General features: G+C 35.6%; 1 long non-coding RNA gene across 3 annotated transcripts; it reads left to right on the top strand.

The window, feature by feature from the left end:
• Positions 1 to 23,939: 23,939 nt before the first annotated feature.
• Positions 23,940 to 47,408, top strand: LOC121208528 (uncharacterized). Of its 3 annotated transcripts, none has more exons than XR_005903636.1 (5): positions 23,940 to 24,243; positions 24,351 to 24,425; positions 24,936 to 24,962; positions 25,423 to 25,537; positions 25,638 to 25,896. It is a non-coding gene; the product is annotated as an uncharacterized lncRNA (long non-coding RNA). The 3 variants fall into 3 exon arrangements; XR_005903637.1 differs by adding an exon at positions 47,222 to 47,408 and having other exon boundaries at positions 23,963 to 24,243; positions 25,423 to 25,722; XR_005903635.1 differs by having other exon boundaries at positions 25,423 to 25,896.
• The last annotated feature ends 24,681 nt before the right edge of the window (positions 47,409 to 72,089 follow it).

Below are 72,089 nucleotides of genomic sequence, written 5' to 3' on the forward strand. Positions count from 1 at the left end.
CTCATATTCATTAGGCCACAAGGTGAAGGGATAAACATATCATGTCCCGATTTAAGTCGACTTAAAAGTCTCACACATAATCATCCATCAAATACACCATAGGTATCGACCTAATATTTACAAGGTCATCACAAAGTCATTCTTATAGGTATGACTTACTCATTTACATTCTTACCAAAAGTCCAATATACATCGGGCTCATCACTCATGAATTTTTAGTACATACTTGTACCTTTCAACATGATCTCAAACATAGCTTACTCATTTTCATTCCTTACTAATCATACAACATGAATTGAGCATGCATTTCATGAATTTCATGTAAATACCTGTACCACTCACAACATGGTCATAACCTCTATTATTTTGACATAAACCTTAAATTTCCCATTGAACCATTTGAAATGCTACAGGCTATTCAATAAGCCTCAAGCATAGGGTAAGGTGCAGACACCATGTCCCAGACATGGTCTTACACTGGCTTACCCAACAAAGTCGATGCCATGTCCCAAACATGGTCTTACACTAACTCTCGTATATCGAGGCCGATGCCATGTCCCAGACATGGTCTTACACTGGCTCTCATCTATCGGTGCCGATGCCATGTTCCAGACATGGTCTTACACTGAAACATATCAAGCTGATCCCATGTCCCAGACATGGTCTTACACTAGCTCTCATATATCCGTAGCATCATGGCATGAATATCCGATCTATTCCTACGGTTCAACCGAGAGTTTCCTGTATTAATATCATCATACATTACTCATAGCCACATCCAAACATTTTATGCAAAATCAATCATTAAATGTATAATAACGATAAAGTTCTAATATTTACGCACATCGTATTCATTTCAATGGAATATCGTATTCCATCAAATTTCTAATGTATTCAATCATCACATATAATTCAATACAATCATAGCAAGATATATTTCAAGTATATTAACAATAACATGGATAACATGCTTATTTAGTCACACGGACTTACCTCGAATGCAAATTTCGGCCAATTATTCCATTTTAGTCCATAACCTCGTGCTTTCCGATTTAAGCCTAAATCTTGGTTTGCTTGATCTATAATGATAAAATCCACTACTTTAATCATCATATTAACCAATACATTTCATAATATATACTTTGGAAAAATGACCATTTTGCCCTTAGACTTTCACAAAATTTATGATTTTACCTCTAGGCTCGTAAATCAATTTTTATCGAATTTCCTCATTAACCAAGCTCAGCCGAATTCTTTTTATACCTATAGCATCTCAAAATTTCAATTATTTTACACATTTGCAACCTATTTTATAGACTTCACAAAATGGTCCTTTTAGGTGTTTTCATGAAAACCCCTTTCACAAAAGTTGTTTATTTAACAACCAAGATTCATTTTCTTCCATAAAAATTCAGCAAACAACATGAAAAATCTCATGGAAAAAACTTATAGTTTGAACCTTTTTGCAAAATAGTCCCCTTATTATCTAGATTAAGGTATGAGGGTTCCAAAAACACAAAAATCAACAAAAATGACCATCAAAATGACTTACTAGTAAGGGTTGTAAGTTGCTGAAAATTTCAAGCTTCCATGGAGGTTTCTCCTTCAATATTTTGGCAGAGAAAGGAAATGGAGAAGAGAATTGGCCACTTGTTTTATTTTATTAGTATTTGTTTTTTCATCAAATACCAAACCATACCAACTTTGACCCCTTTTTAACTCTTCATTTATTAAATTTCATGTACAGCCATACACACATGTAATGGCCTAATTACTCATTAAGGACCTCAAATTTTAAGCTTTATAGCTATTTAATACTTTTAGTTAATGGAACACAACTTTCGCATTTTACGCGATTTGGTCTTTTTTCACAAATTGAGCTATTAAACAATAAAATTAGCTCATAAAATTTTCACATATACATGTTCACATGCTATAAACACTAAAAATAATATTAAAATAATTTTACAACCTCAGATTTTTGGTCCTGAAACCACTGTTCTGACTAGGCCCAAAATCGGAATGTTACACGACCAATATGCCCTTAGGCACCTCAAATGACAATATTAAAACATGCATAAACATGTACACAATTTGGCCAAATAAATCAACAATCATCCAAGCAATTTACATTAGTACAAACCATTAAATTTCCTTATCAAAGCACAATCGATTTAATACCAAAATGGCATTCTATAACTGTAACACCCCAAACCCGGCCCAGACTTTATCGCTGAATCTGACGTACCACATTGAAGTTAAAAATCCATGTTTCATTTTAGTGTTTTATAAACCAACTTTTGTTGAGCTAACAAAGTGAATGGAAGCTGGGCACCAGGTAGGAATCCGTAACAGAGGAGGTGAGCCATGAAGGCTGCTTAAGTACCAAGCTCTTCAATTGGATCCAATCCTAGACATGCCCACAACCATTGCCACACTTGGATACAACGAGTTGAAATTTCTTTGATAAATCGATTAATCGTGACGTCGTGTTATTTTGAAAACAAGTATCGATTTAAAAACGCGTCCTAAGTCTAGCCCATTTGAATTATTATCAACCAGTTTAAAGTTATAAAAAGAAAAATAAATAAAATAAACCCAGAAAAAATAAAGTTAAAATGGCCTTATTACAATCCAAAAATAAATAATAAATAAAGTAACCTAAAGAAACCAGTCATTTATTTTAAAAGCCCAAAAGCGATCACCGTGGCCACTCTGAATTCCCTCCGGCTCTAAGTCCCCATATCAAGGCCCACCTGCAAGGTTAAGGGAAGGGGGTGAGTTTGGAAACTCAGTGTGCAACAAGCCCCTTTCAGAGCCCAAAACAATTTCAGCCTGCTGGGCCTAAGCCCAAATTCAATCTCAGCATATACTGGGCCGAAGCCTTTTCATATTTCATATTACTGGGATGAAGCCTTTACTGTAACAATATGGCCCATAGGCCCATTTCAATAATACATGCAACATCAATGCACATATGCAAGCCCATTTGGGGAGACTACTCAACCCACCAACCGCTACTCTCCACCCGTACCAACAAACTCTCCATGTGGGGAATAACTCAACCCACCCAACCAAACTCTCCACTGGCAGCATAGCTGCTTTATCATATAACTGGAGGCCTAGCCTCTTTTAGTAACTGAGACAAAAGCCCTTTTTGATAAACTGGGGCAAAAGCCCTTTTCGGTAAACTAGGGCAAAAGCCCTTTTTGCACTTCCTCCATCCATATAAACCCATCCCAATGCATTATGAGTACATCATGTGCATATCATACATATCATGTGCATATCATACATATCATGTATATCAGAATCCCATGTATCAAATTCATAATAAAACCCTAGGGGTATAATGGTCATTTTACCTAAGGCCAAAACAGTCATTTCCATATTATTAGGGTAATATCATCATTTTACCAAATATTAGGGTTTTCCATGTTCATTATCAATTACTAACAATTCATGTGCTTAAACAGCGATTTTGGCCCATTCTTAGCGAAACCGAGTTATTGGGCCAAAAACCCCTAATGGGCCCTACGTAGTCGATTTAGTCATCTAGGCCCATTTAGCCCATTTCCATAACGAACTTAGCCGTATTGACACGCGATCTGAAAAAATTCCATTTTCCACAAAATCTACCCAAACGGGCCCGGTAGCCCATTGGGCCCGATTTCAGCCCCTCGAGGCCCAACTTACCGTGATGCCAAAACATGCCAAAAACATGCTCTTACCTTTTCCAACGTTCCCGATCATCAACTTAGCGAATCTAACTAACCAATGAGTGTTCGCTTGCTCACAAGTCCTCGAAATGCCAGAATTTCGACATTTTGGCTTTTCGGCATTTATCGATTTAAGCTACGAAAGAGGGTTCGTTACACACTTGATTTGCGATATTCCCTGACGAGATCTCCTACGCGATTTCTCCTATAATCAACCGCTTATAGATTAGAACACGTTAATAATTAGACCAAATCGAAGACTACCTATTATCATTACTTTACACATTCGGCCACCATCCATAATGGCCTTGGAACCCATACCTTTGCCGAAATTGATGACTAGATTTAGCCACTCCGATGATCCAAGCTAATCCAAGTCGACCCTACGCCTTGCTGCTCCTCCACTATACAAACCACAAAAGATTAAAAGAATAAACCCAATAAGGCCTATACCCACATTCAGCCACCTCCCTAAATTATAGGGGTTTCTGCTTTTGTCAACAGTTACTATTAAAATCGCTTTAAAGTACGAACACTTACCACAGTCTCTCTTCTTGAATCCGTGTAAAGCTTAGAAAATAAAGGGATTGGCCACCAAAAAGTGAAGGAAAACAGAGAGTTGCTAGTCAACAAGATTTCGACTCCACCTAGCTTCACAGGTTTCGGCTTTTGCGGTTTCTCGGTAGAAGTGGAGGTAAGGGAAAGGAACAATAGATGAATGGAGGGGAGTAGTGGGCTGGATTTTGAAAAAGAAAAGGGAGAAAAGATGAAGGGAAAAGTGATAGATTCGGCTGGAAAAGAAAAAGAGAGAAAAAGACTAAACCAAAAGAAGAAAACGGCACAACCTAGTCCCTAATGCCGAAAATTCTAACCTAATACCCCTCTGCCGAAATCCCCTCTCAAATCCCCTCAAATCGGCTAAATCTATCCCCCTCTCAAATCCCTAAAATCTCTCCCCTTATCCCTCCTTAATCCATGCATTTGACTGATTCAAACTCTCTCCCACAGAGTTTCATTCGGCTATAACTCTTGCATGCTCAAAGCATAAAAATTAGCATCACATTTGCCATCACAGGGAATCGAACCCAGGTCTTCCCCCAACCACTTACACGCCACCTTTTTAGCTCCCTAGTGGTGTCACTTAGCCACTTTACCAGAGGCTCATTTGTGTTACATTTTACCCACAATTTTTAATAAGACCTCCTGTCCAAAACCCCTAACTTCTTAAGTCCAAAATTCAAAAATTCTTCAGGGTTTTGGCCAACACATGGGCCTTCCATAAGCCCATCTACACCCTCCAATTATGAATTTCACTACCAAATACGAAATTTTAAAAACTTTACCAAAATCTCAAAAATCACGAAAAACCCAAAAATCAGGATGTTACAATAACTAGCATCAATAAACCATATCAAGGCTACTCATATACATGCCAAACAATGCCATTATACCAACAAGATGCCAAAACTCAAATAAAATCAAATGGCCATTTCCAAAAACCAAAACACATGGCTAACATTAGCCAAAATACCTATACATGCCATTTTAACCAAAATTAAACATCTGAAAGTACCAAAAGAGCCAATGGATAGTGTGATATAGCTCCGACAAGCTTCCAACCTGAACAAGCTTCTGTTGCACTATAAGACACGTAAAATAACACAAAGTAAGCATATAAGATTAGTAAGTTCGTATAACATAAAGCATAACTTACCATTTCAATACATAATAGGTAAGATAACATGGCATAATCCAACTACACTTGGCCAAAGCCTAAATATATACACCAAACATGTTAGCCATTTGATCATATAACGTAGGTTATGTAATCAAGAATAAACACAACATATAATTATGTCTTATATAGATGTATCATCCATTTCAATTTCTCAATATGCCATGTAGTACTAATTCAATGTAATATACATATGTCATTGTATTAGTTCGTATCGAACTCTCACGTTTCCATATCAGTGAAATGCCCATTGAACCTTTTAGAATACCTTGGGATACTTGGGATAGATCACACATAGTGTGATAACTCATATAACTGTAATTCATCAAATCTTGTACATGTATGCTCGCACGAGCTATAAACTGATATGCTCTCACGAGTTATAAATCGGTATGCTCTCACAAGCTGTGGGTTAGAACATAGCTACACGATGCTTTTCACATGAGTTGTGGAGTATCCGTAACACGTGTCGGACCTCAGCCATTGGAAGGACATTTAGGACTAGCACCTAAATCATGTAAACCCAAATGACATGTCATTTGTATCCTATGTATTCCTAAGGTTCAAACGGGGCTCGGTAATTGTCATACGTTGTTGGATTTGCAATTGGTATATATTTATGACATTTCACAACACATGTATAATTCAATTAAAACATATAAATACGATTTAATTACACAAAATTACCTCGACGAGTAAATATAGATATTGAGGTGACTAATCCGAGACTTTATCTTTGCACTAATCTAAAGCCGTACAGGGTTTATCTTGATCTATATAGATAAATTTAACTCAATTCAATATATATTTCATTCAATTTAATAAAAAGTCATATTTTGGAAAAATTATCATTTTGCCCCTATACTTTTAATTTCTTTGCAATGTGGTTCGTAGCTCATAAAAATGAAAATTCATGAAATTCCACCACAACCCACTATAGCTGAATATCAATTAAGTCCCTAGCAACAATTTCACAATTTAGCCCTATATTTCATTTATTTCACAATTTCACCATGTAAAATTTCCTAATTTTCAATTTAATCCCTAATTGATCAATTTCATCAAAAATCTCTTTACAAAAGTTGTTTATCTAACAACAACTATCCATTTTCTATTATCAAACATCAAAACTCATGTATATTCATTAATGGTAAAACCCTAATAGTTTAACAGTTTCACAACGATCCCGAAAACGTAAAAATCATTAAAAAGGGGACAAAAATGCATACCTAATCAAGCAAACAAGGATGGCCGAATGTTAAGCTTCCATGGTTCTCTTTCTCTTTGAAGTTTCGATTGAACAATGGTTAAAGATGATAACTTTAACTTTTATTTTATTTAATATTAACATTATTTAGTAATTACTTAATTAACCTTAAAAATTAATCAAAATTTCAATAATACCAAACCATACTCATACACTAACACATTTTTGGCCTAATTTCCATATAAGGACTCATACTTTAGGGTTCTACAACTATTTAATACTTTTAGCTACTAGAACTCAACTTTTGCACTTTACCCGTATTAGTCCTTTTTATCAAATTAAGATGTAAACGGTAAAAATTCTTAACAAAAATTTAATACGATATTACTATCATGTTGTAGGAAATAAAATAATAATTAAATAAATTTTTTTACTTCGAATTAATGGTCTCTAAATCACTGTTTCGATTTCACTAAAAATGGGTTGTTACATTTGTGGTTGTGCCACAAAACTCTCACCAACGGAACCGTCTTATCACATAGCACCTTGACCTTATGATATAGGTTTGCAACTGGTTTCTCCTCGTATGAAAGATCAGACCCAATCTTGATCTCATCAATTGGCACAACGTGAGTAGGATCATATCGATACTTCTATAACATGGAAACATGGAAGACGTCATGAGTATGATCCAGCTCAGGCAACAGCAACAAATGATAAACAACCAGTCCAATCCTCTTGGCAACCTTATAAGGGCCAATTAATCTTGGAATGAGCTTACCTTTCTGCCCGAACCTTAGAACTTTCTTCCACGACAAAACCTTTAAGAAGACCTTATCATCAACCTGATACTTGATGTCTCGACGTATCAAGTCAGCGTAAGACTTCTGTCGATCAAAAGCAGCTTTTAACTTATCGCAAACAAGTCTCACCTTATCCTTAATTTCCTTAACCAACTCTGGGCCCAAGCTTTTCTTCTCCTCCATATTGGACCAACATAGAGGAGTCCTACACCTCCAACCATAAAAGCCTTGAATAGTGCCATCTGAATACTCTTCTAGAAGCTATTACTAAAAATAAACTCGGCTAATGGCAAGTGACGATCCCAGCTGTGTCCAAAGTTGATAACACAACTAGGAGCATGTCCTCAAGAACCTGAATCACCCTATCAGATTGTCCATCGGACTGTGGATGATAAGATGAACTGAAGTGAAGCTTCGAACCCAAAGCTTCATGCAGCGCTTTCTAAAATCATGAAGTAAACCATGGATCTTGATCTTATATAATTGAAACAGTAACTCCATGAAGACGAACAATCTCTTGGATATAGAGCTCATCTAACTAATTGAAACTGAATGTTGTACAGCGACAGAAAATGAGCAGACTTCATAAATCTATCCACAATCACCTAGATCAAATCCTTATGAGTCGAAGTTAAAGGCAAAATCGAAATGAAGTCCATCATAATCCACTCCCATTTCCACTCAAGAATCTGAATAGGCTAAAGCAAACTAGACGAATATTGATGCTCAGATTTCACTATTTGACAAACCAAATATATCGTAAAAAATTTGGCAACATCCTTTTTCAACCTAGGCCACCAACAGAGAACCTGAAGGTCCTAATACATCTTGTTCCCATAAGGATGCATTGTAATAGCCCAAAATTGGGTCTAGTTGGAATAGAGGTTTTAGGACCACAAAATTTAAGATAGAAATATTTATTTTATGGTTATTTTGAGGTCTATGATATGATTGCATTATTGTGTGAAAATTTCGTGAAGAAATTCTATGCTTAAAGTGCTCAATTTGAAGTTAGGGAGTAAATTGAATAAGTTGCAAAACTTGCATTCTAGAAGTTTCTAGTATGAAATTGCTTTGAAATATTAATTAGGAGTTATTAAATAGAAATTTTACCAATTTCTAAGTTATGGAAAAAAATTGGACATGGATGGAATTTTTGAAAGTTTAGTAAGGAAGGGCATTTTGGTCATTTGGTAATTAAAAGAAATAAAAAAGGAAAATAAAGCCAAAATTGACTCATCTTTTTCATGGAGGCCGATATTAGCATGGGGGAAGGCATGGATAGGGTTTTTAAGCTTTCCAAGCTCAATAGTAAGTCCGTTCTAACCCCGTTTTTCAAGTTCTTTACGTTTTTGGAATCCCGGTAATTTGATTAAGCTTATTCTAGCAATAATTTAAGCTAGGGTTCATATTTGGAAAAATACCCATAGGTGAAATATGTTTATTTTGATGTTTAATGATAGAATATGAGGTTTTAAATTATGTTAGATAGCTTGTGCTACTCGGTTTTGAGTGAAAACGAGTAAAAGGGCTTAATCGGTAAAAATACCTAATAGTCATAAGTATATGTTAGAGTGAGAATTTGATATTTCCATAGAAGGGAAAAGTAATCAGCATGTCATAAAACATAAGAATAAGGGATGAAGTTTAATTCCCGAGCCTAGGGGCAAAAGTGTAAATATGCAAAAGTTTAGGGGCAAAATTGTAATTTTGCCAAATTTTGAGTTAAGGACTGTTTTGAATAGTACATTAATTAAATAAGTAAAATATGATGTTTTAGATCCCGGAAAATGAGATTTGAACCTAGAATGAGAGAAAAATCGAAAATTGGGAAAGTTGGTAAAATGGTTTTAGTATCGAGGTAAGTTCATATGTATAATAAGCATTAATTTATGCATGTTTCAATGTAAAATTGATATATTTACTATGATTTCTGAGGTGTTGAAAGTATGTAAGTTGGTATGATAATAATACAATAATAATGCTGTCATTTATATTTGAAAGTTAAATTTAGTGAATTAATTGAATTATGTTAAATTAAATGATTATGGTGCCAAGTTTATGAATTGATTTAAAAATATGTCTATGGTACATGAAGTGCATTGTATTATCATACATAAATGTGATTTCTATGATTATGGATATTATGGGAAATTGTAAGTTCATATGATTTTTAATAAGGCAATGTGTAATTTAACGTTATTGCCTTGATATTAAATGAGATGTAAGTTTATATGTAAGTAATACAACAATATTACTTCTATTATGATATTTTATAATAATATTGGAAATATGTTTGTGGATAATTACTTGATTGGTGAAATTGTTAGAAAAGAGAGAGAAATCCCGGTTGAACCTTCGGAAAGATTGGATGATACAGATATTATGTAGCTAGGTCACATGTATGGTGCTGAGTGCATATCATGTGTACAAGAGAGCTACAAGACATTATGACGTAGCTAGGTCGCATGGGTGATACTATGTGTACACCATGTAGAGAAGAGAGCTACGGGATATATGTAGCTAGGTCGAATGGGTAATACTATGTGTACACCATGTAGACAAGAGAGCTACGGGATATATGTAGCTAGGTTGCATGCGTGGTTCCAAGTGAAGGACACCATGTAGACAAGAGAGCTACGAGATAAACTGGCTAGGTCACATGGGTGGTACTAAGTATTCACCATGTGTACAAGAGAGCCGAACTATATGATGGGTGGAGCTATGTGCGAAAACCACAAAGTATCGAGGATTGATCCGAAGTATTCAACTGGAGACTCTCTATGTATTGCTTTGTGAGTTTTGTGATGAATAAGTGCAGGAACTTGGTTATGTGAATGATGTGTTCATTAAGTGATCAGGATGTGGTAAGGTTATAAATAAGTAAGTTATACATGAGGATGATTTTATGGTGACCTTGTGATCATGGGCCTATACTTGTGATGTATGAAATATGGTGAAAATGATTTGTGATATGTATGTTAAAATGAGGTTAATACAAAGAAAGTGTGAAAGAGTGAATTAGCAATAAAACTATTTTGGACAGTAGCAGTGAAGTGATTTTGAAAAATCACCAAAAATAGTATAAATTGAATCAAAGACTTAATGAGATATCAAATTAAATATTAATGAGTCTATTTTCATATAAAAGAAACAAATCAAGCAAAGGAGTTCTATATTTTGAGGTATTTATGTTTTTTTGAGACTGGTTCAGAATGATTACGTGATCCCCTGTTCTGACTTTGGAAAATCACAAAAATTTGGAGAAAAATAATTAGAGGCTCAAACTTATATTTTTAAAATCCCTAATGAGTCTATTTTCAAGATAAATCAACAAGAACATTATCTGAGTTCTGTACTGTGAGATAATTAATTTTTAGTGAAGAGAGGTTAGAACTGTCAGAAAGTGAAATAGGGGAAATTTTAATGAATAAACTGTACTAATTGGCTTAACTAAAAGTTATGAAAATTTTATGATGGAAAGATATGTGAGTCTAGTTTTAGGATAAATTTACGGATCTTAATTTGGAGCTCTGTAGCTCGAATTATAAATAAGTAAGTGACTATGACTCGTGTGGATAGTTTGATGTGAGCATTTATTAGTAAATTGTGAAATTGTACTTACAAGAATGCTATATACATTAAGGATGTGGAATGGAGAGGACGAGGAGGAAAATAAATATATGTGGAATACATGGAAACTATGGTATATGAAATATTGATATAATGAAATAAATGATATGTGTTTATAAAAAAACAGAAAGAGAATGATATGTATCATGACATGTATATATATATATGACTAGTCTCAATGTAATGCTTGTTGGGTATGGAGTTGAATTGAAATGTTTCAGGCAAACATGTTATTCTGTGCATCTGAATTGTGGTATTTTATAAAGATATGATCTAACTTTAAATATGAATGCTTGATTATTAAGCTGAAGATATTTGGTAAGATGATAATCTTGGTATAAATGTATAAGTGGTATTATAATAAACAAGGTAAAATGAGTATGAGAGACACATGTATGATGACATACAAATGCTATGTTTGTGGTTTAATTGAGAATGCTTAATCATTAAATGAATACCATGTTATATGCTTTTGATTTGTATAAGTGTGTAAGAGATTAAGGTTGACCAAAGCTTGGAAAATAGCGTAGGTATGTTCCACACAGGCAGAGACACGACCATGTGTCTCAGCCGTGTATAAAACACCGACTTTGGGACACTGGCGTGTGAAGCCTTAAAGCATGAAGTTTGCAAGATTTTCGTAAGTTCTCGGTTTAGTCCCGAACCCTTTCTAAAGTATGTTTTGGGCTCTGTAGACTAAAAAAAAGACTATGTGTAAGTGAATGAACGTTTTGAAATATGATAATGAAGTTTTATGGCCCGTATTTTAGTTTAATGTTTGTATGTTTTTTCAGTAACGCCTCGTACCTTATTCCGGCCTCGGGTACAGGTAAGGGGTGTTACATGCATAGCATAAGGACTTCTATGTGCCTCGGTAAGAATCAAGCGCCTCAAATCCTCATCCTCTGAAATCCTTAAATGATCTCAAAAACACATAACACCACATGAGTTGAGATCAAAATCTCCCTGAACTCTTGACTCAACCTGACAAATCCGGCGGGCCAAATTCTCATCAAAAGGCTGACGCTCATGAATCTGCTGTAAAAGAACCGATCTCACTTGAAGTTTAGCCAACAGGCCACCATCCTCTGAAATAGATAGCCTCGCAAACATAGCCCTCAAATCGACCAAATACTTGTGACTTAGATCATTTGCGGCGACATTCGCTTTACCCAGATTGTACTCGATCACACAATCATAGTCCTTCAGCAACTCGATCCAATGCCTCTATCTCAAGTTCAACTCCTTCTGGGTTAGGAGATATTTAAGACTTTTATGATCGGTGTAAATCACACATCTCTCACCGTACAGATAGTGTAACAACCCATTTTTAGGGTTAATTGGAACAGTGGTTTCGGGACCACAATCTAAAGTCAAAATATTTATTTTTATTATTTTATTAAGGTTTACATTATGATAGAAAGATTGTGTGAAAATTTCGAAATGAAATTTTACCGTTTGAGTGGTTAATTCGATAAAAAGGAATAAATCGCGTAAAGCGTAAAAGTTAAATTCTATAAGTTAAATGTATTAAATGACTATAGATTTTAACTGTTTGAGTAATTGAAGGGTAATTATATCATTTAAGTGTTAGTGGACATTTACGGAAGTTGATATTGTTGAAATTTGTTTTAAATTAAAAGGTTAATGTTGTAAATTGTTAATAAGGTATATTAAAATAAAGAAAACATAATGGAAGCATGCAAAAACATTTGTTTTAGCCGAATGGTGAAGAAGAAGAAACCATTTTAGTGTTTTAGGGTTCAGCCATTTAAATTCTTGATTAAGATATGCTCTTTACTCAGTTTTTGATAATTTTTACGTTTTTTAGATCGTTGCTTTGTGTTCTAACTAGCCCATGCCTTAATTTTTGAATTTTTCTATGATTTTGTGAAATGCCATTGATGAGTGCGAGCTCTTGAATGCTTGATGATGAAATATGAATTTTTTATGGTAGATTAACAAGTTTTATAAAGTGATTTTTGACAAAAATGTCAATTAGGGATTAAATTGAGAAAATGTGAAATGTTGTGGTTAAAAGTGTGAAATAAATGAAAATATGGGCTGCTATGAAGTTGTATTAAATTCGTTTAGGCTTGGGTTTGGCCAAAATTGAATGAATTTCATTTTACGAGCTCAGGGACTAAATTGTAAAAGTGTGAAACTTTAGAGGCAAGAGTGTAATTTTGCCAAAATGTGTAAATTGTGTTAAATTGAATGAATTAATGATTAAATAAGTAAAATTTATTATATAGATTGAGAAAAATGAGATTCGGATCTAGAACGGGGGAAAACAAAGTATCGGATTAGTCAACCTAATTCGTCGTTACAGCAAATGAGGTAAGTTCGTATGCAATAAGCATTGTTAAATTTATGCTTCTAATGCTTTAATATCATATAAATTGTATATACATGACTATTGTAATAACTGACAACATATCAACTAAATGTGGCATTTAGTGTACGGTTCGAGATAGCTTCAGCTATGTACGACACTTAGTGTGTGATTTGAGATAGCTTCAGCTATGTATGGCACTTAGTGTGCTAGATATTGAGTATGGAACTTAGTGTGCGAATCATTAAGAATGGCACTTATTGTGCGAGATGTTGAGTATGGCACTTAGAGTGCGAGATGTTGAATATGCAACAGTATTTCATGTACATATGAACTTGATATGGATAGGTACAGGTATGTACATGTATGTTATGAGTTTGAAATCGAAGAAGTTACTAAGTGTGTATATCAGCTTATGAATAAAGATGTGAAAGGTTTGTTAGAAATCTTGAATTTCATGTATTAAGTTTGAATTGATGAGTGGTAACTGTATTAGTTAAATTTGTGAATGGAATGAGAAAGGATTATGAATCTATTATATTTATTAATATTGAATTGAGATAATGAGTTTTCACCGATATTTAAATGAGTTGACAAGTAAAGACGATGTTACGAAGAAATATAAGCGATGATGTGAATCAATTCAGGTACTTGTACGGAAATCGACAAGTAAGTGATAACTATGAAATTCATATGATGAGTAGGTGGAAATATATGAGATTTCCTATGAATTATTTGGCTATGTAAAGGTGATAGCTATTGAATTGAATGTAGTATATCTTTATTTATTTATGCATATGAAATTATGGATAAATTAATAGGTTGTACTAAGATCAAACGAGCACGAAATTGTGTAGTCAAGTGAAATTCATGATTGAGTTTATAAATAAGTACATGAGAGAATGATGAAATCATATGAGCTATATTATATCTTGTGTAATTGCTTATGATATGGTCATTTGATATATGAGTTTAATATTTATATGAGCTTACTAAGCTTTATAGCTTACTTTGTGTTATTTTCTATGTTTTATAGTGATTCAGACGTTTGTTCGGGTTGGAAGTCGACGGAGATTACATCACACTATCCTATTTTTGGTTTCGGTATTTTTATACTTCTGGCTTGGTTATATGGCCTGTATAAGCTTGAGTTGTGTGTAATGTGTTTGGAAATGTTGGTGTGTATTTGGCCATTTAAGTTGGCCTAAAGAATGTGTTTGATAAACGATAGATGTGATGTACATAATGCTTTTGTGATGACATAATGTGGTAAGGTTGGTGATAGTTCAAGATGATCATTTAGTCATTTTGGTATATGATGAGTATGTACTTATGAAAAGCATGATTTTGGACTTGATAAATGAATGGTTAATAGATTATATTGATGAGTATGGTATGTACTTTAGTATATGTTTGAATGTACAAACGGTATTGATTTGAGTAGCGAAATTATTGAGATGTAATGACATGATTTGGGCATGAAATTGGTATGGTTGGCTGCCTATTTGTGTATGATATTAGTACCATATGACTTGTTGCTAGTGGTTAAGTTTTGGGTGAGAAATGTGGCTTGAAACAAGCCTATTTTCATCCACACGGGCTGAGCACACGGGCGTGTGGCTCGACCGTGTGTGAGACATGGCCATAGCACACGGCCGTGTGTCCCCTGGGGTAGCCCTTCGATTTAAGTCATTATACCCTACAGACTTGGCACGGCCTATACACACGGACGTGTCTACTGGCCATGTGTGGAACACGGGCTGGCACATGGGCTTGTGGCCGGCCGTGTGATGCAAGTCAGTATGTATGCCCTATTTCCATACGGCCGAGACACGGGCGTGTGGATGACACACAAGTTAGACACATGGGCGTATGGTCTGGCCACGTGAGGTAAGTCAGTGAGCTCTACGGGGTTGAGCCCGGGCTTGGACACAGGCATGTGATCCCAATTCGAATGTCCATACGGCCTGGGCACACGGGCGTGTGACCCTTTGTAGAGATGAAAATTTTTTATGTTTCTGAGAGATCTTTCGATTTATTAGTTTAGTCCCGAACCTCTTCCAGGCATGTTTTAAGGTCTTATAGAACCCTTATAAGGGACAATGTGAGGAATCTTAAAAGTTTTAAATTGTATGCAAGATTTTATGACTCGAATGTGCATAAATGTTATGATGTAAGTCTGACAATGCCTCAAACCCTATTCTGGCTTCGAATTCAGGTAAAGGGTGTTACAGGTAGTGACGGCAAATCTTGAGCCCTAAGGCTACAACATCCAATTCCAAATCATGATTCGGATAGTTATACTCATGCGGTCTCAACTACCTCGACACATAAGCAACTATCCTACCCTATTGTATCAACACACAACCCAAACCCGTATAAGAAGCATCACTGCAGACGACATAGTCCTTACCAGATTCTGGCTATGTCACCACAGGCTCTTTGGTTAAAACTGACTTTAGCTTTTCGAAACACTTCTATCATTCAGCAGTCCACTCAAAGGCAATGTTCTTTTGAAGCAACTTTGTCAAAGAAGCAGCAATGCTCGAAAATCCCTTGACAAAGCGATGGTAATAACCAGTTAACCCTTGAAAAATTTAACCTTAGAAACAAACCCTAGCGGCTTTCAATCCAAAATCGCTTCAACTTTCCACGAATCAACCCGAATACCCTCATCTAAAATGACATGATAAACACCACCTTTCAAAGCCAAAACTCGCACTTACTCAACTTTGCATACAACTGCTTCTCCCACAAAAATTGCAGAACTACTCTCAAGTGCTTATTGTGCTCATCTTCAGATCGGGAATACACCAATATATTGTCTATGAAGACCACCATGAACCAATCCAAGTAGGACTGGAAAACTCGGTTAGTCATGTCCTTAAATGTGACAGGTCCATTTGTCAATCCGAATGGCATGATAAGATATTCCTAGTGACCATACAAAGTCCTGAGAGCAATCTTCATCACATCAGAATCCTTAACCTTCAACTGGTAGTACCTAGACAGTAGATCAATCTTCGAGAAAACTGAAGCTCCTAAAAAAAACTGATCGAAAAGATCATCAATCGCGGGCAATGGATAATTATTCTTGATTGTTAACTTATTTAGCTGGTGATAGTCAATGCAAAGCCTCAAAGTCCCATCTTTCTTCTTAACTAACAACACTAGTGCTCCCCACGGAGACACATTCAGACAAATGAACCCACGATCCAAAAGCTCTTGCAACTGCAACTTCAACTCTTTCAGTTCTTTTGGTGCTATGCGGTAGGGTGCAATGGGCATCGGAATAGAACTAGGATTGAGCTTATTACCAAACTCAATTTCTTTCTCTGGCGGTAAACCAGGCAACTCCTCAGAAAACATCTGGAAAATCAGAAACAGCTCGAATCTCATCCAACCTTATCTCCTTACTATCGACATTCAGGACATAGGCTGGATAAGCTTCACAACCTTTCCAGACCAACTTCTCAACACGAAGCGAAGATTTTTTATTTGACAATAACTCAAACTTTCCTCCCACAACAACCACTTTGGAACCACCAACACCACACAAGGTCACCCACTTCGCCTTGCAATCCACCTTCACCTGATGCTCAAAAAACTAATCCATGCCAAGAATGACATCAAAACCCTAAAATGGCAACTCAAGCAGATCAACCAAAAATACATGTCCCTGAACCATCAGAGGAAAGTGACGATATACTCGATCCACCATTACATTATCACATAGAGGGCTCTTAACTGAAAAACTCAAACTAGAAGTCTCTGCAGCAATCCCCAATCTCTAGTTACGTCTCTCAAAATAAATGATTCGTTTTAGCAGAATCAACTAAAGCTAGAAGTGGAAAAAACTATAGCATGAAAGTACCTGCGATAACATCAGTCGCCTCTGTAGTCTGAGGCTCCTTCACTACATAAAATCTGGCTAGACCACCATCACCTCTGCCACAGCCTCTGCCTCAAGCTGGAGCAGATGCAGCAACAACAACAGGAGGCTAATCATGAACAACAAGCACTATCCTTAGGCAGTCGCTAACTCTCCCAAATGTCGACAGTTATAGTGCTCACACAAAGTCTACATAGCACAACACTAATTAGCAAGACCAGCCTCGACTCTCGTGGCCTGTCTATCCTAACCATGACCACCAGCAACATGTCAATCAGATCTACCAAAATAACCTTTCTTCCCCTTACGTCTAGAACTGCTAGCAACATCGGTCGTCCTCTTAATAGCTTCAGACGAAAAAACTTTGGGCTCTTCCCCCAGAGTCTCCTCAAGCGCACGAGATTTCTCAACCAACTCATCAAAGACCTTGATACTCTAAGCAACCAAATAGAGCTTAATCTCGTGATTCGGTCTGAACCTAAACCTCTTACAATGGCTCATCTCATGAGCCACCAACTCGAGAGCATACTGGCTCAACTGAATAAATTCAACATCGTACTCGTTTATTGACAGAGTACCCAGGATGAGATCTATAAACCCCTGTCACTTAGCCTCAGGATACTGCTCGCCCATGAACTTCCTCTAGAATGACGATAAGAAGAAATCCCAAGTCAAACGATTTGGCGTAGTACCCTTCTCGATAGTCAACCACCATCTGTGAGCCTTATCCATCAGCAGCGACACGGCACAACATAACTTATCCTTATCAAAACAACCCATCTGAGCAAAAATATGAGTGACGTCCTCTAACCAATACTCGAGACATGTTGGATCACCTTCCCTAACACCACAAAACTCTTTACCACCCAAAGCTCTCAAGCGCTCCAGTGGCAAACCCTGACGAGCCAGAGCAGCGTTGGCACCAATGATGCGCTGTAGTGCCCGACCATCTCTAACATGAAGAGCTCGACGCAGTGCATCTAAGCATCATCCCATGGTGGCACATCATCCTCCAAACTACCCCGATCGCAACGCAGAGGCATAACAACTATCGTATACTATAAGAGTAAAGAAAACATGCCAAGAGTGAGTAGTGGAAAGAGGTCCAAGATCAATTAAGTACAATTCCTATAGGGCATTGTGTTCCCAAATCCTACCCTAATAATAATTTATATTTCAAAGAACATGCATTGGCAAAACATACGGTTTCAAACAACATAAGCAAGCAACATCATAAATCCAAGATTGCAATTTTAATATTTGAAAACCCTAGGCTAACCTAACTTTTTAATACTAACTTGCCTCTGATAACACCAATTGTGACACCCCATACCCGACCGGGATGGGCCGGTCTGAATTCGAAGCGTTACATTAGCGACCTAAGTGACTCTCCGGCTAACGACCTCCCAAGACACACCCTGACCTTATAACACCTCAATCTTATCCATTTACTAGTTATTTATTAATGTGGAAGCAATTTGTGAACCAATTTTAAACTTTTTATAAGTAATTTAACTTAAGGGTATTTTTGTCATTTTACCACTTATGGTTAAACTAATCCCAATTTAGATCTATACATTTACCAACTCTCTTTTAGTCAATTTATATAAGCCTTAAAAATTTTAGCTTAATCTGAGTTTATTTTCTATGTTTATTTCAAGACATTAATGACTAAATCGTACCAATTTCAAACTATCAGTACTATACCCGAATATTAAATTGAGTGCGTTTCTAACAGATTTTATCAATTAAAAGTCTAATCTTAAAATTTTATCAAGTTTCCTTATCATTTAAGGCTCTAATTGGACTTATCAAGTTATAGGACTAATTTGTAATTTAAACGGACTAGAGAACCAATTTAAAAAGACAAGAATTCAAAACCCCAATAATCCATTGCAATTTTTTTTGTGAACAATTCAATTTTAAACCCGATTTTGATTATTTTAATGGCCAATTAAACCCGATTTAACTATAATTAAATATCATACATATTCATACACTTTCTATTGAATTTATTAACACTAATTAAGCCTCAATTAAATAGAATTAAAATTCAATTTTGTGCATATCACCCACCAGTTAATTTAAACAAGTGGTGTACCTTAGCCGCTAGTAAATGACTCTATGGAAGCTTCATTGAAACAATGGTTAGTGTAAACGTCATGCCTCACACACCGTATTATCAATCACCATGTTATCAAGCAACAATACACTGTAAATTATTCAGTAATCAAACTCAAATATGCATATATGATATAATAAAACCATCCAAAATTAAAAATATCCAATGTTCGAGTCCAATTACAACCAAAATTAAACTAAGTCTCGGAAGTTGCACAATGCCCGATTAACATCTTTAAAATGTGTAGCTAAATCTCAACTGAGCCTTAATTTCTTGGAACTTTCTTACTCAGCTCCTTGGCTCCTCAATTTCGTTGGTTAATTGCACGAATGTTAGGGTGTGAGCTTAAAAAGCTCAGTGAATGTTAATAAAACGACGAGTAAATTAGTACCCAAATGATGCTTTAATCGAAACCAATCAAATACAAATTTTCAGTCACAATATCAATCCATAATAGTTCAATGTCATATGTTCAACCATGTATCAAAAATCATAATTAATCATGGCATATAATCATCAATTTAGCATATAACAATTCATACATTTATATTGGCATATACAATCATAGCTTATTTGGGTGATCATACATCGGATAAACAGATCTCCTTACTCTTAATCAAAATCAAAATTAGTCCTGGATTGAGCGGGCCAAGGCCACACGCTCCCTTATCTTGCCTCAAATCAATCCCGTTGAGTGGAGACACAAGCTCAACACTCCCTTATCTACTCCAAATTAGTCTACCTAGAGCCTCATTGATCACAAATAACATATCAATATGGTGAGTAATCACAAATCCTATGGCATGCCAACTATATCCAATAGATCCACCATGCCATGATACCAATATAATCAATCAATCAAAACATAATTTCAGTCAATAATGTGCTCAATTTAAAGCCAAAATGCATATGTGAAGGGCCCGAGCCATCAGTGAGATACCACTCTGGAAGAGCTAGAATTCTAACCTTGTGTCAGGACCTACAGAGCCATTTTAACATCAAATTAAATCTAGCATACCAATTACCTATTATCAATGTTCATTTATCAATTGAAATATCAACATACCATGAACCAAAAACTCTAGCATACTTGCGTAGTTCACCATTATAATCAATCAAATCAAGCACATAAAATCACTAGATGCTCACTTACCAACACTTAACAAAAATTTCATCACTTAAACATATATCAATAATATTGCAAAATTAACTAACCAAAACTCAAAGAAATATTTGCAATCAGTAATTAATCATCCAATTAAGCATAAGTGAGGGTCAATTTACCAAATCGCTTTTTAATAACACTGACCACACAACTAACTCAACCATAACCAAGTGATCAACCAAGCAAATCCAAGCTTCAACTTCGATTAGCTCGATCCTTTTCAAGATTTTGAGCTTCAACAAAGATAAAATAGATATTACCACCTTTCAAAAGATATAAAAAATACAAACTTTTATCAACTAGGCCACACAAAATTCTCACCTAAAGTTACCTTACCGGATTTGTATCATCAAGTAAAAAACTCGATTCCTCACAAAATCGATCACTTCAGCCCTCTTAATCACTTCCAAACATCAATAATAGACCAAATAAACATATACTACGCATTAATTTCACATTTAAATTAATTTCACAAAAATCCAGAAAATCTGTTCATGAAGATGATGAATGAATTTCTTTAAATTACCTTACAAAACATGTTTAATCTTGATAAATAAGATCAAAAACCTTCTAATAGATCCATTTTGAGTTGGAACATCGATTGATTTGTGGATTTCCTCTCAAAATTCAAGACCCACCATTACAGCACATTAAGCTTTTGAAGAAGATGACATTAATAAAAAAAAGCATGTAATTATCACTCAAATTATGTAAATATGCTTCTAATAGCATAAAAATAAGTTTAGAAATAATAATTACCTTTGATTGAATATCTTGATTCAAGAATCTTGAGAAATTTCAGAATATTTTTGGCTACTTTTGTGAATAATTTCGGGTGACAAGATAGTATTTTGAGGAGTAAATTTGAATTTAGTCTCTGATGATAGATCTTTAAAGCCATACAAAGGAAACAAATTTTATAGCTCTCTAATCTGATGTAAATGGTGTGAAAAGTAGGCTAGGTGCATTGTGTTTAAAACTAAAACAACCCACCAAAAATTTAAAAATTAGGAAATTTGCCCAATGGCCACTCCACATTTCCCTTACTTTACCAATTGATCTTTTCCCTCCAAAATTCTGAATTTAAAGGTTTATTTGCCTAATAAATACTCCAAAATTTTTCTTATTTTACAATTAAATCCAATTAAATTAATATTTAAATTTAACTCAAATTAATCCCCAATAAAAATTAATTTAAAATTTGTTTTCAACCCAAATTAATTATTTTCACTAATAATTATTTAATTACTTTTAAACTAATGTTCCAAAAATATTTTTATTTTTCCGGATTATTGTTTAATCAATTTCAAATGAAATTGACCTCTTAAATTAAATAAAAAATTACTATTAACTCGATAAATTCCTAAATTCACGCTTTGGACCCGAAAAATATACCCAAAACTACTAGACCCAGTTTAGGGATATTACATCAATTCACTTTATCAATAACTAAGTCGGATCTGGTTTATTATAAGGGATTTACCTTTTCTATTGATTCCTATGAGTTGGATCAAAAATAATTCTTGAATGAGGTATTCAACTCTAGGGATGAATCGAAAAAGAAATATTTATTGGCTCTACCTCCTACTTTTTATGAAGAAAATGAATCTTTTTATCAAAGGATCAGAAATAAATGGGTCTGGATCATCTGTTGGAATGATTTGGAAGATCCAAAACAAAAAATAGCGGTATTTTCTAGAAACAACATAATGGAGGTAATCAATCAAGATAGATTGATTCGAAATCTAATTCAAATCCAATATAGCACCTATGGATACATAAGAAATGTATTGAACATATTCTTTTTAATGAATCAATCCGATCACAACTTTGAATATGGAATCAAAAGGATCAAAGTTATTATATAGATGAGTTAAATTTTGGATAAGAAATTTTGCCTAATTTGTGACTAATTAAGGTATAAGGACTAAACTGTAAAAGTTGTAAAAGTTAATCATTATAAAATTTTAATTGTTAAAGGACTAAATTAGTGATTTAACCTATGTTTAAAATTACAATTAAACCAATTTAGAATTTGGTGGATGGTTTGATAGGGATTTATAATTAAAATAAAATTATATTTATATTATTATATGTAAAATAGATAAAACAAAAAAAATATAATGGAAAGAAAATTTCATTTCTGTCTTCTTCCCCTATACCCGAAATAGGAGAAAAGAAACATGGAGAAAATGGCATAGGGCTTTAATCTTTTAGCAACAAATTAGTAAGCTTAATTTAGTCATTTTCATGTAATTTTTATGTTTTTGAAGTCCCGGGAACTTGATCTAGCTAACACATGAGTTAATTTTGGAAAGTGTTAAAGTTTATAAATGATGCCATTGATGCTTGAAGTTTAAATGTTAAATTGTTCACTACAGGAAATTAAGGTTTTAGTGGCGTTTTTAGTGACGTTTGGATAGAAAACGTCGCAAATATTATACATTAGTGGCGCTAACGGAAAAACACCGCAATAGGTAAAGTAGTAGCGGCGCTTATAACAAAAATGCCGCAAAAGGTCAAGCAGTAGAGGCTTTTATGAGAAAAACGGCGTCGTTTTGCTCCCTGTATTCTCACCCATCATCCAAGTGCCCATCATGTATTCCTTTCGACAACTCATGCACTCTTTCATCCTTTTCTATTTATTATTTAACTAGTTTCTTTATATTAATTAAAATACAATTTATTTTTAATTTAATATTTAAAATCTTGAAAAAAAAATTTAATGACACTTAGAAAAAATTTGAAAAAAAAAATAGAAAAATATATGTTAAAAATAAAAAAATTAAAATACTATTATTTAAAATAATTTTAAAATCTTTTGGGTATATGGCTGATTGTTTTTTAATTTATATATTAATTAATTTCTTATATAATTGTAAAAGAGATAATATAATATTAATATATTAAAATTATTATTATAGTTTAAATTATTTAAGAGATAATAGATAAACTTTATATATATTAAAAGTAAAGAAATCGCTAACCCATGCATCTTTATATAAACAAAATTAATTAGTAAATTGAAAAAATTATTTAAATATCCTAAAATATTGAAAGAATATATCATTACAAAAGAGTAATTTTTTTAAAGCTTTTTAGTTTTTTTTTCATATTTTGAAATTTTTTAATTTTGTTTTTGTTTTAATTTTCTAATATAAAAAATTATATAAAAAATTTAAATTTTATCTAATTCTTCTAAATATTACTTAAATTTTTAAAAATTATTTATTTAAAATTGATATAAAAATATAATAATTCAATATAAAAATAAAAAGAATTAAATATTAACGACGTTTATAAGAAAAACACCATAAAAAATTATTTTATTTTAAATAAAATGGTGTCATTTTGCTCCCTGTCTTCTATCCCTTATTTTTCTCCTAAACCATAACCCCAAAATCCCTTATTTTATCCCTAAATCCCAAATCTCTTATTTTTTTCCCCGTAAAAATTGGAATCCCAAAATTAAAAACCCCAAATCAAAATCCCAAAATCCCCAAATCGAAATCTCAAAATCCCTTTGATTTTCGCCGACCGTCTACTAAATCGTCGTTCACTGTCTCCTCTGCTGCATCGCCGTCGACTCTCCTTTATCGTATCGCCATCACACTCTTCTATCGCACTGCCGTGTAAGTTTTTTCCGTTTGTTTGTGATTGTTATTATTAAGCTACAAGATTTAATGAATGCTTAGCCCTAAAAATGGTCTTGCTTATTAAAGAGTTCTATCTTTTTCAGGTGCCCAAGGGCCTCAAGTGCAGAATTTGCTAGAGCGGCTTACTGGTCAACACACTGTCCCAAATGTTTTTATTTGTAAGTTTCTTGATTTAGCATTTACCAAACAGATATAGAACTCCCTTGACTGTAAAACAGTATGCATGGCTTATTGCTTTTATATGTATAAAGCCCTTACCAGTCCATTTATTATCTTTAATGTTTACTATCTATGAAAGGATGAAGTAGAAGGCTGTCTTGTCAGGTTGTTCTTTACCAGTAGAACAGAAGTTGGTCATAGTTTAATAAGAAAACCAATTTGAGCATCATGACTTTGTACTTGGCTTATCTGTTAATGGCTTCTTTTTCTTCCGGTTCAAGTTCTGGTTAAAAGAATCACTTATGAAAGAACAACCTTTTTTTTTTGTTATGATTCTAAAAGAAGTTGTTGTGACAGGAAAAATTATCGTGCTCATTTCCTGCCTTGTGATACTTTTGAACTCCAACATTAGGAACTTTGTTTAAAGTAACATGTGAAATAACAGTTACCAATTTTCTTTGGTTATATAAGTGTAACTGATGCTCTAATCCTGTGTCTGCTTTGCACAGGGGGTAAACACATCGGTGGTTGTATAGGTATTCATGCTTTTCCTTCTCTTGAATGATACATTCTTTAAAATGAGGCCCTGCTGCATCTTTTAATAGGCTGGAATATGTCTAACTGCTAAAATGAATTGACATAAATAGATTCCAAAATAAGATGTTAAACTCTAGACATTTCCTAATAACGTCATACCTTGTATCTGTGTTATCTTTTAATAGCCTGGAATATGTTATTTTCATACCTTGTATCTTTGTTATCTTCCCATTTGGTGTCCACAACAGTTTGGAGTTTATTTATATAGGTGTAAAAATTTTGAATGTTCATTTGTGATTTGTTATATATATGTCTGTTGATTGTTGGAAATGTCGGAAAAGTTGAAAGTAAAAATAACGCAAAGCCTGAAATTCTCTCAAGGATATGTGAATTGTTGTGTTCCATAAAATTAGGCTTATGAACTGAAGATGTTAATTACCTTATCTTTATTGTTTGTAGGCGTAATTTTATCCTTAAAAATGTTATAGAAAAAGTTTTGTTATTGACTCGGAGAAAGGAGAAATACTTAGTAGTTGCTGCAGTTCGCTTTGTTCGCACGATTCTCGCTCGTCATGTAAGTTAATTCACTTGTAATTTTGCTATTTATACTCTTTTATTTTTCATTTATTTTATTATTTTAGCTATTATGTAGTTTCTTTTTATTCTTCTTGTAGCATATAAAAAATTTTGGACGTACTTTGCTCACCACAACACTAATTACTGGAATGACTCTGCCATCCAATTTACAATTTCTAAAAAGTATGTATATTTATTTTTCTATATTTAAATTGCACGTAATATCATTAAATTATTATCCCTTGCTTCCAATGAAATACATAGGGTTCAGCTAATTTCTCATTATGGTGTTAGATGAACACAAAGCTTCTCTGGATTTCTTCTACCTTTTGGAATCATATATTCCTTCCATTTTAATGGCTGCTTTTTCTTTTTCTTTTTTTCTATTGATTACAATTAAATGTAACGGCAACATCAACAAATTTTTTTTTTGAAACATTCTAATGAATATCCAATTACTTGAATCACTGAAAATGATCAAATAATGTTCATTTTTAACATGTTTCAAATACTCTGAAACAAAGCAAAAATGATGAAATAATGTTCATTTTAGAATATTTTGAACCATGTATAGAATGAAATTAAATAAATGAATGTCTTAGATTTATATAAATTTGGAAATTCTTTTATTTAAATTCATTTTTAATGTGTATTTTTTTAAAAAAAAAAATGTTATCATGTGACATGTCATGTGTAAATTTTTATTAGTCACATTAGTATCTGTAATAACACTTTTTATTAATAGAAAGATATAATTGATTTTTTGACACTGAAAAGTGAATAAAATATTTTTTTTAAGAGCTTAACAGCTACATTTTTATCATTAAGCCTTACATGGAAATCATTGTTAATATTTTTGAATAGCCAAACAGATAATTTTCCATCTCAACCGATTGGGACATGAGCAAATGATTTTGTTTATCTAATCTGACCCATAACTCTATACATGAACAGCAGCTTTACTCAAAATTATTAATTAAATCAATTTCTAATAGTATTATTTTAATATTGAATATTCTAAAAAAGTCTTTAAATTAATAGGCTGTTTTCAATTGAGCCCTTATACTTGTATTTAACCATTTGATCTTTAGAACTATTTTTTTAGGCAACTATTTTTTAGCACCTTTACTTAAAGTATGCTGACAAACCAATAATAAAAAAAAAGGGAGGCAAGTTGTGGCTAATTACCACTACATAATTAAGACTCGCAACATAAAGTAAAACATGTTTGTTTCATGTTTCATCAACAAACAAATTAATACATAATAATAATAATTATGTTTCTGCCGTATAAAAAAATACATTAAACTCCCAAGGCAAGAATTGATATTTTCAATTTAAAATCATTAAAAAAATTTATACAAAATTATTTAACCATTTTCAGTGATTCAAAAGTAATTGGATATTCATTAGAATGTTTCAAAACAAAACAAAGAAGAAGAAGAAGGAGATCTTGATGTTGATTTTCATAAGAATTATAAATACTATTGTTTTTCATAAGAATTATAATATATATCATATCATAACTTACATAAATATATAAAAATCACATAGATTTGGGTAATACTATTATTTTTCCCTACTCTTAATTATACTTATAAATAAACAAATTACCTAAATTAGTTTAAACCCATTAGATACTTGGTACTTGATATGTATTATGTAACACTCCTTATTCGAATTCGACGCCGGAACAGGATACGAGGTGTTATCGGACTTAAACACATATATACAAACATTTTTGGGTCATAAAATTTTGCTCGATTTTTAAAACTTTCAAACTTGCTCTAACGACCCTATTATAGACCTACGAGGTTCAAAACACGCTTTGAAAACAGTTTGGGATTAAATTAAGAACTTTAGAAAACTTTGTAAATTTTCAAAGCAGATAGGGGCACACACCCGTGTGGAAGGGCGACACGCCTGTGTGTCTTCTTAACATGGCCATGTTGAGCACTCGTCTAGCTCACATGGCCTAAACATATCAGGAAACGCCGGTGTCCTTAGCCCGTGCTAATTTATTTCTTGATTCGAACATATAGGGGTTTTCACACGGCTTGGCACACGTCCGTGTCTATGACCCGTGTCCCTCACAAGGCCATGACATGCCCGTGTCTCAGCCTGTGTACAAAAACCTTGACATTCTGTTTTTGAGGTCAGCAACCCTTTGGGGCACACAGCCATGGTACACGCCCGTGTACTAGGCCGTGTCATCCACACGATTGAGACACACGACCGTGTCTTGGCTCGTGTGGTTGTTACTGGGCATTTTGTTTTACCAAATTTAGGTGCAGGGGACACACGGCCTGACTACACGCCCATGAAGCAAACCATGTGTCACATAGGGTCTAGACACACCCCCGTGTGTCTGTCCATGTGGACAAAAACAAGGCTATCTACCAAGCCTTTTTGCCACCCTTACTTGCACCAACCTACACAACATCAAACATAACCAATCCAAGCATAAACACACATAACCAAAACAGCCACAACTATGAGAATTTTCATCAAATGCATTTAATAATAATCAATCTTAGCAAACATCAATGGCCTATACAAAATGATAATCATATCCATATGAGCCAAAACTTGTGGCTAAATTAACATGACACTAAACAAAAAGACCAAGTTCCTATACTTGCCACACTCAAAACATTTAAACTAGCTATACCAAAAGCTTTAGGTGATAGTGTGATCGATGCCTTCGACGTTCCTTGATTCCTAAACTAGCTTGACGGCACTACAAGAAAATGGAAAAGAGAAGAAGTAAGCATAAAACTTAGTAAGTTTCAAGTAAATAATTAACATCGCTTTACCAAATAACATCATACTCATAACATATCATACACTTGCACAAGATTCTTAAATGACTATAGACATCACTTACTCATTTCATTATTACTATTCATATACATAACTTGAGCTCATTCTCATGAGTTTCATGTAGGTACGTGTACCACTCACAACGTAATCATAACTTTTCTCAATCATGATATAATCTTTAAATCACCCGTTGAACCAGTTGGAAAAATAAATGGATATCTGCTAAGCCTCATGCAAAAGGGTAAGATGCTGATGCCATGTCCCAAACATGGTCTTACACTGGCTCTCATATATCGGTGTTGATGCCAAGTTCCAAACATGGTCTTACACTAGCCCACATATCGAGGCTGATGCCATGTCTCAGACATGGTCTTACACTAGCTCTCCTATAAATGCCGATCCATGCTCCAAACATGGTCTTACACTAGCTCACATATTGAGGCCGATGCCATGTCCCAAACATGGTCTTACATTAGTGCACATATCGAGGTCGATGCCATGTCCCAGACATGGTCTTACACTAGCTCTCGTATAAATGCCGACGCCATGCTCCAAGTCTTACACTGGCTCATATATCGCTAATATCATGGCATGGATATTCGATCTATTCCTACGGTTCAACCGGTAATTTCACTACATCAAATTTCATCATGCAAACTCGTTACAACATCGAACATTTCATGCAATGTTAATAATTTAATGCATAATAGCAAAAGAGTTGTAATATTTACGTGCAACTTACCTCGGTATACAAAAAGTGGGCGACTAGATTGAATTAGTCTACTAGCTTAGTGTTCCCTCGGTCTAGGTCTAGATTTCGTATTTTTTGATCTAAAATGATAAATTTCACTAATTTAATCATTACATTAATTAAGATATTTCATAATTCATATTTTGGCAAAATGATCGTTTTGCCCTTAGACTTCTAAAAAATTACGGTTTTTCCTTTAGGCTCGTAAAATGATTTTCATCGAATTTCCACATTAACCAAGCCTAGCCGAAACTACTTTAAGACTATAGCATCTCACAATTTCAATTATTTCATACATTTGTAACCTATTTTATAAATTTCACAAAATGGTCCTTTTAGGTGTTTTCATGAAAACTCCTTTCACAAAAGTTGTTTATTTAACAACCAAGATTCATTTTCTTCCATAAAAATTCAGCAAACAACATGAATACTCTTATGGAAAAACCTTAGACTTTCAACCATTTTGCAAAATAGTCCCCTCATTAGCTAGATTAAGCTATAAGGGTTTGAAAAACACAAAAATCAACAAAAATGACCATTAAAATCACTTACTTGCAAAGGGTAGAAGTTGCTGAAATTTTGAGTTCTCAAAAACACCCTCTTTGCTGAAAATTTCAGTGGAGAAGAAAGGAGAATGAAAAAAATGGTAGTTAGCCTTTAGGTTAATATTTTATCATCAATTTAGTTACCTAACCTTTGACCATTCCATGAATTAAGGCTCCATGTCCAGCCACTAATAAGTTTGTGGTTTATTTACTCACTAAGGACCTCTAATTTAAGGTTCTCTAGCTATATGACACTTCTAATTAGTAGAACACAAATTTCACCTTTGATGTGTTTAGTCCTTTTACGAAATTAAGCAAGCAATTGCTAAAACCAGTTCACCAAAAATTTCAAACACTCATATAATCATGCTATAACACATAACATAATATTAAAATAATTTCTCTAGCCTCAGATTTGTGGTTCCGAAACCACTATTTTGACGAGGCCCAAAATCGGGCTGTTACAATTCTCCCCCTTAGGGGTTTTCGTCCCCCAAAATCTTACCATTAAAAAGGTTTGGGTGTTGGTCTCTCATAGTCTCCTCGGGCTCCCATGTGGCCTTTTCAAACCTATGTCTATGCCATAATGTTCCTCAATTGTTTGAACTCCCGAGCTAAAATTTTAACTAGTTCTTCGCCATAAGTCACATCGTGGATCTTCTCTAACTGGGATGGCAAGGCTAGTCGATAAGCTACCGGTCCAATTCTCTCAGTCACCTTATAAGGTCCAATAAAGCATGGACTTAATTTTCCTTTCTTATCGAATTTGAGGACTTTCATCCACGGGGATACTTTTAAAAACACCTTATCACCGACTTGAAACTCAATTTCTTTCATCTCAAATCCACGTAGGATTTCTGTCTATCCGAAGCGACCTTCAAACAATCACAAATTACCTTTACTTTCTCTTCGATCTATTTGATTAAGTCAACATCGAGAATTTGATTTTCTCTGAGTTCGGTCCAATATAAAGACGTTCGGCACTTACGCCCATACAAAGCCTCATAAGGTGCCATTTACAAACTCGACTGATAGCTATTGTTATAGGCAAACTCTCCCAGCGGTAAATACTTTTCCCAACTGCCTTGGAATTCAATGACACAACACCGCAACATGTCTTCAAGAATCTAAATCACTCTTTCCGACTGACCATCAGTTTTGTGGATGGAAAGCCGTGCTAAAATTCAATTTTGTCCCCAAAGCTTCTTGTAACTTTTTCCAAAATCACGAGGTGAATCTTGAATCTTTATCCAAAATAATCAACAAAGGTACTTCATGAAGTCTCACAATCTCAGAAATATACAACTCAGCTAGCTTATCAAGCAAGTAGTTGGTACGTACCAGAATAAAGTGAGTTGATTTCGTTAATCGATCAACTATGACCCAAACAACATCTTTCTTTCTTGGTGACTGCAGCAATCCCGTCACAAAATCTATGGTAATTTGATCCTATTTCCACTCGAGAACCATCACAGGCTGAAATAAACCCGAAGGTACTTGGTGCTCGGTGCTCGGCTTTCACTTGCTGACAAATTAAACATTTCGACACAAACTCTAAGATGTCTCTTTTCATACCCGGCCACCAATACAATCTCTTCAAGTCATTATACATCTCGGTACTACCCGGATGGATTGACATACAACTACTATGTGCCTCGTGAAGAATTTTCCCAACAAGCTCATCATCTTTAGGTACACAGACCCTATCTTGGAACATCAAACAACCATTAGAACCAATCCAAAAATCTGATTTAATACCCGACTCACATTGAACTCTCTTGGTTTGCAAATCACTATCACATTTCTGAGCTTCACAGATCTCTTGGAGAAACGTCGATCTAGCTCTCAATTCTGCTAGAAACAAATCATCATCAAACACAGTCAACTGAGTATTCATAGCTCTCAAGGTAAATAAGGATTTCCTACTCAAAGCATCTGAGACCACGTTCGCCTTCTCCGGTTGATAGTCGATCTCGTAACCTTTTATGAGATTAAGCCATCTCCGTTGGTGAAAGTTAAAATCCTTTTGAGTCATCAAATGCTTTAGACTTTTATGGTAAGTGAATAATCGGCATCTCTCGCCATACAAATGGTGTCTCCAAATCTTCAGTGCGAACACTATGGCTGCTAACTCTAAGTCGTGTGTCAGATAATTCTTCTCATGCGGCTTCAATTGTCTTGAGGAATATACTATTCGCTTGCCTTCTTGCATGAGCACACATCCTAATCCATTCAAGGATGCATTGCTATACAGTACGAATTCTTTTCCCGATTTTGGTTGCATTATAATTAGGGCTTCAGTCAACAACGCCTTAAGTTTCTCGAAACTCTGTTGGCATTTTTCGTCCAATCAAACTTGATATCTTTCTGTAGCAACCTCGTCTTTTATCAGAGTATCAATCATGGAAAATCCTTTAACAAATCTTTTGTAGTAACCCGCTAAGCCTAGAAAGCTTCTAACCTCCGATACATTCCTCGGCGGTTTCCACTCCACAATAGCTGAGATCTTACTCGGGTCAACTCTAATTCCATCACCCGACACGATGTGTCCTAAGAATCTGACCTTTTGGAGCCAAAACTCACTTTTACTAAACTTGGCATACAACTACTTATCTCTTAAAGTCTGTAAAACAGTTTTCAAATGCTCCGCATGTTCACTCTCATCATGAGAATAAATTAATATATCATCGATAAAAACAACAACGAACTTATCCAAGTATGGTAAAAAATATGGTTCATTAAGTCCATAATCATGACGGGAGCATTTGTTAAACCAAAGGGCATGATAAGAAACTCATAGTGTCTATACCTCATCTGAAACGCGATTTTCGGTACATCTTGCTCCTTAACTCTTAGCTGGTAATAACCGGACCTTAAGTCTATCTTAGAAAACACTATGACTCCTTTCAATTGGTCAAACAGATCATCAATCATTGGCAAAGGATACTTGTTCTTTATAGTCACCTTGTTGAGCTGTCTGTAGTCTATACATAGCCTCATCGACTCATCTTTCTTTTTCACAAAAAGTACCGGAGCACCCTACGAAGAATAGCTCGGTCTCGTAAAACCCTTATCCGTTAACTCTTATAGTCGATACTTCAACTCTTTTAACTTCAACGGTGCCATCTTATACGGGGCAATCGATATAGGTACAGTACAAGGGACTAACTCGATACCAAACTCGACTTCCTTAGTTGGAGGCAGTCCGGGCAACTTTTCCAGAAACACATCCGAAAACTCACATACCGCTAGCACTGACTCAATCTTTACTTCCGACACTCGGGTATTCAACACAAATGCGAGATAAGACTCATACCCTCTCATATATTTCTCGGCCATCATATAAGAAATTACTACAGGTAAGCTACCCGTTCACCTGATTCAACCTGAAGAATATCTCCATTCTCACATTTCAGTTCAATGAATTTCTTTCCACAATTTACTATAACATCATGGGTAGACAACCAATCCATACCAAGGATAACGTCAAATTCATCAAACGACAATAACATGAGGTTAGCCGGAAAACAATGACCTCTAATTGTCAAGGGACAATTTCTACAAACTTGGTTAACTAATACATGCTTGCCTAATGGGTTTGACACCTTTACCACAAATTCTGTAGGCTCGATAGGCATATTCATGCTAGACACTAGTTTCACACAAGCATACGAATGGATAGACCCTAGATCAATCAAAGCAATAACAGAAATATCATGAAGAGAAAAAGTACCCGGAATCACATCCAGTGACGATGCCTCTTTGTGAGCACGAATGGCATAAGTCCTTGCAGGTGCTCAGCCCTCAAACCTTATAGCGGAATCTTTAGGCACACCTCGGTTCCTAGCCTCACTTTTCGGGCTCTTTTATGGTCTACCCCTCGAAGGAGCATTACTCGCTTTCACATCTTGATTTTTACCTTTCTCATCCATTTCAAGACAGTTTCAGATGAAATGGTCTAGTGAATCGCACTTGAAACAACCTTTATCATTTCCTCGGCACTCACCGAAATGATGCCTACCATACTACAAACACTTTGACCTATTTGGTCGAACACTACTAACACTCACGATAGAAGTGGTTTGAGCTTTAGAAGCCGTGTACCACTTATTCTTATGTCTACTCGAAAATCACACTAAAGTATTCGATCGAGTAGGAAACACTCTCGATCTCTTGGATGAGGTTTAATGTGATTTCCCTATCTATGTTTTCTTTAAGTCATGAGACTCCATATCAGCTTTTTTCTTATCTTTGGCTAATTCTTCTGCTTTGCAAGCCCTTTCAACAAGAATCACAAACTCCTTTAACTCTAAGATGCCAACTAATAATCGGATGTATTTGTTCAATCCATCTTCAAATCTCTTGCACATGATAGCTTCGGTAGATACTCACTCCCTAGCGTATTTGCTGAGCCTTACGAACTCACGCTCATATTCTGTCACTGTCATTCGACATTGTTTTAACTCTAAAAATTCTTTCCTCTTTTGGTCTATAAACCTGAAACTAATATAATTCTTTCGAAATTCCTCTTGGAAAAACTCCCATGTAATCCTTTCCATTGGTATAGTCGACAAAAGGATGTTCCACCACTGGTAGGCCGAGTCTCACAGGAGTGACACGACACTTCATGCAGTCCTCCAATGTGCAAGATAATTCATCGAATACTGTAATGGTATTTTCTAGCCAGAATTCTGCCCTCTCTGGGTCATCATCTATATTCGCTCTAAATTTCTCAGCCCCTTGTTTTCAAATTCTGTCAACCGGAAGTTTCTGCCTTCTAATCATCTCTGCAGCTTGGGGAGCTATAGGGGCAGCCTGAGGGATTAGAGGGGGTGGAGGAGGTGGAGTGTTCGGGTTTGCACGAACAAACTCCGAATACCATGCGTTCATCATGTAGAGGTAGGTTTCTCTAGCCCCTCTGCCCTGACTAAATATCATGGGCCTACTCTCGACTGGCGCGGTCCCTTTAGCGGGAGTCGGCGCATTACTTTCCACATCGTCTGCCACTGCTCCGTTGGGATCCATTTACTATATGAAAACACAATTTAAATTCGTCAGGAGTCGTCACACTATCACAGTGTATTTATGGCATTTCTAGCTAGACTTGTACACTCGCTACGTTACTTAGAGAATCGACTAAACCATAGCTCTGATACCATTAAATGTAACACCCCTTATCAAAATTTGACACCGAAATAGGATATGAGGTGCTACCGGACTTAAACACATATATATACAAACATTTTTGGGTCATAAAATTTCTCTCAATTTTTAAAACTTTCAAACTTCCTCTTAAGAACCCTAATATAGACCTACGAGGTCTAAAACATGCTTTGGAAATAGTTCGGGATTAAACTAAACACTTTAGAAAACTTTGTAAAATTTCAAAGAAAACAGGGGCACACGCCTATGTGGAAGGGCGATACGCTTGTGTGTCTTCTTAACATGGCTATGTTGAAGGCCCGTATGGCTCACACGGCTTGAATATATTGGGACACGCCTGTGTCCCAAGCTCGTGTGAATTTATTTCTCGATTTGAACCTATAGGGGTTTCAACACGACTCGACACACGCTCATGTCCATGACCCGTGCCCCCCACATAGCCATGACATGCCCGTGTACAAAAACATTAACATTCTGTTTCTAACGTCAGCAACCCTTTAGGGGCACACGGCCATGGTACACACCCGTTTACCAGGCAGTGTCCTTCACACGATTAAGACACGCGGATGTGTCTCTGCCCGTACGGTTGCTACTGGGCATTTTGTTTTGCCAAATTTAGGTGCAAGGGACACACGGTCTGACTACACGCCCATGAAGCAAACCGTGTGTCACACACGGTCTAGACACATGCCTGTGTGTCTGCCCGTGTGGACAAAAACAAGGCTATCTAACAAGCCTTTTTGCCACCCTTACTTGCACCAACCTACACAACATCAAACATAACCATCCAAACATAAACACACATAACCAAAACAACCACAACTATGAGAATTTTCATCAAATGCATTGAATAATAATCAATCTTAGCAAACATCAATGACCTATACAAAATGATAATCATATCCATATGAGCCAAAACTTGTGGCTAAACTAACATGACACTAAACAAAAAGACCAAGTTCTTATACTTGCCACACTCAAAACATTTAAACTAGCTATACCAAAAGCTTTAGGTGATAGTGTGATCGATGCCTCCGACGTTCCTTGATCCCTAAACTAGCTTGACGGCACTACAAGAAAATGGAAAAGAGAAGAAGTAAGCATAAAGCTTAGTAAGTTACAAGTAAATAATTAACATTGCTTTACCAAGTAACATCATACTCATAACATATCATACACTTGCACAAGATTCTTGAATGACTATAGACATAATTTACTCATTTCATCCTTACTATTCATATACGTAACTTGAGCTCATTCTCATGAGTTTCATGTAGGTACATGTACCACTTACAACGTAATCATAACTTTCTCAATCATGATATAATCTTTAAATCACCCGTTGAACCAATTGGAAAAATAAATGGATATCTGCTAAGCCTCATGCAAAAAGGTAAGATACCGATGCCATGTCTCAGCCATGGTCCTACACTAGCTCTCATATATCTGTACTAATGCTATGGGCCAAACACGGTCTTACACTAGCCCACATATCGAGGCTGGTACCATGTCCCAAACATGGTCTTACACTAGGTCTCATATAAATGTTGATGTCATGCTCCAAATATGGTCTTACTCTGGCTCACATATTGACGCGGATGCCATGTCCCAAATATGGTCTTACACTAGCTCACATATCGAGGCCAATTCCATGTCTTAGACATGGTCTTACACTAGCTCTCGTATAAATGCTGACGCCATGCTCTGAACATGGTCTTACACTGGCTCACATATCGCTAGTATCACAACATGGATATTTGATCTATTCCTACGGTTCAACCGGGAATTTCACAACATCAAATTTTGTCTTGCAAACTCGAAACAACATCGAACATTTCATGCAATGTCAATAATTTAATGCATAATAACAATAGAATTGTAATATTTACGTGCAACTTACCTCAGTATACAAAAAATAGGCGACTAGATTGAATTAGTCTACTAGCTTGGTTTTCCCCTGGTCTAGGTTCGGATTTCGGATTTCATATTTCTTGATCTAAAATGGTAAAATTCACTAATTTAATCATTACATTAATTAAGACTTTCATAATTCATATTTTGGCAAAATGAAGTTTTGCCCTTAGACTTCCACAAAATTACGATTTTGCCCTTAGGCTCGTAAAATGATTTTCATCAAATTTCCAAATTAACCAAGCCTAGCTGAAACTACTTTAAGCCTATAGCATTTCACAATTTCAATTATTTCACAAATTTGCAACCTATTTTATAAACTTCACAAAATGGTCATCTTAGGTGTTTTCATGAAAACCCCTTTCACAAAAGTTGTTTATTTAACAAGCAAAATACATTTTCTTCCATAAAAATTCAGCAAAAAACATGAAGACTCTCATGGAAAAACCCTAGACTTTCAACCATTTTTCAAAATAGTCCCCTTATTAGCTAGATTAACTTATAAGGGTTCCAAAAACACAAAAATCAACAAAAATGACCATCAAAATCACTTACTTGCAAAGGGTAGAAGTTGCTGAAATTTTGAGCTCTCAAAAATACCCTTTTTGTTGAAAATTTTGGTGAAGAAGAAAGGAGAATGAAAAAAATGGTAGCTAGCCTTTAGGTTAATATTGTATCATCAATTTAGTCACTTAACCTTTGACCATTCCATGAATTCAGGCTCCATGTCCAGCCACTAATAAGTTTGTGGTTTATTTACTCACTAAAGACCTCTAATTTAAGGTTTTCTAGCTATATGACAATTCTAATTAGTAGATCACAAATTCTGCCTTTTATGCACTTTAATCTTTTTTTGAAATTAAGCAAGCAATCGTTAAAATTAGTTTACCAAAAATTTCAAACACTCATATAATCATGCTATAATACAAAAAATAATATTAAAATAATTTCTCTAGCCTTAGATTTGTGGTTTCGAAACCACTGTTCTGACTGGGCCCAAAATCGGGCTGTTACATATTATTTATTTTAGTACAATGATATGAATTAAATCAATTTAGAACACTCAAGTAACTGTAAATTATTGTCAACTTTAGACTTCAAGAACTACAAAATGGATAAAAGTTGGATGAATTTGTCAAAGGTAAGCAATAACTATCGAAATGAAGTACAAACTTTTCTAAATTTTGCATTTCAAAATGCAAGCCAAGAGAATATGATTCTTTGCTGGTGTAAGAAGTGTAACAACATCAATTGGCATATTTGTGAAGTTGTCTACGAACATCTAATTGTTGATGGCTTAATTCGGGGGTATAAAAAATAGATTTTCCATGGAGAGTGTACTCCTCGTAGAATTTCTTCAACAATTAACCCGACTTATCCTCATAATGCTTACCATCAGTCTGTTAGAGAAGATAAAATGGAAGGTATGTTGCAGGATGCATTTAACATGCGCAGTCATGGTTTGTAATTGTTTCCACCTGAAATTATTACATCTGATGATTGTGATATTGGTGGAAATATTTTTACCGAAATGAGAAGAAGTGTACTTGATGAAGAGCCAAGTGGACAAGCGGGGAAGTTCTACAAGTTACTTAATGAAATGAATGAAGAACTTTATGTGTGATCGAAATTTTCAAAAATGTCATTCTCCATTTGTCTTTTTCACTTAAAATGTTTGGGAGGGTGGACCGAAAACTCTTTGTCACTACTGTTAGAGTTTTTGAGAGATATGTTTTCGTTTGCAAAAATCCCTCATTCATGCAAAGATATGAAGAAACTAATAAAATATTTAGGCCTTAGGTACGACAAAATTCATAGTTTCCCAAATGATTGCATGTTTATTGGGGTGATCAGAAAAACCATCAGTCTTGTTATGTTTGCGGTAAATCTCGTTGGATGACTAGGAATAAAGAGGATGTGAATGAGGATGAAGGTGAGGCATAGTAAAAAAAGAAGCTAATAAAGATTTTGCAATATTTTCTACTAATACCAAGGCTTCAAAGGCTTTTCATGTCGTCAAAGACAGCTGAGCCCATGAGGTGGCATCTTAATCAACGAACCGATGATGGATTATTAAGGAATCTTGTTGATTCTTTAGCTTGGAAATCATTTCACAGTAAATTTCCAAGCTTTGCAAGCGTTCCTCAGAATGTGAGGCTTGGGCTAGCATCTGATGGATTTAATCATTTTAAAATCATGAATACTTCGTACAATACTTAGCCTGTAGTGCTTATTCCTTACAATCTGCCTCTATGGGTTTGCATGAAGTAATCTTTTTTATCTTATCTATGATTATACCTGGAGAGAAAGGTCTCGGAAATGATATTGACATTTATATGTAGCCACTTATTGAAGAGTTGAAACAATTATGAGTGGGTGTTGAAACATATGATATCTTGAGAAAGGAGAACTTTTATTTACGTGCAACTTTGTTATGGACTATTAATGATTTTTCAGCTTATGCCAATTTATTTGGTTGGAGTACCAAAGGACGTTATGCTTGTCCTTGTTGTGCGGCACAAACATGTTCGAAGTGGTTATATAATGAGAAGAAGTTCTCTTATATGGGGCATCATCGGTGGTTGATGGAAATCATAGATTTAGATTTTAGAGGATTCTATTTGATGGTATTGAAGAGTTCAGAGAAGCTCTTGAGCAAACCATTGGATCTAAAATTTTGTTCATGTTAAAAGATATCAATTTCAGTTATGGAAAGATGAACCAACCACCCAACATGCAAACAAGACTGAGGGAGGTGTATATTGGCAATGTTGACCGGCAAATTGATGATGAATCTAATGAAGAGAATGATCCTAATGAGGCGGAATTGTGGAAAAAAAATATTTTTTTTGAGTTGCCTTATTGGGAGTATCACACTTTGCGACACAATCTTGATGTAATGCATATTGAAAAGAATGATTGCGAGAACATCATTGGGATAATTCTGAATGTCGATAGAAAATCGAAAGACAATCTTTAGAGTCGACTTGATCTAGTATATGCATCAAATATCTCTAGATCTGTGAGTCTTAAAGATTAAAGACTATATTCCCTAAAATCACATGATTATCATATCTAATGCAATATTTACTGCTAGTTGCTTTACGGTGTTGTATGTCAAAAAAGGTGACGTCTTGTATAATTGAACTATCCAATATAATAAAAGCTATTTGTGGCAAAGTTTTGATTGTTGAAGAACTTGAGAAAGTATAAGATTGAGTAGCCTTGGCTTTATGCAATTTGGAGAAGATCTTTCCACCTTCCTTCTTCACTATTATGGTGCACTTGCTAATCCATCTCCCTCATGAAGCAAAACTTGGTGGACCGGTTTTCTATCAGTGGATGTATCCTATAGAGAGGTGCTAATTTATTTATAAAGTTTTCATTCATTCATGGCGATACTTTTAGTTACAACTTTTGATAATGTTGTATATCGTGTTTAGGTTCTTATGCAAATTGAAGTCTTATTGTCGTAATAAACGTTATCCGGAAGGATTAATTGTTGAAGGTTACTTGGCAGAAGAGTGTATGACTTTCTACTCTATATATTTAGAAGATGTTGAAACAAGACTGAATAGGCCAAGTAGAAATGTTGGGCTCACTAATCATAACTTAGCCGAAACTTATCTATTTTGAAGTTATGGAGAACCAATCAGTAAAGTTGAAATTGCACACTTAGATGATAGATCTTGGGTACAAGCATATTGATATGTTCTTTTCACCATGATTTATTGAAAAATAATAATGTTTTCGTATAATATTTATAATTAATCAATTTACTTTTGATTCAATAGGTTTGGAGTTGAAAGGACGTCAATGATGAAGTTAAATGGCTTTCCCAAGGTCTAAATCTAGTAGTAAAAAGATATAGTGCCTTCCTCATCAATGGATTTAGGTTTTGTACAAAATTTCGTGAAAGATTGAGGAGGACTCAAAATTGTGGAATAGTTGTTAATTCTTCAATTACAAGTTATGCTAGTACTATGGGCAGTAATCCTATTGAGGGAAATGTGGAGTATTACAGGCTTCTTACTGGTATTATTGAGTTTGATTACTATGAAAAATGGAAGGTTGTCTTATTTTGATATGATTGGGCTGATGTTGATATTGCTCGCGGAATTAAAAAAGATCAATTTGGTTTTACAATGGTCAACTTCTCTCGAAAAATTCACACTAGACAATAATTGATAGACGAGCCGTATGTATTTTCTTCTCAAGTCAAACAAGTTGTATTCCATAACACCCCTAGAGACTTGTTTGACATGGGCAATGGAAGTAGAGATGACATCGACGAAAGATCAGAAACTTACCATTTCCTGAACAAAACTTAAATGAAATTATCCCCAGTACTAGTACACAATTTCAATAATGTTCGCCAAGATGTGGATGAAGATATTTACGAATAATGATGTAGTGAGATTTTACTATTTTTTAATTATATGTAATATTATAATTTAAATCTTGATCTTGTTAAATATTTAAACTATTTTTATCTACTATCATTATTGTAATTAGTTACTAATATTTCAACTATTTTATGTGTATTGCAGATAAAATGCCTGGAAAAAGATTATTAGATCTAATTATTGTTCAAAATCCTCCAAATTTGGAAGAAACAAATAGTGAACAATAGACTATTGTTGGATCTTTGAATGTTCTGAATACAACTGATGAACCTGTAGAAATTCAAAATAATGTTATGTAACAGCCCGATTTTGGGCCTAGTCGGAATAGTGGTTTCGGGACCACAAATTTGATGTAATAAAATTTATTTTTATTATATTTTTATGGTCTAAAATTTCACGGAATGATTTTGTGAAAATTTCGTTTGAAAATTTTGATATTTGAGCACTCAATTTAGTCAAAAGGACTAAATCGTAAAAAGTGCAAAACTTGAGTTCTATAACCTAGAGGTGTCTAATTGTTATGAAATTTTAAATTGGAGGTCCTTAAATGGTAATTAGACCATTGGTTAATTTTTTGGACAAAAATGGACATGAAATAGGTGAAATAGAATATTTTTCAATTAGGGGCATTTTGGTTATTTAGTAATTAAAATGAATTAAAAACAAAATAAAAGCCAAATTTTGGTCATCTTCAACCCCTTGGCTGAAATTTTGAAGACCACCATGGCTAGGGTTTTGTTCAAGCTTTTCAAGCTCCATAGTAAGTCCGTTCTTGCCCCATTTTTAGTGATTTCATGTTTTTGAAATCCTCGTAATAAGATTTACCTATTTCTACCCTTGAATTGAGGTAGAGTTCATGATTAAAAATTTACCCATGTGTGACATGTGTTTATTTTGATGTTTAATAGAGGAATATGAATGTTTTTTTAGTGTTAAACGACTTTTACTAAGTAGTTTTCGGTGAAAATGCTAAAAAGAACTAATTTGTAAAAGTTATAAAATATCATAAAAGTGTGATTTAGTGGAAATTGTGGGCTGCTATGGTTATAAAAATGATTTTGATAGGCTTGTATGTTAAAGAAATTGAATAAAAATCATTTTACGAGCCTAGGGGCAAAAATGTAAATATGATAAAGTTTAGGGGCGAAACATAATTTTTCCATAGTATGATTTTTGGATCACATCGACTAATGTGACTAATAAATAGACTAAATGTGGTATTATAGTTCAAAGAAAATTAGGTTCGGACTTAAAGCGGGGGAAAAATAAGAAATTGATGGTTAGGTCCCTTTTTGCCAATTTAGTGTCGAGGTAAGTTCATGTGTAAATAATGAAATGTTGTATCATGTTTTAAAGCTTTATTAATGTATGAATGTCCATGTTTAATTATTGTAAAGAGTGTATGAATAATATAATGGTCAATGAGAATGACTTTATGAACGAGTTCGACAAAGATGTATTATCGAGAAAATCCCGTTTGAACCTTAGGAATTGTTTAGGATACAAGTGACATGTCACTAGGGACTATGTGATCTGAGCTCATGAGTTATGTGGTATGAGCTCATGATATATGTGAGACATGTTATGGGGTTCCGAGTGCTGGTCTTGTACATCCTATCGGTGGCTGGGTTGTCCAGCATGTGTTGCGGATACCTGACAACTTGTGTGAGCAACCGGTGTAGCTACCTCCTGACCGACAGCTTGTGTAAGCAGGCAAGTGAGTAGCTCAAGAATTAGCAATTATGTGTTATGCTATATGAGGTAGCTTTAGCTACGAATGTGGCACTTAAGTGCAAGCTTTTCGTGTACCCAATAGTATTCTAAGTGTTCAATGGGTAAATCAATGAGTTATTTGACAAGTAAGTCAATGATGAGGAAATATGAGAATGTGCTACAAGTTAGTACAAGTATGTACTTATAACTCATGGGTAAAGGATTCAGTATACTATGAAAATGTGATAAGAATGCATATGGGAAAGTATGTGACTATATTACGTGAGGTACAGGTATGTACATGAACAAGTTATGCTTGTGAAACAATGATAACCTTGTGACAAATGATCTACATTTATGATGAATGGATGCATGATAAAATTTGATAATAATCATTTGATAGGCATATGAGCTTAATTGAATTGTGAAGTAGAACAGTGTATATACTTAAGCTGTGATTCAATAGATGTGTGAAAGATTGTTAAGCTATATGTGGAAATTATGATTACTCGTAAATGATGTGCATGTTGTTAAGAGAGTTGAAATAATTTGTTAAATAATGTTGTAACACCCCTTACTCGTACCCGAGGTTGGGATAAGGTACGAGGCGTTACTGGACAAACAAACAAACATTAAACTAAAATACGGGCCATAAAATTTCTTCATATTTCAAAACGTTCATTCACTTACACAGTCCCTTATTTGAGTCTACGAAGCCCAAAACATACTTTAGAAAGGGTTCGGGACTAAACTGAGAACTTACGAAAATCTTAAAAATTTCATGCTTTAAGGCTCCACACGCCCGTGTCCCAAAGTCATGTTCCATACACGGTTAAGACAAATGGTCGTGTCTTTGCCTGTGTGGAATATACCTAGGCTATTTTCCATGTTTTGGTCAACCTTAATCTCTTACACACTTATACAAAATCAAAAGCATATAACATGGTATTCATTTAATGATTAAATATTCTCAATTAAACCACAAACATAGCATTTTTATATCATCATACATGTGTCTCTAATACTCATTTTACCTTGTTTATTATAGTACCACTTATACATTTATACCAAGATTATCATCTTACCAAATATCTTCAGCTTAATCATCAAGCATTCATCTTTAAAACTAGATCATATCTTTATAAAATACCACAATTCAGATGTGCAAATAACATGTTTGCCTAAAACATTTTAATTCAACTCCATACCCTACAAGCATTACATTGAGACTAGTCATATATATATACATGTCATGATACATATCATTCTCTTTCTGTTTTCTTATAAACACATATCATTTATTTCATTATATCAATATTTCATATACCATAGTTTCCATGTATTCCACATATATTTATTTTCCTCCTCCTCCTCTCCATTTCACATCCTTAATGTATATAGCATTCTTGTAAGTACGATTGCACAATTTACTAATAAATTCTCACATCAAACTGTCCACACAAGTCATAGTCACTTACTTATTTATAATTCGAGCTACAGAGCTCCAAATTAGGATCCATAAATTTCCCCTGAAACTAGACTCACATATCTTTTCACCATAAAATTTTCATAATTTTTGGTTTAGTCAATTAGTACAGTTTATTCATTAAAATTTCCCCTGTTTCACATTTTGACAGTTCTGACCTCTCTTCACCAAAAATTAATTATCTCACAATACAGAAATCGGATAATGTTCTTGTTGATTTATATTGAAAATAGACTCATTATGGATTTTAAAAATATAATTTTAAGCCTGTAATTATTTTTATCCAAAGTTTTGTGATTTTCCAAAGTCAGAACAGGGGATCACATAATCATTCTGAATCAGTCTCACAAAAACATAAATATATCAAAATATAGAACTCCTTTTCTTTCTCTGTTTCTTTTATATGAAAATAGACTCATTAAGCTTTAATTTAATATCTCATTGAGTCTCTGATTCAATTTCTACTATTTTTGGTGATTTTTCAAAATCACGTCACTGCTACTGTCCAAAACAGTTTTATTGCTAATTCACTCTTTCACACTTTTTTTGTATTAACCTCATTTTAACATACATATCACAAATCATTTTCACCACATTTCATACATCACAAGTATAGGCCTATGATCACAAGGTCACCATAAAATCATCCTCATGTATAACTTACTTGTTTATAACCTTACCACATCCTGGTCACTTAATGAACACATCATTCACATAACCAAGTTTATGCACTTATTCATCACAAAACTCACAAAGAAATACATAGAGAGTCTCCCGTTGAACACTTCGGATCAATCCTCGATACTTGGTGGTTTCAGCACATAGCTCCACCCATCATAGAGATCGGCTCTCTTGTACACATGGTGAACACTCAGTACCACCCATGTGACCTAGCCAATTTATCTCGTAGCTCTCTTGTCTACATGGTGTCCTTCACCTGGAGCCACGCATGTGACCTAGCTACATATATCCCGTAGCTCTCTTGTCTACATGGTGTGCACATAGTATCACCCATGCGACCTAGCTACATCATAATGTCTTGTAGCTCTCTTGTACACATGATGTGCACTCAGCACCATACATGTGACCTAGCTACATACTATCTGTATCATCCAATCTTTCCAAAGGTTCAACCGGGATTTCTCTCTCTTTTTCAACAATTTCACCAATCAAGTAATTATCCAAAAACATATTTCCAGTATTATTATAAAATATCATAATACAAGTAATATTTATGTATTACTTACATATAAACTTACATCTCATTTAATATCAAGGCAATAACATTAAATTACACATTGCCTTATTAAAAATCATATAAACTTACAATTTCCCATAATATCCATAATCATAGAAATCACATTTATGTATGATAATTCAATGCACTTCATGTACCATAGACATATTTTTAAATCAATTCATAAACTTGGCACCATAATCATTTAATTTAACATAATTCAATTAATTCACTAAATTTAACTTTCAAATATAAATTACAGCATTATTGCTGTATTATTATCATATCAACTTACATACTTTCAACACCTCGAAAATTATAATAAATATATCAATTTTACTTTGAAACATGCATAAATTAATGCTTATTATACATATGAACTTACCTCGATACTAAAACGATCATTTTACCAACTTTCCCAATTTTCGATATTTCTCTCATTCTAGGTTCAAATCTCATTTTCTGGGATCTAAAACATTATATTTTACTTATTTAATTAATGTACCATTCAAAACAGTCCTTAACTCAAACTTTGGAAAAATTACAATTTTGCCCCTAAACTTTTGCATATTTACACTTTTTCCCCTAGGCTCGGGAATTAAAATTCATCCCTTATTCTTATGTTTTATGACATGCTGATCACTTTTCCCTTCTATGGCAACATCAAATTCTCACTCTAACATATACTTATGACTATTAGGTATTTTTACCAATTAAGTCCTTTTACTCGTTTTCACTCAAAACCGAGTAGCACAAGTTGTCTAACATAATTTAAAACCTCATATTCTATCATAAAACAGAAAAATAAACAAATTTCACCTATGGGTATTTTTCCAAATATGAGCCCTAGCTTAAATTATTGCTAGAATAAGCTTAATCAAATTATCGGGATTCCAAAAACGTAAAGAACTTGAAAAACGGGGTTAGAACGAACTTACTATTGAGCTTGGAAAGCTTGAAAACCCTAGCCATGGTTTACCCCATGCTAATTTCAGCCTCCATGAAAAAGATGAGTAAATTTTGGCTTTGTTTTCCTTTTTTATTTCTTTTAATTACCAAATGATCAAAATGCCCTTCCTTACTAAACTTTCAAAAATTCCATCCATGTCTAATTTTTGTCCATCACTTAGAAATTGGTCAAATTCCTATTTAAGACCTCCTAATTAATATTTCAAATCAATTTCATACTAGAAACTTCTAGAATGCAAGTTTTGCAACTTATTCAATTTAGTCCCTAACTTTAAATTGAACACTTTATGCATAGAATTTCTTCACGAAATTTTCACACAATCATGCAATCATATCATAGACCCCAAAATAATCACAGAATAATTATTTTTATCTCAGATTTTGTGGTCCCGAAACCTCTGTTCCAACTAGACCCAATTTTGGGCTATTACAAATGTAATATGCTATAATGAGGAGAACATGGTCATTAGTCTAACGCCAATACATGCAACTAGTGTTTGTAAGATAAAGAGTAAGCATTATGAATGAGTAAGTGGTAATCATGAGATTTAATTCAAATTGTATTAATAACATTCTTATGAATGGGTAAAATAAATGAATGTTAATAGTTGTTTATTTTTTTCATATGAAGTTACTAAGTTATGAAGCTTACCCCCCTTTATTTCCCATCTCTTACAGGTTTATTCAGCTAGCTCGGGTTGGAGATCGCCGGAGATTCTATCACACTATTAAGCTATCATTTGTGGTATAAGTGAATGTAAGTATGTTAAGTCTATGGCATGTATAGGGACTTAGTCATTTTGTATGTGTCATCATGATAAATAAGGATTTGATTTGGTATGTAGCCATATAAATTGGCTTATATTGGCTAATGTGTTGCAAATATATTAATTACTTATATGTTTATGCCAATGTCATTGTGTGATGTGGTTTATAATGGTATGTTAATGAAAGTTGGTACAAGGGAATCATGAAAGAGTAAAATTAGCATTAAAATAGTTTTGGACAACAACAGTAGTATAACTTTGAAAAATCACCAAAAATTTTGAAAATCAAATTAGAGGTTGAATAAAATATGAAATTAAATTTTATTGAGTTTAGTTTTACATAGAGGAAATGTGTAAGCAAAAGAATTTCATTTTATGATATATTTGAATTTTTATGAGACAAGGTCAGAATGATTTCGGTTTCCCCTGTTTTGACTTTGGAAAATAATTAAAAATTGTATAAAAATACTTGAGGGTTAAAATTTATATGTTTAAATTCTTAATTAGTCTATTTTAAAGAGAAACAAATGAAAACATCATCTGAATCCCGTACTAAGAGATAATTAATTTTTAGTGAAGAAAGGTCGAAACTATCAAATAGCAGAACAGGGATGAATTTGAAGAATTAATAGTACTTATTGGCTAAACCATAAATTTTGAAAATTTTATGGTTAGAAGATATTTGAGTTTAGTTTTAGAAAAATCAAGCGGATCTTAATTTAGAATTTTGTAGCTCAAGATATAAATAATTTGGTGACTATGACTCAAGTGAACAGTTTTGTTATGAATAGTAAATAATTGTTTTGATATGTTTAAGCCTTGATTATGGTTGTGTTGGTAGCTTAATTGTGCCATGGTAAGTGTGAGTGTCCAAATGGGGGTGGCAAATGACTTGGTAAATAGCCATTTTCTTGGCCACATGGGCAGAGACACGGCTGTTTTTCTCAGCCGTGTGAAGGGCATGGCCCTAGGACACGGGTATGTGACTTGGCCGTGTGACCCCAAATTGTGCATGACGTCATAAACAGAGAGTTACACGGGCGTGTGTGACCACACGGCCTACCCACACGGGTGTGTCCCAAGCCACACAGGCATGTGACCCCTGTTTTAATGAAAAAAAATTGCTGAGTTTTCCAAAGTTTTCAGTTTAGTCCCGAACCACTTCCAATGCATGTTTTGGGCCTCGTGGGCCCGTATAAGGGATGATATGCATGTGTATGAATGGTTTTAAATTGAATGAAATTTTATGCCCAATTTTGTATGATTGGTTATGTTTAAGTTCGGTAATGCCTCGAACCCTGCCCTGGCGTCGAACATGGGTAAAGGATGTTACATTTAGTGGTATCAGATCTATGATTTAGTCGATTCTCAGACTAACATAGCTTATGTGAGTCCAGCTATACATGTCATATTACTACTTGTGATAGTGTTATATCTCCCGACTCTTACGAAATTGTTTTGTTAATACAAAGATGACTTCCAATCGAGCTATTATTCGATAATACTGATAATGATATTAAAATGATTAAAATGCGCTTATGATGTGTTGAAATTTGGAAAAAGGTATGAATAGAAGTTCATGACATGTATGTGTTAATATACGAAATGAGAAAACCAAAAGTTGAGACATGTGAAAAGTGGAATGAAATGAAAGTTTATATGGTGATAAGCCCATCCATGTTTGTTTAGCATGCATATGATGTTATGTGCCAAACATATTTGATTAAGTGAAAACGATAAGTAAATTTACTCAAATTGATGGAATGTGTATTTATGTACACTTGTTTGAATGAGATAATCGAAAAAGTTCGTGTAAGATGACTATTTATGTTAATTAGCTTGAAGTGAATTATGTAATTGTGATGATATGATGTTGGTGATGAATGCTAAGTCATATGTATGTAGTTATGAGAGTCAAATTAGAGGCTTTACGACCTCACCCCCTTACCAGTGTTGCTTTATAATGAAAATTCATTAGAACCATGTGGAATAAGTCCATAAGTGTAAAACTAAAGAGTTTAGTGGTGAAATAATTAGTAATGCATACAGAGATAAGAATAGTTTGGAAAGTGAAAACAATTTTGGAAGGATATCAGAATGTTTTAAAGATTATACAAATTATGCAATGTCACGGATAAAGAAGAAGTTAGCGTTGGCTAATTGACTCAATTAGGTATGAAGTCTAAAGATATGTTTGCTGAAAATTCTCCGAAATTGTTTTTTATTAGCGAGTGGAATAATACGGGGTTCATGATGACAGAGTTAGTCAGAAAAATGTTATTTGAGTAGTAAAGATGTCTCTGTGTGTGACAGTTACAGTTGAAATGATTATGATTATCTTTTCTGGGTATTCTATATATTCTTTTATCCTCAAAGATATGTGTGTGATTGTTCAATTTTTGGTGGAGTTCCTATGTTGCGAGAATGCTAGCTAACTATGATGTTGACAAAAGCCCTATTGGTCTGGTCGGTTTATGATCGGTATTTCTTTATCTCTTTGGAATTCTATTCTATATGTTGGAATGAAGTCGATGGTAAAAAAAAAATACGTAAGACTATTCTTATGTTTCTACTGATTATGGTTTTGTTTTATATATACAGAAAATATATTATCTCTGTTATAATGGAAGTCCAGAGCCAGTAAGCTTTGTTTTTCTGCTGGTTTCCTTTGAAGAATCATCAAGATCTATCTTATTTTCTTATGAGTTATGTTCTCGGACTGCCGGTATGGTATCATATCTTGGATTTCTTTATCTCAGATTTCCTATCATTCTTATTTCGTGCATTATCAACCTTGGATCATCTTGAAATAGCGTTCCTTGACTTATGATAACTATGTCTATTATGGTTGTATTTTTGGTTTGATCATAGGAACTTGGTGACTTAGGTATCTAGATTTCTCTAATTTTTGTGTAAGGAATTGACTTTGGCAACGGTATAAATGATGGAAGCACAAACTCAAATCGTATGATGGATTTCTTTCTCAGGTAAGTTGATTAAAGTCAATGCATTCAATCGAGATGTCTTTGTTTCTTTGAGCTAATGCGATTATAAAGGCCTTTGATTAGCATGATAAGAGAATTTTGAAAGATTGTGTGCTTAAGAAGTTTTAATAGCACGAAGAAAGAAGCATTTTAAGATGTGTTATTCGATAGTTGAGATCAATTCAGCCATTCTTATCAGAATGAGCTGATTTGTTGGAATGTAATTTGAGTTATATGTATTCAAGTATGTCCTCAGCTAAGAGAATGAATTTTGTGCATTCACGAGTGTATAGACAGGCAGACTGAATAAATAATTGATATTCTTGAAAGCATGATATAGAAAAATACCTATTAGATTTGTTTTAAATGGGTGATGTTATTCTGAATTAAAGTTGTTCTGTTAATAAAGTTATCCCAACTATAAAAGTTTGAATGGTCTGGGCATGTTAGCAAAGTTGAAGCAATTGAAGGTATTATTAACCGAAGCTCTAGTTTTGAGTTCAGTTTGAATTGTGTAATGAATATATGATTTTTTCAGTGATGCACTAGTGAATGGATTAGAATGTGTTCTATTGCTAGAATGTAAAGTCATGGTTCATGTTTTCAGACGGTTAATATCACATTAAAAAGAACTGTTCAACTGGTGATTTAGAGACGGCCACTTTTACGTGCAGGGGACACACAGTCTGACCACACGCCTATGGGATAGACCGTATGTCACACACGGCCTAGACACACGCCCTTGTGCCTACCCATGTGGACAATATAAAGCTATTTACCAAGCCCCATTGCCACCCTTACATATGTAGTTCTATACAAATACCAACCAATACCAAAACAAGCATAATTTCTATAACCAAATCAAGCATAATAGACATTTATTCAACCATGATAATGCATCTTTTATAAATTCAAAACGAATGTTAGCCATCATTCAAGGCTTAATACAAATTGAAGGGCTTCCAACCCAAGCCAATACATATGACCAAACCTCAATGACACAAAATAATAAAGTCTAAGTCTTATACATGCCATATTTAAAAATATAAATCCAATTATACTGAATGCTTCGGTTGATAGTGTGGTCGATATCTCTGACTTCCGGTGATCCTTGAGCTAGTTAGGCAACACTGTAAGGAAATGAAAAGGGAAGGGAGTATGCATAACAGCTTAGTAAGTTGCATATAAGGAAGTATACAACAACAATTTATCAATAATCAAAATGCTGGTAACATCAAGGTAGACATAAGCATAACTTACTCATTACCATCATTACAAGTCACATATTATATATTGAGCTCATATTTCAGACATACCAATTAGGTATCTGTAGCACTAACAACGTGGTTATACTTTCCTTGTTAGCTTAAGAACATAACTTTTACCGTTGAACCATTTAGATTACTATGGAATATTACATAAGCCTCAAGCATAGGGTAAGGTGCCGATGCCATGTCCTAGACACTGTCTTATACTGTCTCATATCTCAATTCAATTCCATGTCCCAAACATGGTCTTACACTGACTATCATCTCGTAGCCGATATGTCCTAGACATGTCTTACATTGGCTTATGTCTCGAGGCGTTGCATGTCCTAGACATGTCTTACACTAGCCCTCGTCTCAATGCCAATGCCATGTCCCAGACATGGTCTTACACTGGCTCTCACAATGTGGCCAATGCATGTCCCAGATATGTCTTAAACTAGCTCACACACGAATGACTCAAATGTCATGGCCTGAATATCCGGTTTACTTCTTAAGGTTCCAACGAAAATTCTACTATCTCAATTATCATTATACATTCTCAATTTCAAAATTAAGCAATTTATGCTATAATAATTCAAGCACATATAATTAACAACGTAGTTGTATTATTTACATACAACTTACCTTGGATTACAAAAATATGGCAACTAGTCGATTTAGTCGGCTTGCTTGGCTTTCCCTGGGTCTAGGTTCGGACTCAGTATTTCTTGATCTCTAATAACAAAATGCACTTATTAAGTCACTTTATCAACCTAAGCACTCAACAATTCACAATTGGGCTAAATGACTATTTTGCCCCTAGACTTTTGCAAAATGACCATTTTACCCCTCGGCCCGAAAATCAAATTTTATCCTATTTCTTTATTTCTCAAGACTAGCCAAACCTTTTTGACTCTTATAGCAACTCCAAATTCTTACTATTTCACACATTGATTATCTATTTTACAACTTATGCACATTAGTCCTATTAGGTGTTTTCATGCTAACACTTTTCATAAAAGTTGTTTATGTCACATGCAATACTCATATTCTTCCATAAAATTTTAGAAAACACCCTAGATTCTCTCATGGAAAAATCCTATACTTTCAACCATTTTGCAAAATGACCCCTCATTTGAAAGCTCATGCTTCAAGGGTCTCAAAAATACAGAAATCTTCAAGAAAACTCATTAAAATCACTTACTTGTAAGTGCTTCAAGTTGCTGAAAATTTTAAGCTTTCAAACCCCCCCTATAATGGCTAATTTTTTGTAGAGAAAGAAGATGAAAAAGGCATGATATCATCCTTCCTTTATTTATTTCTATTTTAGTAAAAAAAAAAGCCACCTAGCTCACCGAATTTGAAAATTTTGTCTCCTCTTTGAATCTATGGCTAGACATGCTTTCTTTTAAGGGTATAATTTCCCTTTAAAATCCCTAAATTTTGATTCTCTAATAAATTAACACCTTTAGCTATCAAATTAGGACTTTTGCACTTTATGCAATTTAGTCCTTTTTCGCAATTAGGATCACAAACGTTAAAATTAGCTCACCAATTTTTTCATGCACTAATATAAACATGCTATGACTTTATATTAATAATAAAATAATATATTTGACTCTGGATTTGTGGTCCCGAGACCACTATTTCGACTAGCCCCAAAATTAGGCTGTTACATTTCTCCACCCTTAGGGTTTTTCGTCCTCGAAAATCTTACCGGTGAATAAGTTCGGGTACTGATCTCTCATAGTCTCCTCGGGTTCCCATGTGGCTTCCTCAACTCCATCTCTATGCCACAAAACTTTCACAAGTGCTATACTTTTATTTCTCAACTATTTGACTTCTCGAGCTAAAACTTTGTCCAACTCTTCACCATAAGTCATGTCCAGATGAATCTCGACCTCTAACGACGTAATCACATGCGAAGGGTCTGATCTTTATCAACGTAGCATGGACACATGAAACACATCGTGAATCTTTTGTAATTCCGGTGGAAAATCCAACCGGTAGGCAACTAGCCCTACTCACTTGGTAACCACATAAGGTCCTATGAAATGATGACTCAACTTGCCTTTTCTACCAAACCTGAGGACTTTCCTCCACAGAGATACTCTTAAAAATACCTTATCACCGGCTTGAAACTCAATTTCCTTTCGTTTCAAATCCGAGTAGGATTTCTTTCTATCTGAGGCGGCCTTCAAGCAGTCACGAATCACTTTAACTTTCTTTTCAGTCTCTTTGACTAAATCGACCCTGTGAATTTGACTCTCTCTAAGCTCGGTCCAATATAACGGCGTTCGACACTTTCGCCCATAGAAAGCTTCATAAGGCGCCATATTCAAACTTGCTTGATAACTATTGTTATAAGCAAATTCAACCAATGGTAAGTAATTCTTTCAACTACCTTGAAATTCGAGAACATAACACTGCAATATATCTTCTAAAATCTGAATCACTTTCCGACTGACCGTTGGTTTGCGGGTGAAATGTTGTGCTAAAACTCAACTTAGTCCCCAAAGCCTCTTGTAACTTTTTCCAAACCTTGAGGTAAATCTCGGATCCCTACCCGAAACAATCGACAAGGGTATCCCATGTAGTCTCACAATCTTGAAAATATACAAGTCAACCAATCTCTCAAGGGAGTAGTCGATATGCACTGGTATCAAATGTGCCGACTTTGTTATCCTATCCAAAATAACCTAAACAACATCCTTTTTCTTCGGGCTTAATAGCAAACCCATCATGAAATCCATAGTAATCCAATCTCACTTCCACTCAGGGATCGTGATAAGCTGAAGTAGACCCGAAGGTACTTGGTGTTCAGCCTTCACTTGCTGACACACTAGACATTTGGAAACGAACTCTAAAATGTCTCTTTTCATCCCCGACCACCAGTACACTTTCCTCAAGTCATTGTACATTTTCACACTACCCGGGTGTACGAAAAAACAACCACTATGCTATTCTCGTAGAATCTTCTGAATAAGCTCATTGTCCTTGGGTACACAAACTCTATCTTTGAACATTAGACATCCATCGGTGCCATTCCAAAAATCTAATTTAATCCCCGACTCACACTGAGTTCTCTTAACTCGTAAATCTTTGTCACTGTTCTGGGCTTCACAGATTTCTTGCAGAAACATCATTCTAGTTTTCAAATCTTCTAGAACCGAACCGTCATCTAACAATGCCAAATTGGCGTTCAATGCTCTCAACGCAAATAATGATTTTCTACTCAATGCATCGACGACCACATTCGCCTTTCCTGGGTGGTAGTTGATAATCAACTCATAATCCTTTAATAGCTCTAACCATCGTCGTTGCCGCAGGTTCAACTCATTTTGAGTCATCAAGTACTTAAGACTCTTATGATCGGTGAATACTTGGCATTTCTCACCGTATATATGGTGTCTCCAAATCTTTAATACGAACACTATAGTCGCTAGTTCCAAGTCATGGGTCGGGTAATTTCTCTCGTGTGGCTTAAGTTGCCTTGAGGCATAGGCTATAACCTTTCCTTCTTGCATAAGCACACACCCCAAACCATTCAAGGAGGCGTCGTTACATATCATAAACTCCTTGCCTGACTCAGGTTGCACTATCACTGGGTCTTCGGTCAATAAAGCTTTTAATTTCTCGAAACACTGATGGCACTTTTCTATCCATTCAAACATGACATCTTTTTGTAGTAGCCTAGTCATTGGCGTAGCTATCCTAGAGAATCTGTTTACAAACCGTCTATAATATCCAACCAATCCCAAAAAGCTTCGAACCTCAATTACATTCCTCAGCGCTTTCCACTCAACAATAGCTGAGATCTTGCTTAGGTCAACCGTAATCCCATCACCCGACATAATATGTCCTAGAAATCCGACCTCTTTAAGCCAAAATTCACTTTTACTGAACTTGGCGTATAATTTCTTATTTCTCAAGGTTTATAACACATTTCTCAAATGCTCCGCGTGTTCACCCTCATCATGCGAGTAAACCAATATGTAATCAATAAAAATGACTAAAAATTTATCCAAATACGGTCGAAAAAGCGGTTCATCAAATCCATAAACACCGCCGGGGCATTAATCAAGCCAAAGGGCATGATAAGAAACTCATAATGCCCGTCTCTCGTCCGAAAAGCAGTCTTCGGTACATCTTGCTCTTTAACTCTCAACTGATAATAACCAGACGTCAAGTCTATCTTAGAGAACACCGCGACTCCCATTAATTGGTCAAATAAATCATCTATCCTTGGCAAATGATACTTTTTCTTCACTGTTACCTTGTTGAATTGTCTATAGTCGATAGATAACCTCATCGACCCATCTTTCTTTTTCACAAAAAGTACCGAGGAACCCCACGGTGAATAACTTGGTCTCGCAAAGCCTTCATCCATTAACTCTTGCAACTATACCTTCAACTCTTTCAATTCCATAGGAGCCATCCTATACAGAGCACTAGAAATAGGTGTCGTGCTCGGCACCAACTCAATTCCAAACTCTATTTCCCTCACTGGAGGTAATTTGGGCAATTCATTTGGAAATACATCTATAAATTCACAAACTACCGGTACCGATTCAATCATCGAATTAGATGCCTGAGTGTTCAATACAAAGGCGAGATATGCCTCACATCCTTTTCTCAAATATTTCTCAGCAGTCAAAGGTGTTACTATTACAGGTAAACCATCCGACTAATCTCGGTCCAACCCGAAGAACATTGTCGTCTTCACATTCAACTCAATAACTTTTCTCCCACAGTCCACTACAACGCTATGAGAAGTCAACCAATCCATCCCAAGGATTATATCAAATTCATTAAACAACAATAACATCTAGTTAGTTGGAAAACAATGACCTCTAATTGCCAAAAGACAATTTCTACACATTTGGTCTACAAATACATGTTTTCCTAAGGGGTTGGAAACTTTTATCATAAATTCAATTGACTCTACTATCACACTCATACGAGGTATCAATTCTATAAAAATATAAGAGTGGGTCTACCCTGGGTCAATTAAAGCAACAACAGATATATCATGAATAGAAAAGGTACCTGTGATCACGTCAGGAGACTCTGCCTCTTCACGGGCACGAATAGCATAAGTCCTTGTATGCGCTTTGCCTTTGGACCTCACTGCAGCATCTCTTGGCGCACTCCTGCTACTAGCCCCACTTCTAGGGTTCTTTTGCGGTCTACCCCTCAATGGAGCACTACTTGCCTTCACTTCTTGCTTTTTCTCTCCCTCTTCTAAATTGAGACAGTCTCGGATGAAATGGTCCAATGACCCACATTTAAAACATCTTCTTTCTTTACCTCGGCACTTGCCGAAATGGCGTCTACCACATTACGAACAATTTGGCTTATTTGGCCGAGCACTACCAACACTCACGACAGAAGTAGTCTGAGCTCTAGAAATTACATTCTGCCAGTTCTTGTTTCTATTAGAAAACCCCACCGAAGCATTCAATCAAGTAGTAAACTCTCTTGATCTTTTAGACGTGGACTGATGTGATTTCCCCATCTATCTCTTTTTTGAATCTCGTGACCCAAAAGCCGCTTTCCTCCTTTCTTTTACTAGCTTCTCTGCTTCCCATGCTCTCTCAATGAGCACTACAAACTCTCTTATCTCTAAAATACCAAAAAAAAACTCGGATATCTTCATTTAAACCATCCTCAAACCTTTTGCACATAGCGGCTTCTGAGGACACGTACTCCTACGCGTATTTGATGAGTTTCACAAACTCTCATTCGTACTTTGTTACTGTCCTATTACCTTGCTTCAACTCTAGGAATTCCTTCGTTTTCTAGTCTATGAACCTCTAGCTAATATACTTATTCCAAAATTCTTCCTAGAAGAATTCCCAAGTGATTCTCTCTCTCGATTCAATGGACACGAGTGTATTCCACCACTGATATGCCGAATCCTGTAGGAGTGACACTGCACACTTCACACACTCTTCAGGTGTGCACAATAGTTCATCGAATACCCGAATGGTATTTTCCAACCAAAACTCTGCTCTTTCTGGGTCATCATCTATACTAGCCCGAAATTCCTCAACCCTTTGTTTCTGAATCTTATCCACTGGAGGTTTCTCCCTCCTAAACATGTCCGCGCCTTGCGGCGCTACCGGGGCATACTGAGGGATCGAAGGAGGTGGGGGAGGTAGAGTGTTCGGGTTTGCATGGAAGAACTCCGTGTACTAAGCATCCATCATTCGGAGATAAGCTTCTCTAGCCCCTCCGCCTTGGCCCATAGTCACGGGTTCACTCTCAATTGGCACGGTCCCTTCTGAGGGAGCCGGCGCATTACTCTTCACATCATCTGCTGTAGCTCTATCAGGATCCATTTACTATATGAAAATACAATTTATAACCGTCAAAAGTCATCATACTATCAAAATAATTATGGCATGTATAATAGACTAGTACTCTCGCTAGGTTAGTCCTAGAACTGACTAAACCATAGCTTTGATACCACTAAATGTAACACCCCATACCCGTATCCTACACCAGCACAGAATACGAGGCATTACCTAACTTGAATTCATACTTACAACCAATTCTGAGTTTTCATCACTTGGAAAATTTAAAAATTTCTTAAACTTATCAATATAATCTTAATATGGGCTTACGAGGCCCAGAACACACATCAGAAATCATTCGGGACCAATCCATGTCCTTTTTTCGACTATAGAGAAATGTCACTTGACACAGGGGCACACGCCCATATGGAAGGGGGAACACGCCCGTGTGAGTATTCCAACATGGCCATGCTGATGGCCCGTGTGGCTCACACGGCCTAAGAAATATAGGGACACGCCGGTGTCCTGCACTCGTGTGGAATTTATTTTAAATGCACACCTACAGGGGTTTTTATATGGCCTGGCACATGCTCGTGTCTCTGGCCCGTGTGCTTCACACGGCTATGATAGGCCCGTGTACTAGCCCGTGTACAAAAACATAGACATTCTATTTCTGATGTCAGCAACCCCAAAATGTCACACGACCAAGGCACACACTAGTCTACTAGGCCGTGCCCTTTACACGGCTGAGACACATGGCTGTGTCTCTGCCTGTGTGTTTATTATCATGCATACTGGCTTAAACTTTTTATGTGCATGGGACACATGGCCTGACCACATGCGCATGGGGTAGACCGTGTGTCACACAGGACCTAGACACACGCCCATGTGCCTACCTGTGTGGACAATATAAAGCTATTTATCAAACCCCATTGCCACCCTTACATATGTAGTTCTATACAAATACCAACCAATACCAAAACAAGCATAATTTCTATAACCAAATCAGCCATAATAGACATTCATTCAACCATGATAATGCATCTGTTATAAATTCAAAATGAATGTTAGCCATCATTCAATGCTTAATACAAATTGAAGGGTTTCCAACCCAAGCCAATACATATGACCAAACCTCAATGACACAAAATAATAAAGTCCAAGTCCTATACATGCCATATTTAAAAATATAAATCCAATTATGCCGAATGCTTCGGTTGATAGTGTGATCGATATCTCTGACTTTTGGTGATCCTTGAGCTAGTTAGGCGACACTGTAAGGAAATAAAAAGGGAAGGGAGTACGCATAACAACTTAGTAAGTTGCATATGAGGAAGTATACGATAACAATTTATCAATAATCAACATGTTCATAACACCAAGGTAGACATAAGCATAACTTACTCATTACCATCAATACAAGTCACATATTATATATGCTCATATTTCAGACATACCAATTAGGTATCTGTACCACTAACAACACGGTTATACTTTCCTTGTTAGCTGAAGAACATAACTTTTACCGTTAAACCATTCGGATTACTACTGGATATTGCATAAGCCTCAAGTATAGGGTAAGGTGCCGATGCCATGTCCTAGACACTATCTTATACTGACTCATATCTCAATTCGATTCCATATCCCAAACATGGTCTTACACTGACTATCATCTCGTAGCCAATATGTCCCAGACATGTCTTACACTAGCCCTCGTCTCAATGGCAATGCCATGTCCTAGACATGGTCTTACACTGGCTCTCACAATGTGGCTGATGCTTGTCGTAGACATGTCTTACACGAGCTCAGACACGAATGACTCAAATGTCATGGCTTGAATATCCAGTTTACTTCCTAAGGTTCCAATGGAAATTCTACTATCTCAATTATCATTATACATTCTCAATTTCACAATCAAGCAAATTATGATGTAATAAGTCAAGAACATATAATTAACAATGTAGTTTTATTTACATACAACATACATCGGATTACAAAATGCGGCGACTAGCCGATTTAGTCGGTTTGCTTGGCTTTCCCCCAGTCTAGGTTCGAACTTGGTATTTATTGATCTATAATAAAAAAATGCACTTATTAAGTCACTTTATCAACCTAAGCACTCAACAATTCATAATTGTGCTAAATGACCATTTTGCCCCTAGACTTTTGTAAAATGACCATTTTACCCCTCGGTCCCAAAATTGATTTTTATCAGATTTTGTTATTCCTCAAGACTAGCTGAACCTCTTTGACTCTTATAGCAACTCCAAATTCTCACTATTTCACACATTTATTATCTATTTTACAACTTATGCACATTTGTCCTATTAGGTGTTTTCATGCTAACACCTTTCACAAAAGTTGTTTATGTCACACCCAATACTTATATTCTTCCATAAAATTTTAGAAAACACTCTAGATGCTCTCATGGAAAAACCCTATACTTTCAGCCATTTTGCAAAATAGACCCCTCATTTGAAAGCTCATGTTTCAAGGGTCTCAAAAATGCAAAAATCTTCAAGAAAACTCATTAAAATCACTTACTTGTAAGTGCTTCAAGTTGTTGAAATTTTTAAGCTTTCAAACCCCCTTTAATGGCTGATTTTTGGTAGGGAAAGAAGATGAAAAAGGGATGATATCATGCTTCCTTTATTTATTTCTATTTTAGTAAAAAATAAGCCACCTAACTCACCAAATTTGAAAATTTTGTCTCCTTTTTGACTCTATGGCCGACCATGCTTTCTTTTAAGGGTCTAATTGCCCTTTATAATCCCTAAATTTTGATTCTCTAATAAAATAACACCTTTACCTATCAAATTAGGACTTTTGCACTTTATGCGATTTAGTCCTTTTTCGCAATTGAGCTCACAAACTTTAAAATTAGCTCACCAAATTTTCCATGCACTAATATAAACATGCTATGACTCTATGCTAATAATAAAATATTTTCTCTGACTTCGGATTTGTGGTCCCGAGACCACTATTCTGACTAGCCCCAAAATCGAGCTGTTACACCATTATTACCGTAAATACCCTAAAATAAAATCAAAATTATAAATAATTACTAATATAGAATGAAATGAGTCATGTGGCCATCGTTGAGTCCTTCGCTGCACCGATCCACCTATGGTTGGGGATTACCTGTACAGATAAAATAGATGGGTGAGTTTACGAAAACTCAGTGTGTAATCCCATATAAAGCAAACAGACAAAATGTAATCACCGTCTGATCAGTGATAATATCAGTTTGAGCTTGAGTCCATCTCAGCATAGTGGAAATCATGCATTTGGCCTTGACCCATTATAGTAACAATAATCAGATATAGTATACAGGTTCTACCCAGCCAGCCTTTACACTCTATCACTGTCCAACCCTACACTCTATGTGGGGATATAATCAACCCACCCAACCCTACACTCCAAAAAGTACCGAATGCGACACTAGGCAGTAGGTTGCAGCTGAGCTGCCAGTAAATTAGGCTTGAGACCTTTCAGTACACTTCCTCTGATCAAAATAAATCCTCAACCCAAAGCAACGCAGTATATAAATATGATATGCTATAACATAATATCATGCATGTAACTAGGGCATCCAGTATCAAATCAGTGGAACATTATCATGCTTATTCATATCAGTCATACAGTCATTTCAGTCAATTAGTGGTCTAGTTAATCTTACCGACCCTACAGTAGGTCCACAGTCGACTCACGCGACCCGTGCAACCTTAGCAGTCAAACAATAAAGATAGGCCCACAAGCCCATGTAATTTACCCTATGGGCCCACACACCCATGTGGCCCACAAGGCCCAAAATGGCATTAGCCATGTCGATCACACGGCCTAGCCTAATAATCCCACATGCTTGTGGGGCCTATATGGTCCAATTCGGCCCAGCCAATGAATTGCACATTGCTTACCTCGTCGACCACACATCTGTGTCCGATCACACGGCCTACCACACGAGCGGATGCATGCTCGTATGGTGTCGACTTTCACATTTTTCGACTTTCACTGATTTCCATTCCTAGAGTCATGTTTACACACCTTTTAAAGATTCGTAGTAAAATCACCTCTGAGACCAATAATGCCTAAAACTGATCGTTTCAACTTAACCGTTAATCTCAACTCGTCATTAGCAACAAAACAAAGCCGAATATACTACAAATTCAATCGCTCGAAACCTACTTTGAAATGCCGAACGAGTATCCTAAAACTCCACAGAAGAGGGACCTCATTCCAAACGACTCCTTGCTGTCAAGACACTAGTTACCTCTAATCAACATTTTAATTAGGCACAAATCAAGGCCTAACAAAGTTAAAGCTAACAAAAAAATCAGTTATATTAAAAAAATTGAACCAAGATACAACAAGCCATTCGGCTTCCAGTCATTTCAGCCTTACCACCGACGAAAAATGGCAATTCCTCAGAGCTAAAGTTTAGACTAGCCACATTCAAACCTTGATTGACTCCTAAACATAAATCGAAACCTTAGTAACCAATCGGTTAGATAACCATAATGAAACACATCATAAACTTACTGAAAACATAAAAGAAAAAGACCGTTGGTATAGGAAAACAACACTAGGTCGAAAGGAAAAGAAGAAAAATAAAAATAGCAGCAAGTAAGGTGAGGATTCAATAGCAAAAGAAGAGGTTTGGGGAAGAAAATAGCAGCAAATTAGAGAGGGAAGAAGAACAGTTATGACTCAGCTTGGGGACAAAAGAAAAGGGGAGAACGGGATTCACAAGATTTCAGCAGTAGGTGAAGGTTTGAGAAGAACTGCACGGTAGCAATTGAAAAAGAAAAAGAAACAAAGGTGAATGTAGAAAAATTAGTAGAGAGAAAAACCCCAAAGGTAGAAAAGGAAAATTGTCAGAAAATTGGGGAAATAAGGAATGGTAGACGAATTTGCCTCTACCAGTTTTGGTTCTATCCAACCTCTTCGACCCATATTTTCTCCCCAAATCTCTCCAGGACAATCCCTTCAACCATTGCATTCAAACCCAACTCAAACTGTTTAGAATCTCAGTCAAACACAACTCTTCCACGACCAAGCAGTAAAAATAAATCCACCTTGAACGTGCAGAGATTCAAACCCCAGACCTCCAGCCACTTAACATTCCACTTAAACACTAGACCAACAGGCCCATTTTGACATATTTTACCAGCATTTATTTATAAGCCTACTGATTGGAGATAGGGGTTTATTCCATTGAAAACAAAAAAAAATTCCTAAGTTAAAGCTTGAACTTGAGACCTCTCAAACACTTCGCAGGACACTTAACCACTAAAGCAGACAGATATTTATGTCACAAACATATGAAAAAAAATTATAAAGGATTTTTTGGGCATTACAACTGTAACACCCCTATCCCGTAACCTTTGCCAGAATAGGTAAGGGGCATTACCGGACTTGTAACTCATGTCAGAACAGTAAAATTTTGAACTTTTTCTTGAAATAAAGATCGTTCGTTTAAATAAGTACTAAGCACAACCAGAGGTAAAATTTAAAATTCACTAAGTAAACATTCAAAAGATGCCATTTTCGCATGGCTTATATACATTTACCAAAAATATTCTTCCGCCACTAGTTTATTCTATACATGCCATAAAATAATTCTAAACATAACAGTAACAAGCGGTGGATAGTGATAGTGTGACTAGTTGCTGACGATCCCCGAGCCTGTAGCTTCGCAATGAGATCTATAAAACAGAGGAAACAGAGTAAACGGAGTAAGCATTACAATGCTTAGTAAGTTTTAAGCAGTGTCAACAAATAACAATCAAATTATAACATAGTTGTTTGTATTTTTATTTCACTCTTCCTTCGGGCATACCATCCCTTTACCGAATATGCACATCTCATCATATGCAATAGGCAGATAAACTTTCACATAAAAGTGAGCTCATGTGACATAGATATATCGTATGATTTCACATAACCTCTCACACTGATCCGATGTCACATAATCATAGGAATAGTCTCATAGATTGCTCTCGTATGCATCGCATAACTACCTTATGATTTAGTTCAAATCAAGCTCACATATAAACTTGGAGTACATACCTGTTTAACCTTTCGCATTGAATATATTTATAAGGAATTCTTATTACGAAGTCTTATAGCTTTAACCTCTACTCGGATTATCGGCGAGACCTTTAGCTCGGACGAAATCTCCACACGAAGTTATCGGGTCTTACCCGGACAAAATCTCCACACGTAGTCATCGGGTCTTACCTGGACAAAATCTCCACACGTAGTCATCGGGTCTCACCCGGAATATATTTCCAAGTCTCATGTACATTTAATCACATGTTACAACATTCACATCGACTGTCATATTTGTAATTCATTTGCCTCATCAAATATCTAATAATACACACCTTTCACATTTGGTCGTTCGACCACAATATACGCACATCGCCTACATATTTCACACTAGCCATTCGGCTTTACCACATGTATGCATGTTCATATTCACCACATTGGCCATTCAGCCTTATCACACATATGCATGCTCACATTCATCACATTGGCCATTCGGCCTTATCACATATATGCATGCTCACATTCATCACATTGGCCATTCGGCCTCATCACATATATGCATGTTCACATTCACCACATTGTCCATTCGGCCTTATCACATATATGCATGCTCACATTCATCACATTGGTGATTCGGCCTTATCACATATATACATGTTCACATTCACCACATTGGCCATTCGGCCTTATCACACATATGCATGCTCACATTCATCACATTGGCCATTCGGCCTTATCAAATATATGCATGCTCACGTTCATCACATTGGCCATTCGGCCTCATCACATATATGCATGTTCACATTCATCACATAGGCCATTCGGCCTTATCACATATATGCATGTTCATATTCACCACATTGGCCATTCGGCCTTATCACACATATGCATGCTCACATTCATCACATTACCCATTTGGCCTTATCACATATATACACATTCACAATTATCCAAATATACTTCACATACCACGTATACTATCATGTATACACTTTGTCTTGGCCGAATCTACACCAATCATTTTCCAATGAATAATTCAATTTCACGTCATACTATCATTTCATATTCGAATACTCATAAACTTACAATTTCACAAATTTTAATATCGAAGATCCGTCTAGCACTCATATATCATTTTACAATATCACGATTTAGAATTCACGTATGGGTTTAATCAATAGCTTATGAGCAACTAAAACAAGTTTTATCCATATTTACAACAAAATCACATATTCACTACGAGCTGTTTTCCTGAGCAATAGTCACTAAATTATTTATAACTGGAGCTACAAAACTCCAAATCACTTGACGTTAATTTTCCCTGAATATAGACTCGTATATCTTCCATCCATAAAATTTCCAGAATTTTAGGTTTGGCCAATCAGTACCAGATTTTTCTTAAATTTTCCCCTGTTTCACTGTTTGACTAATCTGACCACTCTTCACTACGAATCAAATTTTTCATTGTACAGAATTCATAATGTGTTCTATTTGATTTCATTTGAAACTAGACTCATTAAGGAGTCTAAGCATATAAATCTTATCTTATAACCATTTTTTTTACAAATTATAATGATTTTCCAAAAACAGAACAGGGGATTTCGGAGTCATTCTGACACTGTCCCACACAACTTTAAATATCTCTTTATAGGAAATTTCTTTGCTTCCACGGCCTCTTTTATAAGAAACTAGACTAACTAAGATTTGATTACATATTTTATTCAGCCTATAATTCCACACCAACAATTTATAGTGATTTTCTAAAATCACGTTACTGCTGCTGTCCAAAGCAAATTATTACAATTTGCTCTTAAATTTCCAAGTCCAAACACTTATGAACTTACCATTTGAGTTTAAGACATATCATGGCCACATCATATCTTATTAAATCAACTCATTATGTCCTATTATGATTGAATTTACTCAATGTTTAATCACTTAAAACTTACCTCGGATGTGGTCGAACGATCTCGGCGGCTATTCGATCACTTTTTCCCTTCCTTATCCAACTTTGGTCCTCTAAGCTCTTGAGCTAATTCAAACAAATTTAACTTATTAAAGTCTCATTATGCTAGCTTATGGCCGAATATGGCAAGGAGTTTGATAGGTCATATGGCCACCTTTAGCTCAAACACAAAATGGTCATACGCATTTTTAATCACATTGAGCAATTTAATACAATTAATCTAACATTTCCTTATGTGCACCTTTATGACCGAATACATGCAACACCAAGCTATCTATTCATTCATGTGTGCATCTTATTTAAGCATGTATATCCACAATCGAATTCATCATATAAATATCTATGATTTCACTCAAATAATCTCATTACAACACATGGTGCTCCAACCATTATTTAAATTCAAAGCTCGGCTAGTACACATATATACACTAGCAATCAAATACTAACATTTGCACTTCATCTTAATAGCTAGCTTAGCAAACCTTAATTTAACACATAATTCATACATATCACATTCCAAGCATTCACTCCATTCTATCACTTAAAACACACACATTACTTAATAACTTCATAGTTCAAATTCGGCAACTACACTAATATTCAAAATCATATTCGGCCTTAGTACTCCCTTGTTAGCCGATTTTTCTTCATTTAGCAACTAGTGCACATATGTGCTCATTTGCTAGACTCTACTTCACCCAACTACCCTTTCTCATCCAATTAACATGAACAACATTTTCTCATGACATCAAGCATTCTTTAATTCGGCTATTACTAGTATGAGCTTTAACCATTCATATTTTTAGAAAGACCAAGTTCTTTCCTCAATACATTCATCATCAAGATTCAAGTAAAGCAATCAAAATTTCTTCCCTTATAACCTTAGCCGAAGGCTCTATTCACCCATCATTAGTGGAAATTTTTGCATGGGCTAAGCAAGAACCATGATAATTTACCTAAAACAAGTAATTATTTCACAATTTCAACACACTGTACTAACCTTCCTAAGGATTCAAGTGACCGAAATTTCTTCCCCTCCTTTGCTTCTTCTATTCGGCCAAGTTGAACAACAAAGAAAGAACTTTGTTTTTCTCCTCTTTCACTAGTCACGACAATGGGGAGTAAGGGGGAGACAACTTTGGTTTCTCTTCCCACTCACCTCATGTTTTATCATTCTTAATTCATTCTTTTATTTTCTAAACTCATAGTGCTAATAAAAGAATTCATATTATCATCAATGATCGATCCATGGCCGGCCACTACTCATTAATAATGGATATTTGACATGCAAACCCTTTATTCATATGACATGCATTAATTGATCCTTATAGATTAACTATCACATTTTAAAAGTGTCATACATAAGTCCTATTAACTAAATTCACATGCAATTAACTAAATCGAAGCTTAAAACTTTCACACATTCATATTCACATATTTTAGACAATAAATATCATATTCAAATAATTTGGTGACTCGGTTTAGTGGTCCCGAAACTGCTTTCCGACTAGGGTCAATTTAGGGGTGTCACAACAACTCTTCCCCCCTTAAAGAAAATTTCGACCTTAACTCTTCCCCCCTTAAAGAAAATTTTGACCTTAAAATTTTACCTGATCAGAATAGATGAGGATACTACTGTCGCATCGCATCCTCAAGCTCCTACGTGGCCTCCTCAGAGCTTACGCCAAAGAACCTTAACCAGTAGGATGGATTTTCTTCTTAGAACCTTTACATCTCACTCCAATATCTAGACTGGCTCCTCTTAAAATGTCAGATCTGGCCTAATATCGATCTCCTCAACTGAAACAATATGCGTGGGGTCAGAGTGGTAGCACCTCAACATAGAGATGTGGAACATGTCGTGAATCCGATCTAACTCTAGAGGTAAGTCCAACTGGTAGGCAACTAGTACCATATGTTTCAGTATGCTGTAAGGCCCAATAAACCTAGGGCTCAACTTGCCCTTACATCCACACCTCAATATCTTCTTCTATGGCGAGACCTTGAGGAAAACGAAGCCCCCCATAGAATTCTTAATCTCTCGACACTTCAAATTTGCATAGGACTTCTGTCTGTCTGATGCCGCTTTCAGTCGGTCCCAAATCAGTCTAACATTATCCTCGGTATCAGAAACTAGTTCAGGGCCCAGAATATGCTGCTTACCCAACTCAGTCAAACATGAAGGTGTGCAACACCTACGACCATATAATGCCTCGTAAGGTGCCATCTGAATGCTAGACTAATAGTTGTTGTTATAAGTAAACTCTGCTAGTGACAGGTGATCCTCCCAACTGCCTCGAAAGTCAATGACACAGCTCCTCAACATATCCTCCAGTATCTGAATCACACTCTCAGGTTGACCATCTGTTTGAGGATGGAACGCAGTACTGAAGTTCAATGTAATGCCCCGATTTTTGGGCCTAGAAGTAATGGGCCATGAGTTTGGGTTTGGGTAGAAGACGGCCCGAATAATTTGAATGTTATTGTTATTATTATTAGTATTATTATGTATGTTTAGTGTAGCAGTTAAATAAATTACGAAAGGTTATGGTGTGGGAAAAAGGTTCAGGGCTCAACCCATAACTTTAGCAAAATTCTTAAATTTTGCCTCTTAAGGGAATCTGGGCAATAGACCTTATTAATAATTTGGGTTGAATTTTAGCACAAGCAAGCATCTGGCCCAGTGGCTAAGGACGCTAGGAGGGCGTGGGAGGTGCCTGGGTTCAAGGCACGGCGTGCGCAAATGGTTGTTTTTTTTTTACAACCAAGGATTGCCACAAGGAGGCCTTATAAATATCTTGGGAGGAAAGGTGACACAAATGAGCCACGTGGTCAAGTGGCAAGGAGGCGTTAAGAGTGTGCATGTGGTTAGGGGTTTGAGTCTGGTAAGTAGAGATATTTTGTTTTATTTTTAAATGAACAGGGACTGTTGTAGATAAGTCCTAAAATTAATTGTGAGTAGATTATATCATGAGAAGAGCTTCAGTGCAGTGGCAGCAGCGTCTAGGCCTACCAGGAGGTTATGAGTTCGATTCCAGGGGAAGGCGAATTCTGTTTTATTTTTAAACGAGCTAGAACTGAAGCGGGTTAAAGGTTAAAATTAATTGTGACCATATATTAGTAAAAGAAGAAGCGTGGTGCAGTGGCCAGCAGCCCGGGCGAAGGCACAAGGGCGCAGGGCGGACGAAGGTCTGGGGTTCGAGCCTCATCTCACGTACGTAAGATTGGGATTTTTGCTGCTCGCGTGGGGAAAGAGTTGGGGTCTGATCAGGACACTTGGCAGCATGCCTAAAGCGGTGCAAGCGGTGGGCTGATCGGTTAGGAGTTTGAATGAAATTCAAACATTGAAGTTGGCCAAAAATCAAGGAGCAATTCGGGGAATTGGAATTTAGGAAGAATTCCTATGCCGATATACACTCATTCGACCATAGCTAATAAGTGCCATATATCTTTGGCCTTTAGGATTTATTTTTTCTTTTTCTTTTTGGGTAGGGGATGCCGTTTCTGACAATTCTTTTCTCTTCTTCTTTTCTCCTCTCTTCATCTATTCTCTCTTCTTCTTCTTTTCCTCTATAGTTGAATCTTTCTACCATTCTACTCAACTCTACTTCCTTGCTATTTGTTTCTAAGCTTTATAGCCGATTGCCATAAAAGCCGAAATCTCGAAAGCCTGTTTTTCTTCTGTGCCAATTTCTCCTAGCCAAACCCTCTGATTCTTCTCCATATTTTTGGTCGATTCTTTCATCCTCTGAACTCTAAGTTCCTGTCAACAAAACCACTACAAAACCCTCATATTTCATCTTTCTCTTCACTATTTCAAAAAGCCGAAAACCCCATAGTCTTAGGGGCATACCCGAATCTTTAAACCTTTAAAGATTTGATTTTTGCTAACATTTGAGGGGTTAGATCTGCATCAGAATCAAATTGGAACTAAATTGGAATCGTTGACTGAAGGAACAGGTGGTAAGTGTTCGAATCTATTATTTATTTCAGGTTTTAGAAAAGCCGAAACCCCTAAAGGCTTAGGGAGGCTGTCGATTGGGCCCTACGGCTCTTAGGGTTGTGACAATTATTTTATTGTGATGATAGTGTTATCTAGAGGCTACTGATCGGAGGCTTGGACAAGTGGAACGACTGGATCTAAACCTAGTCACTAGATTCAAAAAAAGGTAGGATCTCTAGTGCCTAAAGTGTTAATAGCCGACTTTTGGGTAAGGAGTTTTGTATACAAGTTGTTATGGATTCATAGTTAACGTATTGGTAACTAACTGTAGGCAACTGGTGTGTGTGGAACTCGTCAGCATTTCATCGCAAACAGGTGTGTAAACGACACTCACTAATAGACTAGATCGGTAAAAGTCGAAAAGCTGAAATGCCGAAAAGCCGATATTTTGTGGACTTGCGAGCGTGCGAGCACTCGTGAGATGGTTTGGATTGCTATTCCTGGTAATATCAAGTGTTAGGATTGCGGAGTGCACAATTTCGTGTACTTCGGTATATTTGAGCTTAATGGGCCGAAAACGGGATAATGGGCCAACGGGCCCAATTCGGTAAGAACACTCGATAAGTGTTTCTATTGATGCGATAATGGCGGTAGTATGTATGTAAACCCTAAAATAGGTAAATTTACTAAAATACCCTAAGCATGAAAATTACCATTATACCCGTAGAAGCAAAATAACCATTATACCCCTAGGGCTGATTTTGACTGAAATGCATGATATTCTGATTCTGTTTGTTGTATGCCATGACATATATATCTGTCGCATGGGATATGGGTTATAATGATGGAGGAAGCGTTCTGGTGGCTCTGCAACAAATATTTGATCTGGTGGCTCTGCTACAAATATCTGTTTCTGGTGTCCGTACCGCAATTATCTGTATCTGGTGACTCTGTCACAATATCTTTTTTGGCAGCCATGCTGCATACTTGTGACGTGTAGACAGATGGGTGGGTCGAGTAGTCTTCCCACATGGTGTAAGGTTGGCACGGGGGTGTATACGGATGGATATGGGTTGGGTTTTCTGCATGCTTGATATATCTATTCTGTTTCTGTTATGGGCCTGTGGGTTTCATTCTGAATTCTGTATAGGGTTAAGACCCAACTTAATCTATTTCTGTGGTTTGAACTGGTTTAGACTATGGTTGGGTTATTTTACACACTGAGTTTTCCTCAAACTCACCCCTTAATTTTATCCATGCAGGTAACCCCCAACCATAGTGGACTTGGAGCTGTGAGGGATTCGGAGTGGCCACACGTACTGCAAACTTGATTTTCTTCTTATAATTTAATTAGTTTTCATTTACTTTTATGATTTGGGTTTTAAGTTGTAATAAGGCCGCTTTAATTATTCTAAATGGTTTTAATATGTTTTGCTAGAATAGGTATGATATTATCTTAATCGCTGAAACTGATTAGTTTTAGGGCACATTTTCAAAAATAGTAATTGCTTTTAAAATATCACGACAACAAACCAAAACTTCCGCAACGAAAACGTTTTACAAAATTAATCATTTTTCCTTAAACTGGACTTAATTGAATTGGTTTCCTAAGAACATACACTAAGTTAAGGTGTGGCAATGGTGGTGTGCATGTCTAGGATTGGATCCGAAGGGAGCTTGGTACTTAAGCAGTCCGATGGACTCACCTCCTCTTTTCCGGTTTCCTACCTGGTGCTCAGCTTCCATTCACTTTAACCTATAATGAAAATACTCTCTAAACGCTAAGAAAGATTTTAGATGAAACATGAGTTTTTCAGTAATGCTTCAACTTGACACGCTGGATTTGGCCGTAACATCTGGGCCGAGTTTGGGGTGTTACAGTCAACCTTGTACCCAGAGATTAATGTAACATTTTTTAGAAAAAAGACGTGAAACGAGAATCCCTATCAGATATTATTAAAATCGATACCCTATGCAGTCTCACTATCTCAGACACATACAACTTAGCTAGTTTCTGCAGAGAGTAGTCAGTGCGAACAGATATGAAATAGGTGGACTTGGTCAATCGATCTAATGATCCAAACAGAAACCTTCTTAGTGGGTGTGAAGGGTAACCCACTAACGAAGTCCAAAGTCACTCACTTCCACTTCCAAAGTGGAATCTTAACCGGCTGCAATAATCCTGAAGGTAACTGATTCTCAGCCTTATCCTGCTGGCATGTCAGACACTGAGCCACAAATTCAGTAACCTCTCGTTTAAGACCTAGCCACCAGTATAACTCATGAAGG

Source organism: Gossypium hirsutum, chromosome A10 (assembly GCF_007990345.1).
Source record: "Gossypium hirsutum isolate 1008001.06 chromosome A10, Gossypium_hirsutum_v2.1, whole genome shotgun sequence".
In the NCBI taxonomy this organism is placed as follows: Eukaryota; Viridiplantae; Streptophyta; class Magnoliopsida; order Malvales; family Malvaceae; genus Gossypium; species Gossypium hirsutum.